Source organism: Mustela putorius, unplaced genomic scaffold (genome assembly GCF_011764305.1).
Source record: "Mustela putorius furo isolate JIRA1106 unplaced genomic scaffold, ASM1176430v1.1 tig00000633_pilon_pilon_pilon, whole genome shotgun sequence".
NCBI lineage: Eukaryota > Metazoa > Chordata > Mammalia > Carnivora > Mustelidae > Mustela > Mustela putorius.
The window spans coordinates 81,198-153,286 of NW_025421430.1; the positions used below are offsets into that span (position 1 = coordinate 81,198).

Here is a 72,089-nt window from a genome sequence, read left to right on the forward strand (position 1 = left end):
AAACAGCATGGAGGTTTCTCAAAATGTTGAAAATAGAACTGCCCTATGACCCAGCAATTGCACTATTGGGTATTTACCCTAAAGATACAAATGTAGTGATCCAAAGGGACACATGCACCCGAATGTTTATAGCAGCAATGTCCACAATAGCCAAACTATGGAAAGAACCTAGATGTCCATCAACAGATGAATGGATCAAGAAGATGTGGTATATATACACAATGGAATACTATGCAGCCATCAAAAGAAATGAAATCTTGCCATTTGCAACAACATGGATGGAACTAGAGCGTATCATGCTTAGCGAAATAAGTCAAGCAGAGAAAGACAACTATCATATGATCTCCCTGATATGAGGAAGTGGTGATGCAACATGGAGGCTTAAGTGGGTAGAAGAAGAATAAATGAAACAAGATGGGATTGGGAGGGAGACAAACCATAAGTGACTCTTAATCTCACAAAACAAACTGAGGGTTGCCGGGGGGAGGGGGTTTTGGAGAAGGGGGTGGGATTATGGACATTGGGGAGGGTATGTGCTTTGGTGAGTGCTGTGAAGTGTTTAAACCTGGTGATTCACAGACCTGTACCCCTGGGGATAAAAATATATGTTTATAAAAAATAAATAAAAAAAAAAGAAAAAGGAAACAATAGATATTGGGAGAAACCTACCACATGTACTTTCTAACTTCTTTCATGCATAAATATGTAAATAAAGATACATAATTTCTTTACAGAAAAAAAAAAAGAATAGCATTAAAACTATAGATTGCTCTAGGCAGTATAGACATTTTAACAATGTTTATTCTTCCGATCAAAGAGCATGAAATGGTCTTCCATCTTTTTGTGTCTTCTTCAATTTCTTTCATGAGTGTTCCATAGTTCCTTGAGTACAGTTCCAAAGAGGTAATTTGGTTAGGTTTATTTCCAGGTATCTTATGGTTCTTGGTGTTATTGTAGATAGAATCAGATCTCTAATTTCCCTTTCTGTATTTTCATTGTTAGTGTATAAGGAATCCACTGATTTCTGTACATTGACTTTGTATCCTGCCACATTACTGAATGGCTATATGAGTTCTAGTAGTTTGGGGGTGGGGTCTTTTGGGTTTTCCATATAAAGAATCATGTCATCTGCAAAGAGAGAGAGTTTGATTTCTTCATTACCAATTTGGATACCTTTTATTTCCCTTTGTTGTCTGATTGCTGTTGCTAGGACTTCTAATACTATGTTGAACAAGAGTGGTGAGAGTGGACATACTTGTCGTGTTCCTGATCTCAACAGGAAGAACACAAGCTTTTTCCCATTGCAGATGATATTTGCTGTGGGTCTTTCATAGATAGATTTGATGAAGTTCAGGAATGTTCCCTCTATCCCTACACTTTGAAGCATTTTAATCAGGAACGGATGCTGGACTTTGTCAAATGCTTTTTCTGCATCAATTGAGAGGACCATGTGGTTCATATCTCTTCTCTTATTAATTGTTCTATCACATTGATTGATTTGCGAATGTTGAACCATCCTTGGAGCCCAGGGATGAATTCCCCCTGGTCATGGTGGATAATCTTTTTAATGTGCTGTTTGATACTGTTTGCTAGGGTCTTGTTGAGAATCTTAGCATCCATATTCATCAGTGATATTGGTCTGAAATTCTCCTTTTTGGTAGGGTCTTTGCCTGGTTTGGAGATCAGGGTAATGCTGGCTTCAAAGAAAGAGTCTGGAAGTTTTCTTTCTGCTTCAGTTTTTTGAAACAGCTTCCAGAGAATAAGTGTTATTTATTCTTTGAAGGTTTGGTAGAATTCTCTGGAGAATCCATCAGGTCCTGGGCTCTTTTTTTTTCTGAGGGTTTTGAACACCACTTCAATCTCGTTACTAGATATTGGTCTATTCAGGTTGTCAATTTCTTCCTGGTTCAATTTTTCTAGTTTATAGTTTTCCAGGAATGCATCCATTTCATCTAGGTTGCTAAGTTTATTGGCTATAACTGTTGATAATAACTTCTGATGATTGTTTCAACTTCTTTGGTGTTTGTTGTGATCTCTCCCTTTTCATTCATAATATTATGTATTTGAGCTTTCTCTGTTTTCTTTTGGATTAGTGTCGCCAATGGTTTATCGATCTTATTGATTCTTTCAAAAAACCAGCTTCTAGTTTCATTGATACGTTCTACTGTATCTATGGTTTCTACCTCATCGATCTCAGCTCTAATCTTGATTATTTCCCTTCTTATGTGTAAAGTTGGTTTGATTTGTTGTTTATTCTCCAGTTCTTTAAGGTGTAGTGAGAGCTGCTGTGTTCTGGATTTTTCAGTTTTTTTGAGGGAGGCTTGGATGGCTATGTATTTCCCCCTTCGGACCGCCTTTGCTCTATCCCATAGGTTTTGGATGGTAGTATCTTCATTGTCATTGGTTTCCATGAATTGTTTTAGTTCTTCCTTGATCTCCTGGTTGATCCAAGCATTCTTAAGCAAGGTGGTCTCTAGCGTCCAGGTGTCTGAGTTCCTTCAGAACTTTTCCTTGTGATTGAGCTCCAGTTTCAAAGCATTGTGATCTGAGAATGTGCAGGGAATCCTCTCAGTCTTTTGGTATAGGTTGAGTCCTGATTTGTGACCTAGTATGTGGTCTATTCTTGAGAAGGTTCCGTGTGCACTTGAGAAGAATGAGTATTCTGTTGTTTTAGGGTGGAATGTTCTGTATACATCTATGAGGTCCATCTGGTCCAATGTGTCATTCAATGCCCTTGTTTCTTTATTGATTTTCTGCTTGGATGATCTGTCTATTTCTGAGAGAGGCAGGTTAAGATCTCCAATGATTAGTGTATTCATATCAATATGACTCTTTATCTTGATTAACAGTTTTCTTATGTAATTGGCTGCTCCCATATTGGGGGCATAGATATTTACAATTCTTAGATCATCTTGGTGGATAGTCCATTTCAGAATGATGTAGTGTCCTTCTGGATCTCTGACTACAGTCTTTAGTGTTTAAAATCTAATTTGTCTGATATGAGAATTGCTACCCCAGCCTTTTTTTGAAGTCCATTGGCATGAAAGATGCTTCTCCATCCCCTCACTTTCAGTCTACGTGTATCTTTAGGTTCAAAATGGGTCTCTTGTAGACAACATATGGATGGGTCCTGTCGTTTTATCCAGTCTGCAACCCCGTTCCATTTTATGGGCGCATTTAGGCCATTCACATTGAGAGTGATTATTGATAGATACGTTTTTATTGACATCATGTTACCTTTGAAGTCTTTCTTTCTGTAGATTGTCTCTATATTTCTGTTCAATGCTATTCTTGGGCTTTTTCCTCCTTTAAAGAAGCCCCCTTAATATTTCCTGTAGTATCGGCTTGGTGGTTGCGTAGTCTTTTAAGCCTTGCCGATCCTGGAAACTCTTTATCTCTCCATCCATTTTGAATGTCAGTCTTGCTGGATAAAGTATTCTTGGATGCATGTTCTTCTCATTTGGTGCCCTGAATATATCTTGCCAGCCCTTTCTGGCTTCCCAGGTCTCTGTGGACAGGTCTCATGTTATTCTGATGGGCTTTCCTCTGTACGTAAGGATCTTCTTTGTCCTAGTGCTTTCAAGAGGTTCTGCCTACAATTATAATTCTTCATTCTTACTTTTAGGTGTCTCGAGGACTTTCAAGAATCTGTAATCTTAGGGGAAACCTTTCGGCCTCTAGTACATAAACTCTGGTTCTATTCATGACATTTGGAAAATTTTCATGAAGAACTTGTTCCACTATATCTTCTAGACTTCTTTCTTTCTCCTCCCCTTCAGGGATTCCAATAATTCTGACGTTGGAACGTTTCATGGCATCATTTATTTCCCGGATTCTGTTTTCGTGGCTTCTAAGCTGTTTGTTTCAGGCTTCCTCCTGATCCTTTCTCTCTGTTTGTCCTCCAGATCACTAATTCTATCTTCTGTCTCAGTTACTCTAGCATTGAGAGAATTTAGATTACATTGGAACTCATTGAGACCATTGTGAAGCTCATCCCTTGTAGCTTTCAGCTCTTCCCTAATATTGAAATCATTGTCTCTGGTCCTTTTCCATTCGGCCCTAATCAATTCCGTTTGGTCACCCATGGCTTTCTCCAACCTAGCTATTGCTTGGATAATTGTTAGCCTGAATTCTCTTTCCAACATATTGTCTATGTTGATAGCCGTTAGCTCTGTTGCAGAAGGTCCATCCTCTGTATTTTTCTTCTGTTAGGCATTCCTCCTCCTAGTCATTTTGGTGAGAGATGGCTGAACGGGTGTAGCTGGGTTTATTGACTGTGGTGCAGTCAAGGTGCACCCTGGAATGCTTCTGAGCAATCAGGGTTCCCCACCCAAATGAGAGGAAAAAGAAAAGGAAAAGAAAAAAAGAGAGAGGGAGAGAGACAGGAACGAAAAGTGAGATAAAAGAGAAAGTTTAGCCCAAATGGGTCGTAGGTAAGATTTATGAAGTATACAAACAGACACAGACAAACAAAAAGACTGATAAAAGTATATGACAAGAGAAAAAAATATATATATATACATTTGCATATATATATGCAAATAAAGGAAGAACCTCATCAAAAAGAACCCTACATATAAGATTTATATACTATCAGGATAAACACAAAATTACAGAAACACTGGTGGAAGAAAAAGATGGGAGAGTGGTTGTAAATTCTCAGTGTGGGTGAGGAAGGTTGTTTTGATTCTTCCTGGATGTATCTTGATATCTTTGTTAAAGGACTCAACTTTCCTAAGATAAGGGGGGATTAGGAATTGGATTACCTATAGGGGTGGCATTGATTGGGGAAAGGGGCTTACCTTGAAGTTTAACTCTATATGAATATTAGAAAATAAAAATTAAAAAAAGAAATAAACTAAACTAAACTAAAATTAAAAAAAAAGAAATTTAAAAAATAGAAATGCAAAAGGAAAACACAGGTGTATGTATCAAAAAGTTCAGGTTAGAAGGTTATTATGGAATTTGATGTACTGCACATCTCACTGTGACAGTAAATAGGTTTAAAAAATTATCTATATAATAATAAAAATTAACTATATAAAAAAATTAGCCAGAATAGTGGGATCGAATTAATAATAAAAATTGTCCTATAAAGTAGTGGTGGTTGTTCTCTTGTCATCTATTTTTTTTCCCCTTTATGGGTTGGTTTTCTGGGGGAGGGGCCTGCCACGTGGGTTTTCAGTCCCTGAAGTTCTCTCAGCTAAGTCCTCCCGCCCCCCTCAAGGGGGTGGGCTCTGAGGAAACTGTTTTTTTCAGGCTTTTGTTCTCTGGAGGTTTTTATATTTGTTCACTTTTGTTTTTCTCTCTTGCCTTGACCGCTTTTGATGGTTTTTGTAGGTTTAGAAGAAAGCAAACTTCACCCTGACCTCCCTCTCAGAAAGAAGCCTCAGTCTGGCTGCAGAGCACATATAAATCCCCCCTCGGCCGCTGGCAGAGCAGGTTCCCAGTCGTGGTCCCTGCGGACTCAGGATTTTTCGCTGTCTGGGCAGCTCGAGACTGCCAGAGAAGTTCCAAGCAGTGATCACAGACAGATTTTCCTGCTGGCCAGGGCTTGGAGTGCCTATTCTTTCTGGTCCTAGAGCACCTGGCTGGCGTTTGTGTGCACCTCTCTCAGGGGAGAGTGCGGGGCATGACTTGGACTCTGATGGCACAGCAGGGCACTTGCGTGGGGACTGAAAAAGACTGTGCTTCTGTTGGCTGGCGATCCTCCCAGCCCTTCACGGGAGCCGGGCGCACTCTCAGGCCCACTGGTGGTTCAGGGACCGAGACCTGGTTTCTCTGCTGCACTCTCTCTGGCTCTGTGCCAGGGGTAACTGTCCTGGGTCTGGGGACTTAAGCCCCGACCCTAACAACCCAATCCCAGCAATTCCCCACCCCCCCACCCCCCGTGATCCTTTGCTCTTTTTGAGTGCTTTCTACCAGACTCCGGAGTTAATGCTGGTCCCCAGGTGCAGGGCACTCTCGTATTGGGATATTACTTTCCAATGGGTCGCTTCTGGTGGCTCCATTTGTTTATCTTCTGATATCTGTCCGACTTTCACACTCCGCTTTACCTGCCCACTGGCGTCTTCTGCTCCAGTAGAGATCTAGACGTGTATAATTCTTATCTCAGGCTGATTTGGTGGGTGATTGGAGATCTTTGGAAGGTAATCAGCTCACTTTAGGGTGCAGGTTGAAAGGGCGCCTCCTCCTACTTCCCCGCCATCCTGTCTCCCCCCTGGAAGTCTATGTTAATACCACATATGCAGTTATCATTTTCATTCATATCATACCAGTTATTCCTATGAGATTCCCTTTTGCAGTTTTATTCAAAAAGCTATTCAATTTCCAAGTATATGGGGAAATCCTAGTTATCCTTTCTTGATTAATCCAGCACATTTGCAATTATGATCAAAGAACAACACTTGTGGTTTTCATTCTTCTGAAATATATTGAGACTTCCTTTATTTCCAATGTATAATTATAGTTGAATTCAATTCCTTCTTTGAAATAGACTAATATCCAGGCAATCCTGGACTCCAGACTGGGGCCCATTCCCCCTTGGAGGGCCAGGATATAAGGAAAGGTAGAGCAAGACCTTCACATACTCACACCCCCTCCTACTAACTAGAGGGGATCAGGAGAGATGGTGGACCCAAGGAACTTCCAACACCTGAAGAGTAGGAGTCTGGAGCCAAGATGGATCTTGGGAAACCTTGGAGAGCAGAAAAGGAGGAAGGGACATGGAAAGTGGGAGCAGGGGATGTAGGGTTGGATGAGAGTGAGCCTAGGACTGGATCCAAAGATAAGGACTGGACATGAGTTGAGGGTGAGTATATTACCAAGAAGTACACTTATGGACAAAATGGAAGTCAAAGAAAAACCTTCAAGAGATAGGATGTTTGAACTCAGTAACAGTACCACTGATAATGATACTACAATGTATGTCTCCTTCCAGCCTGAGCATTCCACTTTGTGTGACAAGTTGAATAATCTCACTATTATCTAGGTCACTCTACTGCCTTGCATGCATGGATTTTCAGTTCTCCTACACAAGGGAAAAATGTAAGTTGGTTCTCATGACTGAGCTTTGAGATCTCCCAAGAATGTGTGTGTTTTAAAAGGTAGATCCTCTCCTGGGGCACAGAGAGACAACACCCACCATTGTTGGCAGCACCAGGAGTTATGAGGGGTTGGGTGCCTCAGAAAGTGACTCTAAGACATTGATGTGAGTATAAGTAGTTTCTCTGGAAGGATCTTTGGTGGGAAGAAATGATGGGAGCTAAGATGTGAAGAAGGAGGGCAGCCAACACAGAAGACAGGGTGTTAGTTTAGAGGTCACTGCTTGGGCAACTCTGTCTCCATCCACTGGGAACGTTTTAAATACATGCAGAACAGCCCTGAGTCATCCCATCCAAGTGCAAAAAGACCTGCACGGGATGAGTGTTGCTCTTATGGACATTGGTTACCTGGCTCCCGAGCTCACTGCCATTGCCAAAGAAGCCAAGGAAGCCAATGGACACCCTCGGGTAAAGAGCTGCAGGCAACTGTGAAGGCAGCCACTGTGTGTACAAGACAGGGCTTGTCAGTGAAGACACCAGAGGGCACCAACCCTCTCCTCTCCTCTCCTCTCCTCCCTATCATGACCCATGGGATCTGAAATATTGAGAAGTTAGTGTAGTGCTGCCCATCATACACCAAATGACTGCCAGGATGCCTTACTTTCCTGATCACTTACAGTCCCAACGCTGATACTTCTTAAATAACAAGTAATTTCTGTCCCATGACTCCTCCAACCCCACTCTTTCACTCCAGAAGTTTCAGTTCAAGCAACTCTTCTTGCAAGCACTCTTCAAATCTTGCCAGGAACAAAGACATGCACCTTTAGCAAGGGATGGAGGACTATCGACAGCGTATACCTTGTGCCAAGAACAATGAACACTTTTGTCCTCCAGGAAAAAATTCCTATTCCTTGCAGTCTCGGAAGTCATAGGATATGAGGCTTAAGAGCGCTCACTATCCTTGAAATCAGTATTAGTAAGTGCAGCTTTATAAGCTGAACAGCAATTGACAGTAGATTGCAGTAGTGACAAAATAAAAAATCTAATTATGGTCCCTTCCTATAAACATTAACAATTAACTGTGTATCTTGAAATCAACCATTTATACATACATACATGCATATACATATACATATTTTTTTTTTTTTGAGAATGAGAGAAAAAAGACTGAATTGGTGCGGTGGGCTAGAAGGCGATGGAGAATCTTTTTTTTAACAAGGTTTTATTTATTTATTTGACAGACAAAGAGATCACAAATAGAGAGGCAGGTAGAGAGAAGAGAGAAGCAGGCTCCCCACCAAGCAGAGAACATGATGTGGGGCTCGATCCCAGGACCCTGAGATCAAGACCTGAACTGAGGGCAGAGGATTAACCCACCGAGCCACCCAGACACCCGAGAGGGAGAATCTAAACAGACTCCATGCTCAATGTGGAGCCTGATTTGGGATTAGTTTCATCACCCTGATATAATGACCTCAGACAAAAATCAAGACTCTGATGCTTAACCAATTGAGCCACCAAGGTGGTCCCCCCATATCAACTCTCTTTTAGCCCCTCCAGTAACCTCTAAATAGCCTTTGTTGGTATTAATCATTCTAGTATTACAGCCATGATTTTTCTCTCCATGAGTAATTAGCCCCTGGAATGGCAGGCACCAACTTCATATAGCGCCATGTAAGGACACACCCATTCTAGATTAGAAAACTACATTATGATAGAATACAAAATGTTATATATGTTTTACCTTAACATAAAACATCTGTAATTGCTCTGTGATTTCTATATTGTGTATTACTCATATTGTTAACATAAATGCTATTATTTAAATAAAACAACAGGGGTGCCTGGGTGGCTCAGTGCGTTAAGTCTTTGCCTTTGGCTCGGGTCATGATCTTGGGGTCCTTGGATGGAGACCCACATCGGACTCCTGCTCAGCGGGGACATTCTCATCCCCGCCACCCTGCCTATCTGCCTACTTGTGATCTCTCTCTCTGTGTCTAATTAATAAATAAAATGTTTAAATAATATAAATGAATAGATAAATAAATAAATAAAACAATAGAAGAGAATAGGTGTCAATTACTAGTAAGTAGTGGTAGGAATAATTATGCTACATTATGCATTTAAAAATTAAAAAAAAAGATTACTAATAAGCTTTTCACTTTGTAATAGGTTTAGACTTACCAACAAAACCAAATAGAAAAGACAGGACTAAACTTTTCCATATACCTAACACAGTTTGCAAACTATTTTCCTTTTTTTTAATTCTTTAATTCCAATATGGTTCACATATATTAGTTTCTGGAATACAACAGAGGGATTCAAGACTTTCATGCATTCTCTAGGGCTCATCAGGACAAGCAGCTCCTTCATCCCTATCACCTACTTCACCCATGCTGCCAACCATCAGTTTGTTGTCTGTCGTGAAAAGTCTGGATAAAAGAGCTCAGACTGAGGCAGGAATCCACCAAAATCCTAGAGGAGAACACAGGCAGCAACATCTTTGACCTCAGCCACAGTAACTCCTTACTAGATGCACCTCCAAAGGCAAGGGAAACAAAAGTGAAAATGAACTTTTGGGATTTCATCAAGATCAAAAGCTTCTGCGCCACAAACGAAAACCATCAACAAAACAAAAAGGCAACCCACAAAATGAGAAAACTTATTTGCAAATGACACTACAAAGGGCTGATATCCAAGAACTATAAAGAACTTCTCAAACTCAACACCCAAAAAACAAATAATCGAGTCAAAAAATGGGCAGAAGATGGGACCAGACACTTCTGCAAAGAAGACATACAAATGGCTAACAGATGCATGAAAAACTGTTCATCATCATTAGCCATCAGGGAGATTCAAATCAAAACCACACAGATACCACCTTCCACCAGGCAGAACCGCAAAAACTGACAAGGCAAGAAACAACCAGTGTTGGAGAAGTTGGGAGAAAGGAGAACCCTCTCATACTGCTGGTGGGAATGGAAGTTGGTACAGCCACTTTGGAAAATGGTGAAGAGGTTCCTCAAAAAATGAAAAATGAAGGATACGATATTTTACACCAGCGCTGAACCTGTTAAGAAAATTACATGTGGCCAAGTGATTCATGTTGGCTGGCTCAATTGTTCTCATGATACCTCATTTTTCTCTTCCTCCCCTTCATCCTCTTCAGCAGTAACTAGACAATCAAATATTTCATTTTATAAAGACATTCCAAGACTGGAAGGATGTAGAGTGAGTTCAATGAGTTTCAGGCGGAAGGAAAATGATGTGACAGCAACATGGAACCCCCATATCCTGGGGGACTGACAGGTTTGCAAGAGGGGTGGCCCATCACAGTATTAATCCTTCCAATACTGGGGATATTGAAGTGAGTACACATGAGCCTAAGTAATGCCTTTCTGCAGCCTGGATGGGGTGCGGGGTCTCTGCCTCAGGGATTTAGAAGGCCAACAGTTGTTCAGGGTCTTTTAGAACTGAAGGATTAATCTGGATTGCTTGATTGACTCACTGACTTTATTTATGATAAGAAAATGTTGGTCACAGTTTCACGACATACAGAATTGAGGCAGGCAGTCAATACCTAAACATCTGCTCTCCAGGGTTATGTTTTTAAAAGACTGGATGTGTAGAAAACAAATCTGACTTAGGTACCAGCCACAGGTCTTTAGCTCATGGGTTGCAGCCTGCCAATACACAGGGGCCATCTCTGGCTCACTGATATCACAGAACAGAAACAGAATCTGTTACAATGAAGATGTAATATTTCACCATGAAGGTTTTTTTTTTTCCAAACAAAGGTCACAAATTACTCAAACTCATAATTTATTCTGTTGTGCTTTGTAGCAAATGAAAAAAAATATTTTTAAATGAAAGATTATTTTGGGAGTGATTTAGATGTTACGTTTTGTGCAATAAACAATTTACATCTTAGGGGATCACAAGAAAATATTGAAAGCCCAAACTCTGGAAGGATTCTGAATTTGAGTATTATAGATTATTATAGTGTTTATATGCCTAATCATATAGTGATAGTAAGATCTAGTCTTATATGTACAACAAAATTCAAAAATAATTTGTAATGCTACTACAACATTATATTAGACCTGAAACACTATTGAGGATATTCAAAGAAAAATGCTATCCCCTGGTTACTGACGGGAAACAGGTAAAGCCCATCAGTGAGGAAAAGCTTCAATTATAAGAGATGTCATATTAAGAATGTCATAAGGGGGGCGCCTGGGTGGCTCAGTTGTTATGCATCTGCCTTTGGCTCAGGTCATGATCCCAGAGTCCTGAGATCAAGCCCCACATTGGGCTCCCTGCTCTATGGGAAGCCTGCTCTCTCTCTCTCCACTCCCTCTGCCTCTGCCTGTGCTCTCTCTCTCTGTAAAACTAAAAAAAAAAAAAAAAAAAAAAAAGAATGTCATAAGGGGAGCACCTGGGTGGCGTTAGAGCCTCTGCCTTAGGCTCAGGTCATGGGTTAGAGCCTCTGCCTTAGGCTCAGGTCATGATCCCAGGGGTCTGGGATTGAGCCCTGCATCGAGCTTTCTGTGGAGCAGGGAGCCTGCTTCCTCCTCTCTCTCTGCCTGCTTCTCTGCCTACTTGTGATCCCTCTCTGTCCAACTAATAAATGGAATCTTAAAAAAAAATGTCATAAGGGTGTGCCTGGGTGTTTCAGAGGATTAAGCACCTGCCTTCTGCTATGGGCATTTCTCAAGGTCCTGGGATCTAGTCATGCAGCAGGCTCCCTGCTCAGCAGAGTCTGCTTCTCCCTCTGCCTAACCCCCTCCATAAATGCTCTCTCTTTCTCTGTCTCTCAGATTAATAAATAAAATCCTAAAAACAAAGAATTGGGTCATAAAGATAGATGATACATTAGTTGATTTTCTTAGCATGGAGAAGAAATAAGGATATGTTAATTTATGAAATCAATAAATGGTTAAAAAAAGGATACCATCAAAAGATTGCTTATATCCATACACTGCATGTTAACTAAATAGAACTTAAATAAAAATTTGAAAAGAAAAAATAATTGCCCATATCCAGACATAAGATAATGGAGCAACTGCAGCATGTTTGGAAAAGAATGGAAGACATTTTTTCTTCCCTCAGAATGATTACGTCCACTTGCACCTTGCTCAGAAACTAACCTTAAGAGGGACATCATCTCCATTTAGGGGATGCAAACATGCATCTTTCATATTCCACATTTCAACATGCAAACTTTCAAATTTCATACTTAGGATATATGATTTTTCCAAATTCAATGGACTTGGGAGATATTCTCAGGCCTTAGTCATAAACAGAAAATCTCCAATAAATACACTATAATTAAATGGAATCATATGGATGCATATAGATTACACTTCTTTTGTAATATGTCAAGGTGGCATGATAGTTTTAAATGGGTGAGAAACGTTAATAGAGATGTAAACAACAAATCTTGAAGGGACACAAAGTTGCACGCTCACCAGAAGGTCTCTTTTCTTTACAAGTCACAAAGGAACCTAAAAGTACGTGTGAGGCATGGAAAACTCAGGAAGAGCTATGAATATGATATCTGAATTAGAAATAAGCAACAAAGGAAAAGAAAAAAGTGGGAAGTGCATGAATTGGTTGATCTAAGCATCTATTTTAATATCTTCCACAAATAGCAGCAGCTTTTTTTCAAATGCTGATTCACAGATTTTGCTTAGTACACTCTTTCGCATATTGAGAAGTGGTCTTGACACTTTAAACAGAAGAAATCTCAGTGGAATCCTGCGAAAGAGCTCTTCCTGAACTCTTTAACCAATTTAAAACTGCTGAAGATTGTTACCGACTCATGACAAAATTAGAAAACATGGCAAATCTCAGTTGAAAAGAGATAAGCAGGGGCACCTGCATGGATCAGGTCTTGATGTCAGGATCCTGGGATCGAGTCCCACGTTGGAGTCCCCACTCAGTGTTGAGTCACCTTCTCCCTCTGCCTCTGCCTCCCCCTCCTCACCACTGTACTTGCATAAAATCATTAAAAAAGAAAACAGAGAAAGGAGATGAGGTAAAAGGCACGTTTTGAAGATATTATTGATGAGTTTCCTTCCAATGATCACGAGAAAGGATCAATAAAACAATTCCTGTTTTCCTTGTAAATTTAACCTTAAAAAAAATGAAAGGTTTATGGAATCAGGGACCTGTCAAGTTTGCACTTGTTTTCCAACTACTGTAACATTGTTTGAAAAAAAATAAACACTGAAAAGTAATAAAAGCATCAGTGCAGGACAGTCTGTGCTTTTACCTGGGGTACTGGGTCTAGCAGAACTCAGAGAGCGGGATCCCAGCTCCTCCTTCTAGAAGGTCCTGAAGGTCAATGGTTTTTGCATTCCTGGCCCAACCCAATGTAGCTCCAGTTTCTCTGAAGCTGAGTCACGATTTCTCCCCAGAAACAAGTCGGCATTGGTAAAAAAAAACCAACCACAGTATTTCTGTTGCAGTGTCCCGTGACCTCTCAATCCAGAGACCCCTGAGTAAAATAGGGTCTTCAAATGTCCTCAGGGACAATGAGGACCAAACCCTGGGAAGAGCCCCAATATGTCATTGCCTGTACTTTCTCACCTACCAGCATGTTCTGGGGAAGCTCCCAGAGCCCCCTACTCAGCACTCAGCCAACAAGGCCGCTTCTCTGTCACACCTCAGGAGGCAGGAATTTACTGCAAAGGCCCCAGGGTCTCCCCAGGGCATCGGGTGAACCGGCTGGAAATACAGCTCTGGCTCTCTATCCTGGGGCAGTGAGAATGGAGCTGGATCCCATGACCTGGGAAGAAGGAGGGCTCTGCTGCAGAAGGGATTGGGAAAAAAGGGCCTAAAAGGGGACAGAAGCATACACACCCAAATCCTCCTGCTGCTGAGGAAGGGATGGGTCTCCTTTCGGGGACCTCTGCCCTGCCCATCCCTCAACAGGGAAACTGTGGGAGGACTGTGGGGCATCATGGGTCTTACCACAAACACTGCCACCATCAGCTCCACTCAAGGCCCCCCTGTGGTTGGGGGGCAGCTGGTTAGGTGAAAACCCTGCACAAAAGCTGGTTTAATGCAGGGCCTCCTCACCCAGGCTCTCAGGGCCTCACCTCACACTTCATTCTCTGCTCACTGTCACAGTAGACCACTGCATAGGGACAGCCACCTGTCCTGCTGATCACTACCCCCCTAAACAAGAGGGTGCCATGTGCTCAAGAGGATCTGTCACCAGAGTTATATACAAACACCATCAGATCTAAATTCAACCTGGGCCCCCTCCCCAGAAAGTCCCTTGCAGTAGAAGTACCACGAAGGGTAATCTTGCTCTATCCTCCATTCCCCACTGCTGCCAGGGTGTTATCTGTCTGAAGGCTTCACCCTGTGCCCTCGAAGGAGAGGGACTGTAGGTCCCCCTGAAGGGAGATGCTGACACAGAGACAGAACCATGAACAGTTTATTGGGGAGATACCAGGAGAGACAAAGCACAGGGTACAGGATGGGCAGGGAAAGCATTCAGACCACCAGGAAGAAACATTCATATCTTGACTAGATATAAACTCATTGGAGCCTGGTTGTTGGAGGTCAAGGAAGTCTTCAGATTACAAAATGATTACCCTGTAAGGCAAGAGGATTTGGGTTAGTACAATGGGAACTTATGTTTTTCCTAAATGCTCTCTGCCTTCCATACTGTATCTGAGGCCTTGGATGAACACTTGGGTGTGTGGCCACATCTGTGAGTCTGTATGTAATAGACAATAACTGTCTTCACATCTCACATAGAAATATCTGATTGTACCTGTTCTCTTAACTATATTTTACTACATTGTGGCTAGGACCTGACATTTAATAGAAAAAAGGGGGCTCTTTGCCTTGTCTTTAAAATGAGAATTGCCACTACCGGGGCTGAGGTATTACACTCTTAGTGTATTTTATGGACTTAAACAAACACTTTTTTTTGATGCTCATTGGCATGGAGCTATTTTTCATTTAAACAGTGAGAATGGTGAATGGTCAGAGCCCAGATTCTTTGCCATTATTATTATTATTATTTTTTCTTTTTGAGACAGAGACAGAGAAAGCACAAACTTGTGAGCGAAGAGGGATGGGGGAGAAGTGAGGGAGAGAGAGAATCCCAGATAGGCTCCACACTCAGCACCGAGCCCGACTTGGGCCTCAATCTCAAAAGCTCGAGATCATGACCTGAGCAGGAATCAAGATTCTGCTGCTTAACCCACTGAGTCGCCCAGGGGCCCCAGCAGGTTCTTTATGTACTTCAACTCCTATTGTTCTAGTGACCTCAGAATCCAATATGTTCTCTCTATGACAGATTAAAATAAAAGCTGAGGCCCTGAGAAGGCCCCACTGAGAGCTGGTATTTGGACTGAGAAATCTGGAATACAGGCAAATCTGGACACTGGGACTGAAGTCCCAGAGAAGTGCACAGCTATAGGCAGGGTGGTGACGCAGATGCGGAGGCCTGGTGACAGGGCTCCAGCTAGGGCTGCTCCTGGCCAACCCTGACTCTCCCACTAACAGTCTGACTCGGGCTGAGGCCAGGGCGGCCACCATTCACTGGTTCTCCGTCTTGTCTTCATGTTTTCTCGCTGCTGGACTTAAAGTCAGCCAGACAAGAATCCCCAAAGGCCAAGTTAAATTTCCAAATCTCCACAACACTCTTTCACATGGTTCAGAATTTTCAGAAATTCAGGGAAACAACGCTCTTCACAGACTATGAGTGAAGGGATTCATGGCAAAAACGACATTCTGAGACAAATAACGGCGTGATCCACACTGTGTGAGTGAACACATGCTGCAGTCGGTGTGGACGGCATGGTGTCTTCACACTCACTCTCAAGCTGCTGGCCTGCCAGGAACGGCCTCACCCTCCCTGAGAGAAGCCCAGCCTCTCCCTGAGCACCTCGGGCCTTCTGGGCATCCACAACCTCCTGTTTCTGTGTGACTCAGGGCTCCCTCCCTTCTTTCTGGATACATCTCTAGTTCTTCCCTTATACAGAACACACGGTCTATGTCCTGTCATCAGTGTGTCCCTCCCTTCTCTCAGACACACACCTTCAATTCCTCACATTAAGGCCTCATCCCTCCCTGGAGCACAGAGCATCATCTCCATACCATATGTGTGTGAAACCTGCTGTGCCCAGCATTCGGAGAAGGGCAGGTCTCTGCCACCACAAGGAACCTACAACCCTCTCAGTATGACTGGAAGACAAGGTCCATCAATTCTAAGTACAGAACAACCAGAAGAAAGTTACCATGTCTTTAGCAGTCTTCACTCCCTCATGCCACGAGAGGCCTGTGGGCAGCACCGCTGGTCCTTGTGGAGGACGCTCCAGCATCTGTATCTGACCCACACCATGGAAAAGACAGAAGCTTCTCCACCTGGAAGTGACTGAGCAACATTCCAGCAAACCCTCTACACCTGCCTCCGGCATCTGCCACTTTTTCTTTCATTCTCACCTCCCAGACCAGACAAGAGCATTATCCACAAGTTTCTAAGCTACAGAGGGACAAGGGCAGACCCCTACGCTAATGAACAATGAAGGGACCACTTCCCTGTGTCAGGCGTTTATACAACTAAGGAAATGACAGCTTAAACCCTACACACTGCAGATGAAGTGAGAGGTGTTTCATCCCTCCCAGAACAACGTATGCGGATGCTGGATGTGTACGACGGTAAGAGACAGATGTCTGCCATTGTGCAAGGGAGACACTTCCTTTCCAACAATGGCAACTGCCCACTGCTTAGTGTGCGCAAATAGCCAGGCACAAGCACGTGTGTCCTGAAGAACTTCAGAATCATACAGCGTCCCCAGCCTGGTTTCCCCTTGAATGTCAAGCCCTGAACACAAACTCTGCCTTTGCTCCACTGACACAACCAGAAGGTGATGATCTGGAAATAGACGCCTGTAAGCTCTGCATGAAGACTTGCCACTTTGAACGGGAAACGACACCACACACAGACCCCAGGATATACCCAACACACAGAGGTCAGGACACTGTGCTGCCCAGAGAGGAACAGGACTCCAGAAATGGGTACAACTGAAAACGCCCCAGCATTTACTTGGTTCTTCTCTGGGACCTTCTTGGGCATGGTGCTGCTATTGTCCCCTTGAGCTCCACAGGCTTCTGATTGGGACCGAAGGCCGAGAAGGGACAGAGGTGGTTTCAGACTGACGATCACACAGGATTCAAGCCAACCCTCTACCCCTGCCCCAGCCTATTCCCCTCTCTCCTTCCGGAGGGTCCACTGTGTTTCTCACAGGACTCCCCGGACCCCTGTGGACGAAGGCGGGAACTGTCCATCACCCTCGCAGATACAACCACTCTTCCTGGGACATATGTTTCCAGAACTAATCTATAATGCTGGACAACTGGGGGTCTCCACATGTGAGACTGATGTGAAGGTTGTGCTTCGTCCAGCCCAGAGCCCAAAACATCGTGTCTGTGTAGTGCACCTGGGCAATGCTTCTATGTCTGTCCTCTGTGGAATGTCACTTTTCTGCTCCATAGTAGATGCCTGCTGCCCAGTTCTGTATGGTGAACCAGACAGTCCATGAGATGGACATCAGACAAAGTGGAGGAATGTTACCATGTCCTCACTTGGGCTTATTGCTGCATTGCAAAGCCTTGTGGTACCACCTCTCCATCCTCTCCACCGACAGAAGTGGTTCAACTATGAATAAGCTCTATGACCCATGTCAATTCAGATCATCTCACCTTGTGGTGGAGGAACGAAGTGTGGCCGAGGCCCCCATGTCCACCACTGTGGAGGTGGATGAGGAGGAGGGAAGTCTGGTACATTCCACCCCATGTGGTAGGGCATACGGAGGAGCCCTGGGCAATGAGGGAACTCTCTCACACCTCTAGCAACCTGCAGAACAGACAAGAAAATATTTTAGCAAAACAGACAAAAGTTGCAACACCAAGAAAAAAAGAAACCAAAAGAAAGAGCTCCCAGCATCCGGCTCCTTCTCCAATACCACCTTCCAGGAGAGCTGCATCATGCTAGAAAACTTACATGTCCCTCCCAGCTGGGGCCAGTACAATGAGGGGGGAGACGGCAATGGCTGTTACAGGAATAGCCTGTCACCACACATCACTGCCCATGTCGGCCCACATTATCCAGCAAGAAGTAGTGTCTTCAAGATGAAAAAGGATCATTGCAAACTAAAGCAGCACATTCCAGACACGGAGGCATCGACATCCTGAACAATACTTCCTCTATCCTCCTCAGACACCAGAGAAGATTTTGCTTTGGGCAGAATAGAGAGAATGTGACGAAACTGAATGCCCTTTCTCCACAAAGTTTCTGAGCCACTTGAGGGGAATCGTTGGCGTATAAGTCCCTGACTCTCCCCACGCTGCCTCGCTCCTGACAAAGGGGTCCTCTACTCTCTACAGTTTCTGTCCATGGCTACAAAGACACTTGAGGAATTAGGGCCTTGTGGTCTGACAGGGGCACTGGAAAAGTGTCGTCCGAGGGACATGATATCAAAAAACCTTTATTTACACTGAGCAGCTGTGCTTGTCTTTTTTTTTTTTTTTTAAGATTTTATTTATTTGACAGACAGAGATCAGAAGCAGGCAGAGAGAGAGAGAGGAAGGGAAGCAGGCTCTCTGCTGAGCAGAGAGTCTGATGTGGGGCTTGATCCCAGCACATAGGATCATGACCTGAGCCTAAGGAGAGGCTTTAATGCATTGAGCCACACAGGCATCCCCTGTGGTTGTCTGAAAACACAGTCATTTGGAAAATTTCAACCTACTGAGTTCCAGAGTAATTTTGTACAATGGGAAATGAAGATGGGAAGGCCATATGAGAGAATTCACAAAAGGGTATATGCTTCCCAGTGGAAAACTCCACACTTGTGATGAGAAAAGAAATCAACTCTCACAGTAACTTAGGACCCAATGACCTGCTCCTGGAAACCCAGCTGAAGGGCTGGGAGGCAGTGATCATGCACGTAATCACTGATGTCCCCCTTCAGAACGTGTGACCCAGTGTGCGATTATGACAGTGCACATAAGAGCTTTGACACTTCAAAATACTTGTAGAAAGGGTCTTAAGTGGGCTGGTTCTGCAAGGCACGTTTTCCAGCAGAAGTAAAATGGAGATGACTTGTGAAACATGCCCTGAGAACATTGCAGACTGCAAAGGAGACAGTATAAAATGCAGAGAGAGTTTTCCCCAGTTTCCGTTTGTGAGGATTACCAGACCCATCTATCCCCAGCATGAGCACAACACCAGTGCACCTGAACGCAACCTAAAGGGAGTCGGGCTGGCCAGAGGACTTCACTGTGGAGGGAGGGGCCCTCCTCCCCCAGTTACTTCCCTGGAGTGCACTGTGGGCAGGCAGGGGTACACATCCACACACACATCTTCCCCACCACCATGTTCCAATCCTATAGCATCTGTGCCAGAACGGCTATCCGCCCCCTGGGTCTCACCTAGCACCTGGGGTGAAGAGATGCCATGGGGAAAACTACTGTCACCACATGTTAATATAGATCTGCACACCTCGACAGAGACAAGAGTGTGACACCAAGGATAATCAACTAAGGGAAAAAACTCCATTCACGACAGGCCAGTATCTACAGCTGGGACCACACCTCCCCCATCACAGCAAACAGAGCAGCTCCTTCTATACATTGAGAACAAACAAAATGATAGGCCCTGGAAAGCCTGTTGTCCACACGTGGAAGTGCATGTGCTTATGGGTCAACCGGAAGCCCACCAGCATCCCCCCTGAACAGCTCTGCTTCCCTCCCTGACAATGGGATCTCCTACACTCCACAAGGGCTGTCCATGGCCACAGACACCGCTGAGGAGATAGGAGTGTCCGGAGTCCTGCAGAGGACCTGGAAGAGTGCTTTCTGAGAGTAACAGGACCCCTTTGAGTGAGCGAGACCAGCTCTGTGGATCTACGTCCCCGACATTCGGACAGTCCTTAGCTCAGGCACAGAGCAAATGCCTAGTCTTTGGTGCTGAGACCCACTGATGGGCTGATTCGATACCCCCAAATGGGAACCAGTGTGTCTGGAGAGCACAGGCAATGCTCCCAAGATGGGTCGGGAGAGACCCTATGAGTTGGCACAGCCATCAGACCCCATCAGAACCCGCTCATGGAAGCACGAGTAAAAACACGTGTGAGGTGTGGGCCTTGCAGAGAGTCACTGGGATTCCCTCTTCAGGGCTGCTGCTCCAGGGGGTGTTTTCTATGACACACCTGGCACCTGCCAGAGTTCATCATCATCTCACCCAGGGGCTAACTGGAGGGATTCCAGCTGTCGTCTTCATCCACTCAGAAGGGACGCACGGGAGGTCACAGCTCACCTTTCTCCACAAACACTCAAGCTGCCCAAAGCATGTGGGGCAAGTGTGACGCGGTCCTGGCTTTTCCCATTTTCCATCTGAGGACCTCTGCAGATACCCTCCCAGGTTAGTCTCCTGACCCGAATACTAAAAATGCTCCAGCTCCCGCAGGAAAGCAAACCGCAAGGAGTCAGCCGGACTAGCTGACTTCACTGTGGGGTGAGATGTCACCCTCCTCGAGTTATGTACACAGACACATACACGCACGTCCACACACACACACACATACACACACAGATGCATGAGGTGAGCATCCTACCATCACGTGTCTCAAAGCATCTACAGCTTTGGGAGGAAGCACAAAATTGAAGATCTCTAATGGAGCAGGCGGAGGCTCCTGGGTGAACAGCGTGCACTCTGAAAGGGATGATCGCAGGACACACACACCAAGGCCACAGGCTAGGACAGGGACCTGTCCACACTGCAATCCATTTCAGAAACGGACACAACTAAAAATGCCCAAGCACTTACCGTATGCATCTCTGGGTCGCTTTGAGGGCTAGTGCTGCTGTTCATCCTGGGAACCACTCTAGATGCTAGATCAGACAAAGGTCAGAGTTTTATATTGGTTTCGTGCCCTCCATGCCTTCCTCTCCCCATCTTGCACTCTTTCCCACACTTGGGTCCCTTATCAGAGGGTTTCACCCGTGACTCAAGTGAGTCCTTTGCAACGAGAGACACCAGTCTCCTCTTGCCTGAGACACTCCAGGGCCCTGGTTCCAGTGTTTCTGTAAGTAACCCATCATGTGTAAAAACAGGTCGGGGTACAACTGGCTATCAACACTAAAATTGGGGTGCTCAACACACATCAGAAAAAAATCACTTTATCTTCATAGATTAAACACCTAAGTGAGAATAGCCTTGCGTGGGGACATCCACAAACCCTCAACATGAACAGCCCATGTTCTCTTCTCAGGCCACAGGTGAATGGTTCATTTGTCCATCCTGCATTTGGGACCTAGAATGCGTGACTGGCCAACAAATAAACATTTCAGGGAAGAAACAGACTTTGACATTTGTATAGTCACGAAAAAAGAAATCATAGACAGATTGAGCAATAAAGCTATGGCATTGCACCGATAACATGAGAGGAGTAAAATATATTTCATTGCTCAATATGGTCCTATAGATGACAAATAAAACAAAAATATAGAAACCTCCATAATGAGTAAATAAATGCCCTTTTTCACAAATAGTCTTTTTTTTTTTTTTTGTCAAGGTCTGACCACTGAGTCAAGGTGGGAAGGGCGCTCGTCTCGCACCTTCTCAGGCTCAGCTCTTCCGAAGGGGGTAGCAGGGGGAAGGTGTGGAGCGGTGTGAGCTCCACCTGTCATGGGGCAAGTGTCCTGCTGCCTGGGGACATATAAGAAAAGCAACCTCCTGTCACCCCTTCAGACAACCTGCAGGCTGGAGGTGGACACACAGCAATCACCCACAGGAACAGGAAGGACACCGTGTGGTTTCACAGCAGAAATCAGGCTGCTGCATTTCACATCGTGCTCCCTACCTTGCCACACAGGCTTCTGCGACTCAGGCCTTCCCGGCATCAGTTCCCGCCTCACGGATCCCACAGGCAGCATCTCCCTTTGCATCATGCGCAGTCTTGAACACAGAAAAAGAATGGACATCTCTAAGAATTACAACACCACGTCCTCTCCTAGGCAGTAAACAGCATAGCCGTCACCTTTCCAAACACCCGTAAAAACGCACGTCAAACTCTCGCACCTGTATTTCAGGCAGGCGTTCTCCCTGCTCTGCTGCATCATCCTTGTTTCCCAATACCGAGCCTTCATCTGCGGCAGAAAAACACACCCACCTTCAGTTGTGCCCGACTGTGCCGCAAACGAAGATGAGGAAAAGGAAAATACTTACCCAGTTAGCCAGAGCGTTCCTCTCTTGAACTGCGATCTGAAAAAGCCAACACACCAGAAACCCATGTTCAGGGCTCTAAGGGCCACGACCATCACCTGCAGGGGGCGCCAAGGGGTCAGTGTGTTGGACACAACTCCCATTACCTTGTGGTTGAAGGTGAGGTTAGACTCCTGCAGCTCTTCCCGCATTTCTTCCACTTCTTGTCTGTGAGGGGGACAATTGTTTTCTTCAGACAAAACCCAACACTGGGTGTGATTTTCAATCATCTGCCAATGTGGCCTCCTCCTCTTATCTGTCCCCTCATACAATTGATCCTGACACAGGAAACACTTTCACCTGACTATAATTGGACTGTGGGATCAAAGCTGTTCTTACAGCCTTTCCTTCATCATTTTTCTTTGCCTGCGGGATCAAAACCGACAAAACTTCCTTACCCGTTTTCAATCTTTCCCTCAGTTATCACATGACAAATGTCTTTTGTCATGAAGCTCTATTCTCCTCTAACTTCTATCCTCACTATGGTTCCCAGGTTTGCAAAGACCAGCACCATCAGATGCCACTACTGGGCTTATGGGAAAGACTCATCCTAGGACAAACTGTTTTCCTCCAAACACCACCTCAAGGACGCTGGTATGGAGCTAGTTTCCACAGTCAGGCCAACACTGGGGATCCGGATATGTTTAGTAACGTAATTGTTTTGTGCCTTATCTTTCTGTGTCAGTTAATTCGCTCTGGATACATCCTCTGAATTTTAGTGTATATTACTTAATTGAGTCCTCAAAATGTACAAAGATTAACAATCCAAAGGGAGGGAGGAGTCAAGATGGTCGAGAAAAAGCAGGCTGAGATGACATCAGGTAGCAGGAGACGAGCTAAATAGCTTATCAAAACATTCCAAACACCTACAAATCCAACAGGAGATCGAAGAGAAAAAGAGCATCAATTTGAGAAACAGAAAATCGACTACTTTCTGAAAGGTAGGACCCACGGAGAAGTGAATCCAAAGCGACGCGAAGAGAGACCCTGGGGGGAGGGTCCGGCTTCTGACAAGCAACAGAGCACAAAACCAGGACTTTTAAAAGCGATGCGCACTGAGGGACGTCGCTCCAGAGGCTAAACCGGGCTGAAGCCCGTGCAGGGACAGCATGCCCCCAGGTCCTGCAGGGTCACAGAAGGCCCGGGGGTGTCTGAGTGTCATAGAACACGCAGGTATTAGAGCGGGGAAGCCGGGAACAGAAAGAGAGCCAAGGAGTGACCTCTCAACTCAGCGTTACCTTGAACCGTAATCCATGGCACAGGATCTGGGGAAATCCCCCCAAAAGAGCTCAGCGATCTAAGGGTTTCGGAGACTCCAGGTGGAGCTGTGTGCCAGAGACAGAGACACTTGGTCCCAGCCTGGGTGAGGTCTGAGCGCAGCCAGAGGCCAGGGAGAGGGAAATGATGAGTGCTTTTCCCTGAGGGCGCACTGAGGAATGGGTCCCTGAGCTCTCAGCTCCTCCAGGCCAGAGATTGGGAGGCCACCACTTTCATTACTGATCTCTGGAACTCTACGGAAAGTGTTCAGGAAACAAAATCTCCTGAAAGCGACCCCAGCGGATTACTTAGCCTGGCCTCTGGAAAGGGTGGTGCAATTCCGCCTGGGGCAAAGAGACCTGTGGATCACTACAACAGGCCCCTCCCTGAGAAGACCAACAAGAAATCCAGTCAAGACCAAGTTCACTTACCAAGGAGAACAGCGGAATACCAGAGGAGGCGAAAGCAAACCATGAATTCACGGCTTTCTCCTCATGATACTTTAGTCTTGCAAAGTTAATTTTTTTAACTTTACTTTATTATCTTCAGCTAATTTTTTTTTAACTTTTACCGTTTCTTCTTTTAACGTTTTTTAAACTAGTTTATCTTAACAATACATTTCATTAAAAAAATCTTTTTCAAACCTTCATTATTATTGTTGTATGTTATCCTTCATTGTATCTAACTTCAGTTTCTGTATACACGTAGGGTTTTTTCTTCTAAAAAATTTGGGGTACAACTTCTTCCAATAGATGAAACTACACCCTAAATCTACCACCGGGCTTGTTCTACTCTCCAGCCTGAGCAATTCTTCTCCATTTTCTTTTTCTTTATTCTCCCAACCAACTTACATATCAACTCTTTCTTTTGAAATTAAAAAAAAAATTCTTTTCATCTTAATAGTCATATTCTGTCCTTTCATTGTGTTTACTCTTATATATGTTTTCCATTCTTTAAAATTTTGGGAGGTAATTTCTTGTAAGAGACAAAAATACACCCAAAATTAAGTGAATGACCCTGTTCTAGTCACCAGTCTAATATGTATATATATTTTTTCTTTTTTATATTATTTCATTATTTGTATTCTTTTAAAATTTTTTTCCCTGAACTTCCTTTTACCCCCTTTCTCTCCCACCATGATTTGGGGTCTCTTCTGATTTGGCTCAAGCACACTTTCCTGGGGTCTTTGCCACCCTTTTAGTATTTTATTTGCTCCTTCAAATATTCTTATCTGGACAAAGTGACAAGGTGGAAAAACTCACCACAAAAAAAAGAACAAGAGGCAGTACCGAAGGCTAGGGACCTAATCAATATGGACATTGGTAATATGTCAGATCTAGAGTTCAAAATGACGATTCCCAAGGTTCTAGCCACGCTCTAAAAAGGCATGGAAGATATTAAAGAAACCCTATCTGGAGATATAAAAGCCCTTTCTGGATAAATAAAAGAACCACAGTTTAACCATGTTGAAATCAAAAAAGCTATTAAAGAGGTGCAATCAAAGATGGAGGCTCTTACTGCTAGGATAAATGAGGCAGAAGAAAGAATTAGTGATATAGAAGACCAAATAACAGAGAATAAAGAAGCTGAGCAAAAGAGAGACAAACAACTACAGGACCACTTGGGGAGTATTCCAGAGATAAGTGATACCATAAGACAAAACAACATTAGAATAACTGGGATTCCAGAAGGAGAAGAGAGAGAGCAGAGCAGAAGGTCTATTGGAGAGAATTATTGGAGAGAATTTCCCTAATATGGCAAAGGGAGCAAGCATCAAAATCCAGGAGGTGTAGAGAACCCCCCTCGAAATCAATAAGAATAGGTCCACAACCCGTCATCTAATAGTAAAATTTACAAGTCTTAGCAACAAAGAGAAAATCCTGACAGCACCCCGGGACAAGAAGTCTGTAACATACAATGGTAAAAATATTAGATTGGAAGCAAACGTATCCAAAGTGACCTGGCAGACCAGCAAGGAATGGCAAGATATATTCAGAGCAATAAACGAGAACAATATGCAGCCAAGAATACTATATCCAGCTAGACTATCATTGAAAATAGAAGGAGAGGTAAAAACATTCCAGGACAAACAAAAACTGAAAGAATTTGCAAAAACACCAAACCAGCTCTACAAAAAATATTGAAAGTAGTCCTCTAAGCAAAGAGAGAGCCTAAAAGTTGTAGATCAGAAAGGAACAGAGACAACATACAGTAACAGTCATCTTACAGGCAATACAAGGGCACTAAATTTATATCTCTCAATAGTTCCCCTGAATGTAAATGGGTTAAATGCCCCAATCAAAAGACACAGGGTATCAGAATGGATAAAAAAAAAAAATACCCAACCATATGCTGCCTACAAGAATCTCATTTTAGACCCTAAGACACATTCAGATTTAAAGCGAGGGTGTGGAAAACAATTTACCATGCTAATGAAAATCAGAAGAAAACTGGAGTGGCAATCCTTCTATCAGATCAATTAGATTTTATGCCAAAGACTATAATAAAAGAGATGAGGAAGGACACTATATTATACTCAAAGGGTCTCTCCAACAAGAAGATCTAACTAAATTTTAAATATCTATGCCCCTGACATGGGAGCAGCCAACTATATAAACCAATTAATAACAAAATCAAAGAAACACATCAACAATAATACAAGAAGAGTAGGGGACTTTAACACTCTCCTCACTGAAATGGACAGATCATGCAAGCGAAAGATGAACAAGGAAATAAATGCCTTAAATGACACACTGGACCATCACAGATGTATTCAGAACATTCCATCCCAAAGCAACAATACGTATTCTTCTCTAATGCACATGGAACATTCTCCAAAATAGATCACATTCTGGGTCATAAATCAGGCCTCAACCGGTATCAAAAGATTGCGATCATCCCCTGCATATTTTCAGACCACAAAGCTCTGAAGCTAGAACTCAATCACAAGAGGAAAGTTGGAAGGAACTCAAATGACAGAGAAAGGAAGCTAAAGAGCATCCTATTAAAGAATGGATGGGTCAACCAGGAAAATAAAGAAGAATTGAAAAAAAAAAATTCATGGAAACAAATGACAATGAAAACACAATGGTTCAAAATCTGTGGGACACAGCAAAGGCAGTGCTGAGAGGAAAATATATAGCGATACAAGCCTTTCTCAAGAAATAAGAAAGGTCTCAAATATACAACCTAACCCTACACCTAAAGGAGCTGGAGAAAGAACACCAAAGAAAACCTAAACTCAGCAGGAGAAGAGAAATCATAAAGATCAGAGCAGAAATCAATGAAATAGAAACAAACAGGGGCGCCTGGGTGGCTCAGTGGGTTGGGCCTCTGCCTTCAGCTCAGGTCATGATCCCAGGGTCCCGGGATCGAGCCCCGCATCGGGCTCTCTGCTCAGCGGGAAGCCTGCTTCCTCCTCCCTCTCTCTGCCTGCCTCTCTGCCTACTGCCTACTTGTGATCTCTCTCTCTGTCAAATAAATACTTAAAATCTTTCAAAACAAACAAACAAACAAATAAAAAAAACAATAGAACAAATCAATGAAACTAGGAGCTGGTTCTCTGAAAGAATTAATAAGATTGATAAACCCCTGGCCACACCTATCAAAGGAAAAGAAAAAAGGACCCAAATTAATAAAATCACAAATGAAAGAGGAGAAATCAAACCAACACCAAAGAAATACAAACAATTATAAGAACATATTATGAGCAACTCTTTGCCAACAAATTTGACAATCTGGAAGAAGTGGGTGTACTAGTAGAGACAATATTATCTACCACAAGTGAGCCAGGAAGAAATAGAAAACCTTAACAGACCCATAACCAGTAGGGAGACTGACTGAAATAGTCATCAAAAATATCCAAACAAATAAAAGCCCAGGGCCAGATTGCTTCCCAGGGGAATTCTATCAAACATTTAAAGAAGAATTAATTCCTATTGTCCCGAAACTGTTCCAAAAAACTGAAATGGTAGGAAACCTTCCAAACTCGTTTTATGAGGCCTGCATCACCTTGATCCCCAAACCAGACAAGGATCCCATCCAAAAAGAGAATTACAGATCAAGATCCTTGATGAACACAGATGCAAGAATTCTCACCAAAATACTAGCCAATAGGATCCAAGAGTACATTAAAACGATTATTCTCCACCACCAAGTGGGATTTATTCCAGGGCTGCAAGGTTGGTTCAACATCCGCAAATCAATTAATGTGATACAATACATTAAGAAAAGAACAAGAACCACATGATACTCTCAATAGATGCTGAAAAAGCATTGGACAAAGTATAGCATTCCTTCCTCATCAGAACACTTCAAAGTGTAGGGATAGAGAGCACATATCTCAATATTATCAAAGCCATCTATGGAAAACCCACTGCAAATATCATTCTCAATGGAGAAAAACTGAGAGCTTTTCCGCTAAGGTCAGGAACACGGCAGGGATGTCCATTATCACCACTGCTATTCAACATAGTACTAGAAGTCCACGCCTCAGCAATCAGACAACAAAAAGATATCAAAAACATCCAAATCGGCCAAAAAAAAAAAAAAGTCAAACTCTCACTCTTTGCAGATGATATGATACTATATGTGGAAACCCCAAAAGACTTCACTCCAAATCTGCTAGAACTTGTACAGGAATTCAGTAAAGTGTCAGGATATAAAACCGATGCACAGAAATCAGTTGCATTGCTTTACACAACAACAAGACAAAAGGACGAAAATTAAGGAGTCAACCCCATTTACAACTGCACCAAAACCCACAAGATAATTAGGAATACAACTAAGCAAAGAGGCAAAGAATCTATACTAAGAAAACTCTAAAGTACTCATGAAAGAAATTGAGGAAGACACAAAGAAATGGAAAAAGGTTCCATGCACCTGGATTGGAAAAACAAATATTATGAAAATGTCTTTGCTACCTAAAGAAATTCACACACATTTAATGCAATCCCTATCAAAATCCCATCCATTTTTTTTTTCAAAGAAATGGAACAAATAATCCTAAAATTTATATGGAACCAGAAAAAACCTCGAATAGCCAAAGCAATATTGAAAAAGAAAGCCAAAGTTGGTGGCATCACAATTCTGGAATTCAAGCTCTGCTACAAAGCTGTCATCATCAAGACAGAATGGTACTGGAACAAAAACTGACACATAGATCAATGGATCAGAAGAGAGAACCCAAAAATACACCCTCAACTCTATGGTCAACTAATCTTCAACAAAGCAGGAAAGAACGTCCAATGTCCAAATGACAGTCTCTTCAACAAATGGTGTTGGGAAAATTGGACAGCCACATGCATTAAAATGAAACTGGACCATTTCCTTACACTACACAGGAAAATAGACTCAAAATGGACGAAGGACGTCAATGTGAGAAAGGAATCCATCAAAATCCTTGAGGAGAATACAGGCAACAACATCTTCACAACCTCAACCACAGCAACTTCTTCCTAGAATCATCATCAAAAGGGAGGAAATCAAAGGCAAAGGCAAAAAAAAACTACTTGGAACTTCATCAAGACCAAAAGCTTCTGCACAGCAAAGGAAACAGTTAACAAAACCAAAAGACAACTGACAGAATGGGAGAAGATATTGGCAAACAACATATCAGATAAAGGGGTAGGATCCAAAATCTATAAAGAGCTTCGGAAACTCAACACCCAAAGAACAAATAATCCAATCAAGAAATGGCAGAGGACATGAACAGACATTTCTGCAAAGACATCCAGATGGCCAACAGACACATGAAAAATTGCTCCACATCACTCGGCATCAGGGAAATTCAAATCAAAACCACAATGAGATACCACCTCACACTAGTCAGAATGGCTAAGATTAACAAGTCAGGAAATGACAGATGCTGGCGAGGATGCATAGAAAAAGGAACACTCTTACACTTTTGGTGGAAATGTAAGCTGGTGCAACCAACTCTGGAAAACAGCATGGTGGTTTGTCAAAAAGCTGAAAATAGAGCTACCCTATGACCCAGAAATTGCACTACTGGCTATTTACCCTAATGATACAAACGTAGTGATCTGAAGGGCCACGTGTACCTGAATGTTTATAGCAGCAATGTCCACAATAGCCAAACTACGGAAAGGACCTAGATGTCCATCAACAAATGAGTGGATAAAGAAGATGTGGTATATATATATACAGTGGAATACTATGAAGCCATCAAAAGAAATATCTTGCCATTTGCGACGACGTGCATGGAACTAGAGGGAATTATCCTTATCGAAAGAAGTCGACCGGATAAAGACAACTATCATAGGGTCTCCCTGACATGAGGAAGTGGAGATGCAACGTGGGGGGTTGTGGGGTAGGAAAAGAATAAATGAAACAAGATGTCACAAAATAAACTGAGGGATGCTGGGGGGAAGGTTGTAGGGAGAGGATGGTGGGGTTATGGACACTGGGGAGGGTATGAGCTATGGTGAGTGCTGTGAAGTGTGTAAGCCTGGTGAATAACAGACCTGTACCCCTGGGGCTAAGAATACATCATAGGTTTATAAGAAAATTAAAAAATTTAAAAAAAAATCCAAAGGGAACTTTTCAGGAGCCAATAGTATGTAGTGTCTGAACTTACCTGTACTTCTCCATTTCTTCTTCAGTTACTTTCAGATATTTATCGGCAGCTAACAGCTCATTCTTAGTTGCATTCAATTCATACAGTTTCTCTTCTAGCTTCCTAAGATGGGAGAGATATATACATTGTCCAGTAGCCACGGTCCTGAATTTTTGCCATTTATTCTTCTAGCACACTTGATGGCCTATGTTGGAATGTCCCTGCTAAAAGCACAGACTGACAACACAACAGGGAAATGAATGAAGGCCCCATTTAGGGTTGAAGAAACATCAAACTTTTGCTGCTGGCCAAGCTCCCTGCAATCGGGGCTGTCTTTTTACTTGTCTACTTTAATTCATTCACCATGTCACCAAATAATATTGCACTCTGTGCCCTCTTGGAATGCGTCTTTGGTTTGAGATGGTGAAGGCTCATTTCAATTCAAAGTGAAAAGCCAAGCCTGACGAGCTACACTCATTAGGATGAATAGGGGCCCATCATTAGGCTCTGTGGGGAGCCCTGATCCTCAGACCAAGGCTGTGCCCCCACATTCAGCCCAAAGGAACTTCCAGAATATGGCTTCACTGGTATGGAAACTCACTCCCACACATCTCTAGGCTTTAGAAGTACAACCCCTGGCCCCTTGTGAAAGATCCTGGTATAGGAAAAGGCCAATCTTAGTGCCGAAAATATGTCCTCATATAATCCATGTGAACTGTCACATACTCAGGGTGTTATCTCAGTGGAACATAGTTCAGATGTAAATCTGTCAACTCCAGTGACTCTACCTTTATTTAAAAAAAAAAAAGATTTTATTTATTTATTTGAGAGAGAGAGATCTCAAGTATGCAGAGAGGTAGGCAGAGGGTGGGGGGGAAGCAGGCTGTCCACTGAGCAGAGAACCCAATGCTGGGCTCCCTCCCAGGGGGACCATGAACTCAGCCGAAAGCAGAGGCTCTAACCTACTGAACCACCCAGGCCCCCCAAGTCAACCTTCTTGACCAAAACCAGCTTCATGGATGGTGAAGGCAGCAAACGGTGATGCTTAGAAAGTTTGGTCTGCTGGGCTGCCCTCAACTCTTTTGTTCATGGTGTTCATTCACAAGGTTTCAACAGGACACTTGTCAAGAATCTCATGCAGAAAGACTTAGGGACAGACAAAAGCTCTAGAAAGAGAAGGACAGGAGCATCTGCTTCTGGTCTCTCAACCATCCTTCAGCAAATGTCTTCTGGAGCGGCAGTCAGTGTGTGGCTCAGGGATATGGTGTTGAAGAGAGAAAGGTGGTCAGGACATTGGGCCTGCCCCAAGAAGGTCCTGAAGTACGTAAATTAAAAGTAAGACTCCTTTCTTTGCCTGAATTGTGTTCTAACAGCAGAAATAAAAGTAATGAAATATTCTTATTATTAAAATTAATATTATTTCAAAGATTGATTTGAGAGAAGGAAAGAGTGAGGGGAGTGGGTCTTTACCAATGAACAGAACCCAAGTGCCTGTGAGAGAGAGTGGCCCCCACCCCCGATGTGGGAAGGAATAACACAAAGCTGAGTCTCCAGGGTAGACAGGGAACAGTTTTGCTTTTCCACATGAATGAGGGACTCCAACGTCCTTATCTCTCCTGAGAAATAAAAGGACACACTGGACAAGAGAGCAAACTTGTGAGTGAATGCACCCAATTTCTAAAGAGCACATGAAGAAACATGATAATCAGATGGAGAAGAAGGAAGCCTAGGAGAAAGCCAGCCTGGCAGTGGGAGCCAGTTTCCGGAGGACACATCAGTGAATTCTAGAACAGGCGAGTGAATACAAAGTAAATGAACAAGCAACCTTTTGGGGACAGGTTGGAATGCAACAAGTGAAGCTCTCATCCAGCCAGCAAAGATGAGACTTAGTGAAACTGTAGGCTTTGGTTGGGATCCAAGAGACATACACCTAGAAAATCGTGTGGAGGGGCACCAGGATGGCTCAGTAATTATCTGCTTAAAAGTATTTGGTACAGGTCATGATCCCAGGGTCCTGCAATAGAGCCCCACACTGGACTCCCTGTTCGGCGGGAAGCCTGCTTCTCCCTCTCACACTCCCCCTGCTTGTGTTCTCTCTCTCGCGGTGTCTCTTTCTGTCAAATAGATAAAGAAAAAAATCTCTTGAAAGAAAGAAAAGAAAGAAAGAAAAAAAAAAGAAAGAAAATCAGGTGGTCAGGAAATACCCTGGCCTTCTAAGGTATTGGGCTGCAGCGAATGATCTCAGTTGTACACCAGATAAAGGGACCCAGTATTGCTGGAGCCCCAGCACACTTTCCACAAAGAAACTTTCCCTGTTTCTGCAGGAAGAGAATTCCATTTTTCTCTCCATGTTCTGGACCCAAGTCTCATACTGAACAAGAAATGGACCTAATGCAGGAGTGGTCAGAGCATGTGATGAGAGTTAAAATGAAAGGGAAATGTAGACTGATCCAGAGGGGATCCATGTATCAAAGTGATTAATGCTGGTACCTTCCCCCTTCTTCCCCAATGAATCACACAATAACATGTGGCAAGTCATTAGAACAGAAAGGAAAATTCAGGTTACACAAATCAAGACAGGAAGGGCAGGCACAATTCTACAGAATGCATTTGGCAAAAGTACACAATGATCCAATTCCAGAAGATCCAAATACTTGCCGCCACGAAAATTCATACAACAATATCTATGACAACACAGCAATGGCTTACTCTTCTGCAGTCAGTTTTCGGTTTTCAGAGAACTCCACCACCATATCCAATTTTTTCTTTAGCAGGTTCAATTCTGCTTCTTTAGAACTCAGGGCATTACACTGGTCTTCCAGGAATGATTTCCTTTCTGTAAAGGATGAGTTTAATTTTCTATTTTTGTGCCATGACCTGAGAACTTGGTTTCAATGGGGAAAGGAGAAGGGCAACGCTGTGAAGGCAGAAAGGCATTCTCTCCCTGCCCGATGCAAACTCATTGCCACCATATGGAGATTTCTTCCCCCAAAACAAGGTACCTTTCAGTTCTTGGTTTTTTGATGCCAAGGCTCTCAACTCTTGATCCGCCAGTGCATCTTGGGCCTTTAAGACAGATTTGAGAAAAGACATATGAGGGAACCTAACAGGGCAGGATCATGGAGGGCAACAAAGAAAGCCCTTGAGGCATAAATGGCATAAGGGGCAAGTAAAGAAACTAGTTCATGTCAAAAAACCGCACAAATGGCTTTCTTAGAGGAACTGATATAAAATAATATTCTACTATACATATTGGGCTTGCTATCATCCTTCACTGCTCACGTATTTTGTGGGATGTTCTATGTAACTTGGAGGGCAGCGCTGAATGATGTGATGATTACCCAGCTGTGAAATAAACCATACTTCCTAGGCCTTGAAATTGCAAATCTCATCGGGGTGGTCCTAAGTGAAATCACAGTTCACGGTTCAGTAGAGGTTGCTGTTCCCAGATGCCCACGCTCTACTGCGCAAACAGCACAGGAGTACACTGCACTCACCTCACCCAAATAAACCAAAAGCCTCCCAAGCCACATTATAGTACAACTAACACCTAACTTTTACCACATCCACATTTTTAATATTCTTTTCTCTCTGAGCTTGTAAGAGAGCCTGTTTACAATGAAGGGAGTCCTTCAAATTTTCATTAATCTCTTCCACCTTTTTGATGTTCTCCTTCAAGAAAACATATTGAATGAGTAACAGTGATTCATTCCTTGGGGCACCTGGGTTGCACCTGGGTGGCCCAGTCTGTGGAGTGTCTGACTCCTGCTTTCGTTTGCCTCAAGTCCTGATCTCAGGGTCATGGGATTGATCCCCGCATCAGGCGAAACACTCGGCACGGTGTCAGCTTGGCATTCTCTCTCTGTCTCCTTCAGACCCCCTCCCCTCACTCTTTCCTTCTCTCAAATCAATCTTTGAAATAATAATAATTTTAATAATAATAATAATATTTTATTACTTTTATTTCTGCTGTTAGAACACAATTCAGGCAAAGAAAGGAGTCTTACTTTTAATTTACGTACTCCAGCAAGGGAACGCTTATGTTCTCTCTTCGTTCGTTGCTTGCTTCTTTGCTTCCCTGGCCTACAAAAAATATGAAAAAGAATCAGAAGTCCAAAATAGCATGTTAAAGAAAACGTATATTTGTGCCTCTCCTTTTGTGACAAAGAAAGAGGCAGTACTCTACATTTGTGAAGCTTCTCTTACTCAAGGACCATTTCTGGGTTGCATGATATAGATCGATAGAATGAACTACCAGAGGGTAAGTAACCAATATGAAATCACAAAAAAATATTTGAAAGGGCACACATACCTTCCTCCTCCCAACTCGCTATGTTTTTTTCAAGATCCCTGTTTTCGTTTTTAAGGTTATTAATCTTCATCTTGATTTGGTCTAAAGTAACTGAAAGGAGAAAAAAGAATTTTAAGATAATTAGCAAAAACAGCGACATTGAATAATCCCAATATATTAGCACCAGAGTACATTCTCTGACACTTGGGTGTCACTAACTTGCTAGCATTCCCATTGTGCCTGAAGGAAGCATGTTGTAGCAGCATTTGAAACCTAAGACATTCTATATCAGTGAGATTCCTACTTAAAATGTTTTTCAAACACAAAAAAAAAGAAACAATCGAAAGCTTTCTCATTTTTCTCCCACCTGTAAGCACCATTCTTGGAAAATTCAAACCTTGCATATGCTAATGTCATCGCGAGAGATGTGACCGAAAAATCAAGCATCCTAGCAACTAACATCTCTCTCCTCCAGTGATTCAGATAGATACAAAAGCAGGTCCCTGCAAACAACACATAATGAGCAAAACTATACATTGTTCCTGCTCAGTGGATCGTCCACTTCCAGGTCCTGCTTGGAATTCCACACAAGGAAAGCTCAAGATGTCAGGTGAGTGACAACTCACAGGCCTTCAGAAACTTTCTGCTGCTCCCAGATCGCCTTTCATGGACCCCAGGCTGGGGGCTCTGGAGGACCAGTTCTCTGCTATACACACATTTGGGTACAATCTCCACGTTACAGAGAGTCTTCGGAGGCCCTGGATAATGCACAAGCCTGAGAAGACAAGCTTTTTTCATCACAACAGGAGAATGTTACCCTCCACCCTTAAAGGAAAACAACACTCATGAGGAGACTGATGGCAGCTGCATAACACTTGTAAGGTCTAGAACACAGACTCCTCTAAGAGCCACTTAATTTTCTCATCGTGGGGCACCTGGGTGGCTCAGTTGGTTAAGGGTCTGCCTTCTGCTGGGATCAGGATCCTGGGTCCTGGGATCACATCCCACATCCAACTCTCTGCTCAGCAAGGACCTGCTTCTCCCTCTCTGTCTGCCTCCCACTCTGCCAGCTTGTGCTCTCTCTCTATATATATCTAGTGAATAAACAGAATCTCTTAAAAAATAATTCTCTCATCTTGCCTCAAAGTGCAAACTTCTCTTCTCCTGACCCACTGTGAGTGCTCTCCTGCTCTGAGACCTCTCTTCTCACCAGAACCACTTCCACACTCACAACAATGAACAATGACATTCAATGGTTTCCTAAGTGCCAGGTGGCCACCCAGGCCGTCAACAGCCAGCACCATGGAATCACCACAATCCATGATCCCCACATTATCCCCGCTGGCACAGGCTTTATTCCATTCATTCTCCCCTGGCAGGCAACGACCCCTCCACTTCAGACTTAAAACCACAGTTTACTTCTCTCCTGTAACACACGCTCTGTATGGCGATATCTGCCTTCTTCCCTATGTGTAGCCATTTTGCTAGACTCAGAGAGTTTTCTCCTCTTGACATTTCACCAAGAGCCAGCTCATGGTGAAGTACTCACTCCAGACCTCACGCTGTCATCATCACTTGCCTCCTAAACATGTCTCTGCAAAATTATACCTTGTATTCTCCCTAGTCCCACGAAGAGTTCCTTCTCCTGGTCTCTTAGAGATGGCAACTCCCTCCACACTGTCACTTAGACTCCACATGGGGAAGAGAAGCATTTTCAAGACTTAAGTCAGTGAGACATCAGAAGTCACCATATTCATCCCTCATCAAATTAAACACACATCAAATACGGGTACTGAGAAATTTTTGGCAAAGAAAACTGAAGCTCCAAATCTTACCTTCGTATTGTCGAGGCTTTATCTAAGAGAGGAAGAAACAAAGATAAGCTGGATGACAAAACATATTATGAGTAATAATCTGTAGTACAGATAGTACCACAATTATAATCCAAAGATATTACAACAATCACTTTGCTTAGCAGCATGAATTCACAGGATTAAAAAGGAGGGAGCCTGGCTTCTCCTCATCTCTCTCTCTGTTGTGATCTCTCTCTGCTCTATTTGTGAGATAAAATTAGAAATTTCTGAGTGGGTTTGAAAGTCATCATGGTTTACAATCAATTTATGATAAAAGAGCACAAGTTGTGTTTAATGGTTTTCAATTTATGATTTTTGCCCCCAAATTCTATTCACATAGTAGTCAATAAATGTTCAACCTCTTCAATATTGACAAGGGATCATGCAGACATTGAAAAGATATCCTTTAATTCATTATTTATTTCCCTAGCTATTTTTTATGTTAGTCACCACACAGTCTGTCATTAGTTTTTGTTTTCTTGTTTTTTTTTAATTTATTTTTTATTTATCTTCAGCCTAACAGTATTCTTTGTTTTTGTACCACACCCAGTGCTCCATGCAATCCATGCCCTCTCTAATACCCACCACCTGGTTTCTCCAACCTCCCAACCCCAAGACTTAAAACCCCTCAGATTGTTTTTCAGAGTCCATAATCTCTCATAGTTCACCTCCCCTTCCAATTTCCCCGAACTCCCTTCTCCTAACTCCCATGTCCACCATGCTCCACCAATAAGTGAAACCATAGGATAACTGACTCAGCATTATTTCACAAAGCATAATCTCCTCCAGTCCCATCCATGTTGCTAAAAAAGCTGGGTATTCGTCCGTTCTGATGGAGGCATAATACTCCATAGTGTATATGGACCACATCTTCCTTATCCATTCGTCCGTTGAAGGGCATCTTGGTTCTTTCCACAGTTTGGCAACTGTGGCCATTGCTGCTATAAACACTGGGGTACAGATGGCCCTTCTTATCACTACATCTGTATCTTTGGGGTAAATATCCAGTAGTGCAATGGCAGGTCATAGAGAGGCTCTATTTTTAATTTCTTAAGGAATGTCCACACTGTTCTCTAATGAGGCTGCACCAACTTGCATTCCCACCAACAATGGAAGAGGGTTCCCCTTTCTCCACATCCCCTCCAACACATATTGTTTCCCGTTTGGTTAATTTTGGCCATATCTCAATGTAGTTTTAATTTGAATCTCCCTGAGGGCTAGTGATGATGAACATTTTTTCATGTGTCTGATAGCCATTTGCATGACTTCATTGGAGAAGTGTATGTTCATACCTTCTGCCCATTTTTTGATATGATTATCTATTTTCTGTGTGTTGAGTTTTGAGGTGTTCTTTGTAGATCCTGGATATAAACCTTTTGTCTGTACTGTCATTTGCAAATATCTTCTCCCATTCCGTGTGTTGTCTCTGTGTTTTATTGACTGCTTCCTTTGCTCTGCAGAAGCTTTTGATTTTGCTGAAGTCCCAAGTTTATTTTGGCTTTTGTTTCCTTTGCCTTTGGGGACATATCTTGAAAGGAGTTGCTGTGGCTGATATCGAAGAGATTACTGCCTATGTTCTCTTCTAGGATTCGGATGGATTCCTGTCTCACGTTGAGGTCATTTATCCATTTTGAGTTTATATTTGTGTATGGTATAAGAGAATGGTCGAGTTTCATTCTTCTACATATAGCTGCCCAGTTTTTTCCCAGCACCATTTATTGAAGAGACTGTCTTTTTTCCACCGTATATTTTTTCCTGCTTTGTCAAAGATTATTTGTCCATAGAGTTGAGGGTCAATATCGGGGCTCTCTACTCTGTTCCACTGGTCTATGTGTCTGTTTGTATGCCAGTACCATGCTGCCTTGGTGATCACAGCTTTGTAGTAAAGCTTGAAATCAGGTAACGTGATGCCCCACATTTTATTTTTGTTTTTCAAAATTTCCTTAGCGATTCAGGGTCTCTTCTGATTCGATTTAAATAAATTTTTGGATAATTTGCTCCAGGTATTTGAAGAATACTGGTGAAATTTTGATTGGAATGGCATTAAAAGTATAGATTGCTCTAGGCAGTATAGACACTTTAACAATGTTTATTCTTCTGATCCAAGAGCATGGAATGGTCTTCCATCTTTGTGTGTCTTCTTCAATTTCTTTCTTGAGTGTTCTGTAGTTCTCGAGTACAGATCCTTTACCTCTTTGATTAGGTTTATTCCCAGGTATCTTATGGTTCTTGGTGATATTGTAGATAGAATCAGTTCTCTAATTTCCCTTTCTGTATTTTCATTGTTAGTGTATAAGAAATCCACTGATTTCTGTACATTGACTTTGTATCCTGCCATATTACTGAATGGCTGTATGAATTCTAGTACTTTGGGGGTGGGGTCTTTGGGTTTTCCATATAAAGAATCATGTCATCCACAAAGAGAGAGAGTTTTACTTCTTCATTGCCAAATTGGATACCTTTTATTTCTCTTTGTTGTCTGATTACTGTTGCTAGGACTTCTAATACTATGTTGAACAAGAGTGGTGAGAGTTGTCAACCTTGTCGTGTTCCTGATCTCAACGGGAAGGCTGCAAGCTTTTTCCCATTGAGGATGATATTTGCTGTGGGTCTTTCATAGATAGATTTGATGAAGCTCAGGAATGTTCCCTCTATCCCTATACTTTGAAGCGTTTTAATGCATCGGATGCTAGATTTTGTCAAATGCTTTTCCTGCATCGATTGAGAGGACCATGTGGTTCTTCTCTCTTCTCATACTAATTTGTTCTATCACATTGATTGATTTGCAAATGTTGAATCATCCTTGTAGCTAAGGGATGAATCCCACCTCGTCCTAGTGGATAATCTTTTTAAAAAGCTGTTGGATCCTGTTTGCTAAGATCTTGCTGAGAATCTTGGCATCCATATTCATCAGTGATATTGATCTGAAATTCTCCTTTTTGGTAGCGTCTTTGCCTGGTTTGGGAATCAGGGTAATGCTGGCTTCATGGAAAGAATCTGGAAGTTTTCCTTCGGCTTCAATTGTTTGAAACAGTTTCAGGAGAATAGGTGTTATTTCTTCCTTGAAAGTTTGGTAGAATTCCCCTGGGAATCCGTCAGGACCTGGACTCTTGTTTTTGGGAGATTTTTGATCACTGCTCCAATCTCATTTCTAGACATCGGTCTATTCCGGTTGTTGAATTCTTCCTTGTTCAATTTTGGGAGTTTATAGTTTTCCAGGAATGCATCCATTTCATCTAGGTTGCTAAGCTTATTGGCATATAAACTGTTGATAATAACTTCTGATGATTGTTTCTACTGCCTTGGTGTTTATTGTGATCTCTCCCTTTTCATTCATAATTTTATGAATTTCGGCTTTCTCTCTTTTCTTTTGGGTTAGTGTGACCAATGGTTTATCAATCTTATTGTTTCTTCCAAAAACCAGCTTCTAGTTTCATTGATATGTTCTACTGTATATCTGGTTTCTACCTCATTGATCTCAGCACTAATCTTGATGATTTCCGTTTTATGTGTGGAGTTGTTTTGATTTGTTGTTGATTCTTCAGTTCTTTAAGGTGTAGAGACAGCTGCTGTGTTCTGGAATTTTCAATTTTTTTGATGGAGATTTGGGTGGCTATGTATTTCCCCCTTAGGACCACCTTTGCTGTATCCCATAGGTTTTGGACCAAAGTGTCTTCATGCTCATTCGTTCCCATGAATTGTTTCAGTTCTTCTTTGATCTCCTGGTTGATCCAAGCATTCTTAAGCAGGGTGGTCTTTAGCTTCCAGTTATTTGAGTTCCTTCTGAACTTTTCCTTGTGATTGAGTTCCAGTTTCAAAGCATTGTGATCTGAGAATATGCAGGGAATCATCTAAGTCTTTTGGTATCAGTTGAGTCCTGATTTGTGACCCAGTATGTGGTTTATTCTTGAGAAGGTTCCACGTGCACTTGAGGAGAATGAGTATTCTGTTGTTTTAGGGTGGAATGTTCTGTATATATCTATGAGGTCCATCTGGTCCAATGTGTCATTCAATGCTCTTGTTTCTTTATTGATCTTCTGTTTCGATGATCTGTCTATTTCTGAGAGAGGCAGGTTAAGATCTCCTACTATTAATGTATTCATATCAATATGACTCTTTATCTTGATTAACAGTTTTCTTGTGTAATTGGCTGCTCCCATATTGGGGGCATAGATATTTACAATTGTTAGATCATCTTGGTGGTTAGTTCTTTTAAGGATTATGTAGTGTCCTTATGTATCTCTGACTACAGTCTTTAGTTTAAAATCTCATTATCTGATATGAGAATTGCTACCCATCCTTCTTTTGAGGCCCATTGGCATGAAAGATGCTTCTCCATCCCTTCACTTTCAGACTGGGTGCATCTTTAGGTTCAAAATGGGTCTCTTGTAGACAACATATAGATGGGTCCTATTGCTTTATCTAATCTGCAACCCTTTGCCATTTTATGGGAGCATTTAGGCCATTTTCATTGAGAGTGATATTGATAGATATGTTTTTATTGACATCGTGCTACCTTTTAAGTCTTTCTTCCTGTAGATTGTCTCTATATTTCTGTTCAATACTATTCTTAGGAATTTTCCTCTTTTATAGAACTCCCCCCTTAAGATTTCCTGCAGCGTTGGCTTGGTGGTTGCATAATATTTTAAGCCTTGCCGGTTTTGAAATCTCTTTATCTCTCCATCCATTTTGAATGTCAGTCTTGCTGGATAAAGTATTCTTGGCTGCATATTATTCTCATTTAGTGCCCTGAATATATTGCCAGCCCTTTATGGCTTGCCAGGTCTCTGTGGACAGGTCTAATACTATTCTCATGAGCTTTCCTCTGTAAGTAAGGAGCCTCTAAGTTCTAGCGGCATTCAAGAGATTATACCTACAATTATGATTCCTCAACTTGACTATCAGGTGTCTTGATGTTTTTCTGGAATCTATAATCTTGGGTGGAGAACATTTGGCCTCTCGTACATGAATGCTGGTTCTATTCACTAGATTGGGAAATTTTCATGAAGGACTTGTTCCACTATATCCTCTAGACTTCTTTCTTTCTCCTCCCCTTCAGGAATTCCAATAATTCTGACGTTGGAATGTTTCATGGCATCATTTATTTCCCTGATTCTGTTTTTGTGGTTTCTAATCTGTTTGTTCCAGGCTTCCTCTTGATCTTTCTCTCTGTTTGTTTTCCAGATCACTAATTCTATCTTCTGTCTCAGTTACCCTAGGTTTTAGAAAATTTAGATTAGATTGGAACTCACTGAGAGCATTGTGAACATCAGCCCTGGTAACTTTTAACTCTGCCCTAACATTGTGACCATCCTGTCTGGTCCCTTTCAGCACGGCCCTAATCAATTCCATTTGGTCATCCAACCTATCTATTGCTTTCTCCAACCTATCTATTGCCTGGATAAATGTTAACCTGAATTCTCTTTTCGACATATTGTCTATGTTGATAGCCCTTAGCTCTGTTGTGGAAGGTCCATCCTCTGTATTTTTCTCTGTTGGGATTCCTCCTCCTAGTAATTATGGTGAGAGATGACTGAACAGATGTAGCTGGATATATCGACCGTGGTGCAGACAGGGTGCACTCTGTAACACTATTGAGCAATCAGGATTCCCCACCAAAATGAGAGAAAAGACAAGAAAAAGAAAAAATAGGAGATAGAGAGAGACAGGAAAGAAAGGGAAGATGAAAGAGAAGGTTCAGCCCAAATGTGCCCCAAGGAAAGATTTATGAGGTATACAAACAAAAGATAAACAGAAAGACTGATAAAAGTATATAACAAGAGAAAAATATGTAAATATATGCAAATACATGAATAACCTTGTTGAAAAGAACCCCAAGTGTAAGATTTATATACTATCAGGACAAACACAAAAACACAGAAACACTGGTGGAAGAAAAAGATGGGAGAGTGGTTATAAATTCTCTGTGTGGGCAAGGAAGGTTGTTTTGATCCTTGCTGGATGTAATTGATATCTTTGTTAAAGGACTCAACCTTCCTAGGATAAAGGGATTAAAAATGGTTTACCTCTAGGGGTAGTATTGATTGGGGAATGGGGATTTCTTTGAAGTTTAACTCTATATGAATATTAGAAAATAAAAATAAAAAAGGAATAAACTCAGCTAAACTAAAAATTTTAAAAATTCATAAAATAGAAGTGCAAAAGAGAAACACAGGTGTATGCAACAAAAAGTTTAGGTTGGAAATTTATTATGGAATTTCATGTGCTGGACAGCTCTCTGTGATGGTAAATGGGTTAAACAATTATCTATGTACAAAAAATGAGCCAGAAAAATGGGAACAAATTAAAAATAAAAGTTTTCCTATGAAGTAGTGGTGGTGGTTCTCTTGTAGTCTTTTTTTTTCTTTTTTCTTTCCTGGTTTGTTTTCTTGGGGAGGTGCCTGCCACGTTGGTTTTCAGTCAGTAATATTCCCTGAGTTAAGTCCTCCAGTCCCTGTCTAGGGGGTGGGCTCTGAGGAAACCGGTTTTTTCAGGCTTTTGTTCTCTGGAGCTTTTTATGTTTCTTCACCTTTTACCCCCCTCTCGCCTTAACCTCTTTTGATGGTTTTTGTAAGTTTAGAGGAAAGCAAACTGTACCCTGACCTCCCTCTCAGAGAGAAGCCTCAGTCTGTTCTGTGGGTGTTGCAGAGCCCATATAAACTTCCCCTTGGCTGCTGGCAGAGTAGGTTCTGAGTCACGGTTCCTGGGGACGCAGGATCTTCTGCTTGTACCCAAAAGCATGGCAGCGGCGACTGTCTGTGATCTCCAGACCGCCAGAGAGGTCCTAAGCATGGATCGCACCCTGAGATTTTCCCGCTGGTCCAGGCTGGGAGTGCCTAGTCTTTCTAGGTCTAAGAGCACCTGGCTTGCATGCACCTCTTTTGGGGGAGGCTGTGCATCGCTTGCACATCTCAGGCTCTGAGAACGGGTGCAGGTCCAAAAGCACCAGGCTGGGCCTTCGTGCACCTCTCTCCTGGGAGAGTTTGGGGTGCCTTTGTTAGGCTCTGAAACAATGGCGCATATCAAAGAGCGCTGGCTGGGCCTTTGCACCTCTCTCAGGGGAGGATGAGGGACATGCACATTAGAGGCTCTGTAGCAGGGCTCACACATTCTGCCATCCTGTGTGGCTCCCATCCCCTTACAGGAGCCAGAACCCACGCAATCTCGGGTTTGCTGGCGGCTCTGGGACCAAGATCTGGTTTCTTTGTCACACTCTCTCTGGCTCAGATGCAGGGGAGGCTGTCCTGGGACCGAGGACTTAAGCCCCTGTCCCTAGCTGCCCCGATTCCAACAATTTACCACCCACGTTCCTTTGCTCTTTTGGAGTGCTTTCAACCAGTCTCCAAGTTAATGCTGGTCCCCAGACACTGGGCACGCTCGCTCGTATTAGGGTATTACTTTCCAACTGGTCAGCTCTGGTGGCTCCCTCCCCCTTTTGTTTATCTTGCAACATCAGTCCGCCTTTCCCACTCCGCTTTACCTGCCCATTGGCGTCTTCTGCCCCTGTTGAGATCCAGATGTGTAAAATTCTGATCTCAGGCTGATTTCATAGGTGATCAGAGTTCTTTGGTAGGTAATCAGCTCGCTTTAGAGTACAGGTTGAAAAGGTGCCTCTTCCTACTTTCCCGCACCATCTTGTCCCTCTGTCATTAGTTTTTGATGTAGTGTTCCAGGATACACTGTTTGCGTATAACACCCAGTGCTCCATGAAATTGGTACCCTCCTTATTACCCATCACCAGGCTCCTCATACCCCTCTCCTCTAAAACCCTCAGTTTGCTTCCCAGAGTCCATAGTCTCTCATGGTTCATCTCCCCCTCTGACTCTCCCCCCCCCGATTCATTTTTCCCTTCCTTCTCCCAATATTCCCTATTCTATTCCTTATGTTCCACAAATAAGTGAAACCAAAGGACAATTGACTTTATCCACTGGACTTATTTCACTTAGTATATTTCCCTCACATTTTTGCAACCCAGTATCTGCACTGAATTACAGAATTTGGGATTATTTTAAAACACTGAAAGAAAGAAAATGGAAGGAAGGAGGAAAGCAGGCAGGCAGGCACGGGAGCAAAGGCTGTGTCAAGGATATGCCACCTCTTTCCTTCTCTACAAAGCTATCTTGAAACCTTACAAAGAGATGGCTGTTTGCTGAATTTACACAGTTATGACATATCAGGTGCTATGCAGTTTCCCAGACTGTTTAAATGCAGTGTCATCAAAAAGAACTAAAAGCCATCAGATGAGATAAAGAGTGGCCCATTATGAGAAGAAGCATAAGCCATGACAGAAATGACAGCTGATGGTTCCAAAAAGGGAAGTGAGGCAATTCAGATTTGAGTCACCCTCATGTTATTATAGCTCAACAACATCTAAGCAAGACCTCACTTTGACACCATTAACATATTTCCTGTTTTAAAAGGTTTACAGGATGATGAGAGGCTGGGGCCAACCTGCAAATCTTGCCAGGATATTGGAATATCACCATGCCATCAATAAACCAGTCATAGTATGCTGTTGGGGAGAGTGCATCAGGGGAGGGAAATCAGAAAGCCATGGTTATTCCTTTGATTTCACATGTTGATTAGGAACCTCTGAGCTTCTGTGGCCTATGTCACCAGCCCCATGGGCAGGGGAAGTGGAAAGGTCGATGGCTACACCAAATATATAATATTTTTCTTTTCTCTTTGAAGGGAAGTTTTCTCCATTGTGAGGGAGAGGGGGAATAGTCCCACGGAGAAAGAAACTCAAAAGAGTTCTTTCTTCTTACAAAGGTCTGCCCTCAAATGAAACTATGTCTCCAGAGTCTAAATGGGGGTTTCCCAAAGACTCAGCCACAGAGGTGAGGGAAATCCTCAACTCCAGTGCCATCTCCTCCCTGTCTCACCGGCGAGGACCTCAGTCTAACTCCGAGAGAAGCAGAAAACCTCACCCTAACTCCCACTTACCTCCCTTCCTTCAGCAGGACACAGTATCTAGCTTTCAACACAACCCTACAAGGCATGCTGCAGGTAAAAACCATGACAGCAAGCACGAGAATCACACTTCCTATGGCAGAAGTGATGGGGAGAGCAGGCTGGACTTTCAAGTCTCTTTGATGTAAGATACTGGGTCTAAGGGAAAAGTGCACAAGAGGAAGAAGAGATGGTAAATGTGGGCAGAGATAGGAAGCCCTAAGATTGTAACATGTTCTCTGGAAAGGCAACAACACTATTATAAAAATCAAGAGTGCTTGCGCTGGCTTCATGAAGAGACTCAAAATAAACCAGAGGAAAGAATCATTGACAGGAAAGAAACTTCCAAAAGAGAAACACAAAGACAAAAATTACACAGACAACACAGAAAACCCAAGACTGATAGGTCATTACAAAATGTGTAACACACACATAACAGGAATACCGATTCCTAAAGGAGAGTGGACGGAGAGCTATTTGAAGGAATAATGACAGAGGATTGTCTGAAATTAATGGGGTTACCTAATCAAGATCCAGGAAAATCAAAACATTGAAAGAAGGATAAATACCAAAACACACACACACACAAACAATGAACCAAAACCACCAATGTTTCCTATTCTAGAATATTCACCTACAGATCATTAAAGACAAATAAATTGTTCTGGAAATATGGAGCAGGGATTGGGAGTGGGTGTGGGAAGGAGAGAGGTGAGCAGTAACACCTTACTCCAGAGAAAAGGATAAGAACGACATCACACTTCTTTTCAGAAACCATGCCATCAAGAAGGATGAAGTGTTTATACTGTTTAAAGGAACATCGAGCTAGAAATCTGTGGCCAGTGAAATGGTCCTTCAACACACACCACACAGTAAGGAAACCCGTCAGGAATAATGGCGGGCATTATTTCAATCATGAAGGGGTCAATTCTCCAAAAAGACACAACAATTTCTAATGCGCATGCATCAACAACAGAGTGTCAGAGCACATGAAACAGAAACTGAAAATACTGCTGGTGGGAACAGATGAATCCATTCCTACAGCTGGAGAATTCAAAATCCTCTTATCCCTCATTGACAGACCCAGAGATGCAGAAGATCCATGAGAACACAGGTGAACTGACCAGCATCACCCATCCACCCCATCCACTATCATCGGCAGAATACTTCATTCAACAATGAGGTATAGACATTCTGCTCGGGCTGACATGAAACAGTCACTAAGAGAGCCAAAATTCGGGGCCATACAACACATGTGAACCACCAAAGGAATCGAAATCACCAGAAATATGCTCTCAGACCCCAGTTGACTCAAACTAGAGATCGAGAACAGAAAGATAGCTGGAGAAATGACCCAGAGAGAGAGAGATTCAACAGCCCACTTCTAAAGAAGACATGGGTGGAAGGGCAGGTGGGTGGAGGGATGGGTGAAGGAGGTGAAGGGAAAGAAGAGCGCACTTCTTCTGCTGAGCACTGAGAAATGTACAGAATTGCGGAGTCATGTTGTACACCTGAAAGTCACATTACACTGTTTGCCAATTATGCTTGAACATAAAAAAAAGAACATATGGATCAAGAAGTCACTTCAATAGAAATTTAAAACTACATCAATCTAGGTGATAATCAAAATTGACATATTAGAGGGAAATTTGTAGTACTGAATGGACATAAAAATGTCCAGGGACTCTAACATTTTTTGCTTATTTATGAGTGAAAGTACAGAAGGTACATTAATATACTTACAGCGAGGATGGTTCTCCAGAGGTATATGAGAAAGGCACAAGTTCCCAAGAAGGCAGTTAAAATGAGAAGCTTCCACAGAACTTCAATCCCATGAGGGCCAAGACAGAAAGGATCAGGCAAGGAAAGGACCAGCTGAAATACCATTTGAGACAATGAGGAATCTCAAAGACTTTTACTGTGTATCTGTCACAAAAAATCAACTTTACAAACCCTCAGTCAGCCTCCAGGAGGTGAGCATACCTCTTAACTAGCTCCTCCTGGAGGAGAAGGAGCACAGAGGCATTTCCAAGGAGCTGGGGCAAACTTTTGGCAGTGATGAGTGTGTTTACCAACTTACCATGATGATGGCTTCCTTGTTGCTTCCCTATGTCTAATATCAACAAAAAGTATTCTTTGAAAAGATGTTGTGATCATATATACATTATGACACACTAAAGCTGCAGGCAAAATCTAATAGACAAATCTTAAGAGATTTTATTTTATCTACAAGCACATTGCAACTGTTTTTTTTTCTATAGCTAACAGAACTTGAGAATTTATAAGCCAACATAAAATAAACAAGGTAAGTCAATGTAAACTTAGAATAGGTAAGGAGTCAGTGACTTCTATTGTATATCCATGGAGGACCTGGAAAAACTCCTTTGGACCATTTCCAAAAACTACACCCAAAATTTAAGGACGAATGAGGGAAAGCATGAATAGAATTTGTACTAGAGGTACAAATGAGCACATTATATGGACACATGTTTATAGATCAGGACATAAGTGAGAGAGACAGGAGGCTGCTCGTTAATACGACATGTGTGATTATTGCCCAATAAAAATAAATCAGAGTTACTGATTAGTTTCTGAAAACATTGATGGTTTTTCTTTCAATGCTCACTCTGATTCTGAATCGCAAACCCAGATGTCAGATTTCTGAAGTACATAATCAGGTGATCATGTATGTTCTAAGCATATCTGTGAGGGTTAGTATCTCCAAAAAGCCAATGGAAGCAATTCATGTTCCTATTTCTTGGTACTGTAAGTAAATCATGCAAGAGCAGCTTAAAATTTAACTTTCTAAACAGGGAAAATATTAACGAATGTATTTATTTATTTGAAAGAGAGATGGGAAAAAGGCAGAGGGAGACTGAGTAGCTGAGTGGCAGCTGAGCAGGGAGCCCAACCAATCCCAGCACCCTGGGATCATGACCCAAGCCTAAGGCAGACACTTAACTGCCTGAACCGCCCCAGGTGCCTGTGAATTCTAATACAAAATTCCTGGATACAAACACCGAAGCTAGGAAACACATCATTTTACAAAAACTACACTTAGAAGTATTTCAGGAGAAAAAGACACTAACAATGCAATTCATACTAATTCACACCAAGCTTGAAGTATTTTTTGTGAAAAGAACACACCTCTCTAGAAAGGAGCTACTGAAATCTCTAGAAAAACATTTTCCTCTTCAGCCCTCACAGCTGAGGTCAGGAAAATGTGTGCTGGTGGGAAACGTACACTGCCTTTAATAGCCAAGGTCTGGAAGAGAGCAGTAGCTGTCAGCACAATGGTTGGTCATGGGGATCAAATGCACAAAAGACAGAGGCTGTCTTGTCAGGAATGTAAAACACGCCCAGCTGTGGGCACACAGTACATCTGGCAGCTGTCTGGATGCTGATATCAGTAGCTGAGTCTTAACTAGAGGACAGCCAGTGGGGCCAAAAACTCTAGGTTCTCCAACAGTGGCCATGAGCAGGTGGAGGTTGGAAATGCAACACCAGTTCATTTAGGCAAGAGTTCAGAGATGAGGAAGGGTGAGAAAGGTGAACTGATCCATGAGATGCAGCCCAGGTAGAGGGGAATGATTCCAATCCAGACGACCAAGAAATTCCCTCTTCTGAAGACTCAAATGAAACAGAATGGGGTCTACTTTGACTAGAGGTCTTCATGTGGGATGGGTCTGCCTCAATACAAGCATCCTTCTTGACTACTGACACTTCCAGATCCCTCTTTCATAATCTGGTGCAAGCGGATCTAAAGTAGTCTACTTATTTCCAGGGGTGTTCCCTAACTGTTGGCTGACTCTCTCTCTTTCTCCTGGGGGTACAGGGTTTACTTTTTCATGACAGAGTGAAATATTCATGCTGGGAACCACGTATTTCTTTATATTTGGACAATCCTAAGGACATCCAGAACTTTCTTATTTTGGGAAAATCAACACACTGCACATACTTGGTCAAAGAAAGGACAACAACTCATTCACTTCCTAATCACATCACTCCTAGTGATTTTCCTGTGACATATATCCCAGCAGGTTGTGGTCTATTAGTGTCTTCTGGGATTCTCAGGTCTCTATGGACCTGGTGGGACACACAGTCCCTGGGGACAGCCTCCAACCAAGAAGCAGAGCAAAAAGGATATTTCACTTCTTAATACTCTAGTCCCCCAACACCAATGCTTAAGATACCCAGGGATGTCAAACTTTACAAATATAAACAATGCGCTGACACAAAAACAAACTAAACAGAAGCTGGACCCTGAATTTACCAGGCTTGCAGTAGGATCTTCACCAGGATCCCAGGGGACAATCTAGGACCCCTAGCTCCTACTAAATTAGAGTTCCTGACATTTTTGAAGACAATTTTAAAGAGATATAATGTACATATCACACAAGCCCCCTATTTAGGACAAAGAGCTCAATGGCTTTTCCTATCTTCACAAATCCTTCCTCCTGACACTATAAACCTGGTGCCTTCAGGTTTCCATCCTACCAAAGCTGTGCTTCTTGGACCCAGCAGCACAGACAGGACAGGACCCAAAACATGAGGGAAATGGCTGTGGCCTCAACACCTTCAGGTTGACCCTGAAACCTGCCCTGTGGTTCCCAGTCATCAGGAAGAACTCTCGTTTCTGAAGTTACCTTCAAGAACCCCATGAAAAAGCTTTGATTAAATAACCCAGTCGGAAGGAAGAAAGCACTAGCAGCTTATGGGCACCCAAGTAGCTCAGTCAGATACGTGACCAAGTCTTGGTTTGGATCAAGTCATGATCTCATGGTCCTGAGGTTGAGGCCCACTTTGGGCTCTGTCCTCACTGCACAGCTGGTTTGGGATTTTCTCTTTCCCACCCCTCTCTCTGCCCCCTACACATGAGCCCTTTTTTCTCTATTCCTCAAATAAAAAATATCATAGAAGAAGAAGAAGAAGAAGAAGAAGAAGAAGAAGAAGAAGAAGAAGAAGAAGAGGAGGAGAGAAGGAGAGGAGGAGGAGGAGGAGGAGAGAAGAAGGAGAAGAAGAGAAGAAGAAGAAGAGAAAGAAGAAGAAGAAGAAGAAGAAAGAAGAAGAAGAAGAAGAGAAGAAGAAGAAGAAGAAGAGAATGAGTGAAGTGTCACATTTACTCACATTTGGGTTTGGGGAACTGGGACCCTGGAGCAAGACAAGCCAGAAGAGTAGCCTTTGCACCATCATGTCCTGGTCCTTTTTAGGGGCACTGTGGGCCCAGGGAGGAAGTGGAGATGGTTGCAGGGCAGGGGAGGGTGGGGTGGGGGTGTTCGGAAGGGGTGGGGAGGGGCAGGGTGGTAATTAGGGAGGGGATAGGGGAAGAAATAGAGGGTAGGATGGGGAAGGTGTTGGTCAGGAGGAGGGGTCAGGGACAGTGTCAGGCGGTGTCAGGGTCAGATTAAGTACTCAAGGGGAAGTAGCACGGTTCAGAAAAGTTAGGAGGTCAGCAGGTTAGTAAAGGACAAGGTCAGCAGGACACATTAGCAGGTCAAGTGAACTCTCAGGAGCAGTTGGTGTGGAGAATCCATCCTCCCACCAGCCTTCCCAGGTTTGAACGTTTCCTTAGCAACCTAGAAACATTCTAATCTCTCCACCAATCCCCTGCCGTTGCCCCTAGTAGCTCAACATGGATGCCACAGGTGACCTCATTGGTACAAAGCCCCTTCCCACCTGATACCCCAACACATGCCATCGCAACGACAGATCCTCTCTGGATCTTTAGCCATCCTTCTTGTTTACTTCCTCCAACCCAGGTCCCTGTTCCCTCTTCTGGGCGCTCTCTCCTTCCCTTCCAAACTCCCGTCTGAGAGCCACTGGCTGAACAATGTAGAAAGGAAAGGAGAACCAAACTGCAATAACAAGCAAGTACACAACCAGAGTAGGAGGTTTGAGCCTCTCTCAGCAACTCAACCCAGACAGAACATCCACAAGATGTAAATCTTAATGGCAAACCATCTGAATCCCATAGCTGTCTCCATACATCTGTCCACATCCACATCCACTGATTTTAGGCACATAGGAGACCATTACAAAAATACGCCCAATTTACTTTAGCCATAAGGGAAATTTCAATTTTGTTTCAGATGCATCAATTCAGGCAACTACAGAGCATCTTGTGGTAATATAATGTGCTAGAAATCACTGATAAAAAGTGAACTAGAAATTCTCATATGTTTAGAAATTAAGAAGTACCTCTATCATGGGAACAGGAGTAAAGAAATAGAAAAAAGAGGGGCTCCTGGTGGCTCAGGTCATGATCAGGTCCTATGATCAAGCCCCACATCGGGCTCTGTGCTCAGGAGGGAGCCTGCTTTCCCCCCTCACTCTCTGCCTGCCTCTCTGCCAACTTGTGATCTCTCTGTGTGTGTGTCAAATAAGTAAATAAAATCTTAAATAAAAAAGAAATAGAAAAGGAAAAGAGCAACACTGGAACTGAATGATACGAGGATGATACAATTGAAATCAAATATGTCTTCTGGGCTGGAATATCCTCCAGTATTAGTCTGAGAAGACTTCATGGTCTCAAAATCATCCCCAATTGGCTGAGACATTGGAACACCTCCGACAGAGTAGATCTGTCACTTCTCTTTGTGACCCTCCTATGCACTAGCTTCGGCTTTACATGAGGAAACTTTACAGGGAAACAGTCCAATCAGACTCTCATGTCATCTTCTGGGACCTCCAGGAATGAGAGCATTTTAAGAGAAGACTTTCACCAGCTTCTCCCCTGGCGGATCTAGGATAACACCCAGAGAGCTGGCAGCTCCATCTGTGCTGGGTAGGGACAGCCAAGCATGTGGGCAGGGCCAGGGACCCAGGAGACTAGACAAACCCCTTGTTATCCTCTCTCCTGGGGCCTGTCCTGAGCTGAACTTCCTAAACTGTGTCTCCCTAGGACTCTCAAATGTTTCCTCAACTCCTTCTGGCCCAAGACAGCTGATTTCCAGTGCTCTACAAACCACCACTTTATTATTGTGTAAATTTCTTGTAAACAGGAACCACTCTAGTACTGCTTAAATAGAACATAAGCTTGTTTTTTCTAATTAACGTATAATGTAGTTTTTGTTTCAGGGGTAGTCTGTGATTCATCAGTCGCACACAGTTCAAGCACTCACCAAAGCACATACCCTCTCCAATGCCCATTCCCCAGCCACCCCATCCTTCCCACCCACTTCCACTCCTGCCACCCTCAGTTACAACAATATCCTAAACATACACATACAGAAACCATAAAAAATAAGCCAACAACAAAACAAGGATAACAAAACAAAGTATTCAATTCTGCTTAGATGCCGCTGTCCACCTCAAGAACCCCAGAGTTGGGCTGCTCTGGTTGTAGAAGGAGACCAGCTATGGAAGGGGTGGAGTCAGACTATCCCAAAAGGGAACAGGAGAGAGGCCCAACCTGTAAGGGGGTCAGGGACTTCCATGGAGATGGCCAGAGTCACCTTGATTAGAACTGGAATCGGGAGCAGGGAAAGAAGCAGGGAATAGAGTTTGGGGGCCTCAAATAGGTGAGATCAGTCATGGAGTTGATGAGGGGTCCCCAAAGCCAGTGTCAGTCTCCCATCTATGAAACCCTTTGTGGCCCCTGGAGACAAGCCAGGAGCCTAGAGTTTGAGATCCAGCTGTCCTGCTTACCTGCTGTTTGGCCTGGTGCTCATTTCCTTCACTGAACCGGGAGTGTCCATGCCCATGTCCATAACTGTGTGGAGGACAAGAAGAAGTCACATGTTGAGAACACGCAGACATTGACGTCATCACCGCCAGGGGCTCAGTGTCTCTGGAGATCCAGTGCCTCATGTCTCACCCCTGTTAATAATGGCAGCCCAGGTGACAACCACAGGTCCCTCCTGTTTCAGGCCTGTGCTATGCCCTGCCCTTTGCCGACATCAGCATTCCGGCACCAGATGGCAGGAAGACCCCATGAACTGTGGGGTGAGCTCTGGGCCCCTGGCAAGACTGAGAGATTCCTGGACTGTGGGAAAGGTGATCAAGTGAGGGATTATACAGGACTGGACAACTGAGCTCCGGGGCACCCTGAAAGGAATGGGGGGATTGGGCACCTGTGGAAAGGGCTGGAGGCATCTTACAAGATTCCTGGGTCCCCACAGGGCAGATCCCTCCTACACTCCTGCTGGTGCTGGCAGGGATCTGGAAACACCAGCAGCACCAGCAGCAGCAGAAGTCGCAGCAGATCAATGGGATGCTGGATGGACCTGGGAAGAATGGTCTGGCAGGTAAGTGGAATCACCAGGCTGGGATGCCCTTGGCCTCCTCCTCCTTCCCCAGCCACCTCTCAACCTCTGACTCTGACTTCACCTTCCAGAAGGGCATGGGAAAGCCAAGCAGAGGTGGACACCCACGGCCAAGGAAGGGTCCCTCCCCAGAGCTCTGTGTCCTTGTTTCTGAACAGACAGAAAGAGTCACCCGGGGCCCCTGGAACAGGGAGGGAGAATCTGGCCCCAGAGCCCTCTCTGATGGGGCCTGGGGAGAATCCTGGAGGGACAGAATGTAGCACTGGTTCGTAGTCTAAAAAGTCTATGTTTATTAAGGAAATGGAAAAAACAAGTTGCCAGTTGAGCCTCTGGAAGAGAACAGGACCAGTTTCCATTCTTCCAATTTCTACTCTTTGCCTGGATAATTACTTCACCTCTCCAAACCTCTGTGTCCTTCTCTGTGATGTGGGGACAGCATGGATTCATTCCTCAGGGCATGGATGCAAAGATTCATCGAGATCCGTCATACAAAGCTAGTTTAAACTGATACTTATACCTATCACTATCATCATTTTTTCTTAAAGATTGAACTTGTTTTTCTCAACATTATGCTAAATAAACTTTTATATTTACTTTCTTCAAAAGATTTTATTATTTGAGAGACAGTGAGCACAAGTCGTGGGCAGACGCAGAGGGAGAGGGAGAGGCAGCCTCCTCTCTGAGCAGGGCTCAGTCTCAGGACAATGAGATCAGGATGCCAGGTAAAGGCAGATGCTTAACTGACTGAGCCACCCAGTCACGGAGGGGTCCTGAGAAAGAGCCCCCAGGGCTGCAGCAGTGGGAACAGCCCCAATCCCGATCCCTAGCGGGAGAGATACATCCCCAGCGCCAGGATATCCTCCAGCCCCGGGAACTACATCTTAGCAATGCCTGCCTCCCCCCACCACGGGTGACCCCAGAGTCCAGCCAGTGCCAGTCCCTGCCTGCCCCCAGCCCTTCCTCCCATTCCACTCCCTCTGCTCCATGCAGGTACCTAGTCAGGCTCTTCTTGTGGCCCATGGTCAAGGATGGGCTGTACCCCCGCCCACCCCCCAAAAAAGCCGAAACCAGCACTGCTTGGAGGAGTAACGCCATAGGTGGAGTCCTCGTGGTCCGCCCCTCTCCCTTCACAGCCCAGGACCTCAGCCCACCTAGGCCACTGGGCCTTGAGCACCCTTCAGTGCCGCCACTGCCGCCGCCGCCGCCCCTTGAGCCTCCACAGCTGCCAGTCTCCTGAGACCAGCTCCCACCTGCGCTGCCTCTACTGAGTGCATGTCATGGAGTGTGTGCTCCTTGGGGGCGTGCGGGCCTCTTGGTGACCTAGTGGCCCAGCGAGGTGGAGCGTGTGATTCCGGCAAGTGGCGATGGGCTCCAGGCCCTGCAAGTTTGCCTTAAGGGGCTGTAGTGGGGACCCAGTCCCGAAGCTGTTGCCAGGGATGCAGTTCCCCACACTGAGGCTTGCAACTGCCAGTGCTGCTTGCTATGCCTCCAGGCTTGGAGTGCCCTGGGAGCCAGCGGGCCTCTTTCTTTTGGCCCCAGTTCCCTTGCTCCCTTCTGCTCTTCTGCCACCAGGAGCTTTGGAGCAGCCTCTCCTAAAGTCCTGGCCTCTTGCCCATACCCCAGGCCAAAGCCCCTTCCCAGGCTCCTGAGGCAGGGAGAAGTGTGCTGACAAAATAAAGACAGCAATGCATACCCTGGAAAGCTAAATCCACACGTGACAACACAGAGACCAAAGGCTTAATTACACGTGCTCCATCAGACCCTGTCCAGACACCAGTGCCCTGTGTGGGGGGCAGTCATTCACAATCTCTCTCCTGCCTGGGACTACTGATTTTAATGATGGCATGGCATGTTATTTTGAGGAATTGTGTAATTTTCTGAATGAGTCAAGTGACAAACAGTACAGTCAGCAGTGTTCTACTACATATTCTCAGCCCATTTTCAGGGCTCAGAGGGTTAAGCATCCCCCTCCCAACTCTGGATCACTTCATGATCTCAGGGGCCTGGGATGGAGCCTTCAGTCTGGCTCCTGGCTCAGTGCAGAGTGTACCTGACATTCTTACTCTCTCCCTCTACCCTCCCCATGCCCCGGATGGAGACTCTCAAATAAATAAATATCCTTAAAAGGATAAATAAACCTTTAAAAGAAACAAAAAAAAAAAAACAAAAACAAGAACAAAACCCTCCTTACCTAAAAAGGAAGGAGGGAACCATGGGGGCGAAGACGCCACCCACAAAAAGGCCCTCCTGAAAGAGCCAAAGAGAAAGTGAGAGCCAAAGGACTGCAGCACACGTCATTTAGGTGTCGGAGGCAGGCCCCCGACCAGGGCGGCCTCCGCCATTAAAAGATGGCGCCTGGCTAGTTGCCAGGTTAGGACTGCCTCATGAGACTAAGCAGAATGCCCAAAGAGGAAGTAAACAGCATTGGTTGCTAGCAAAGTTGTTCGTTTAGGTGTGCAGCCTGATTCGCTCCCTCCTGTACCCTGCTCGCTGACTGGTCAGGTAAGCGTATATAAGTGTGTAGACTTGCGGAAATAAAGAGAGAGAAGATACATCTGAACTGGGGCTTCTTGTCGTCCTTGCGGGTCGAGGGCGATAAATGGCGCCGGCACCCGGGAACTAAATAAAGGAATCTTGCAAGGTAATTCGCAGGAAAGTGGGGAGTAAAGTTCCGCAGGTCAGCGGGGACATTAGCCACGTTCAAAAGTGGGAATTCCGCGGTAAAGCAGGGAGTAAAGGCCACGTTCAAAAGTGGGAATTCCACGGTAAAGCGGGAAGTAAATGTCGACTGAAGCATATGCGTGTAAACAGTTGATGTGTTAGTTACTGTCTTTAACGTCCGCGTCTGTTGTCTGTGTATTCATAATGGGATCTGAAGTATCTAAAGTGCGGTTGGAAGAGTCTTTAAAAGACCTGCTGAAAGCCAATGGAACTTCACTAAAAGCAAAAACTGCTCGGGCCTTTTTGAATACAGTGGAAAAGGCGGCTCCATGGTTCCTAGATGAAGGCTTGCTAAACATACCTCAATGGGACCACTTAGGGGAGGATTTGAAGAAACAGGACAATAAAACGCCTTTGCCACCTGGGTCCCTGGCAATATGGACCTTAGTCTGGGGGGATGACTGGTGGGGCCTACCCAAATATTAATCAGCTCTACAAGAGGGAGCATTGGCATTGGAGGAAGTGAAAGAGGAGCGGTCTTCTCGTGCCTCAGAGGGGGGTAGTTCTAGTGAAGAGGAAGAAGAAATGTCAGGGGAGGAGTTAGGCCGTAAAATGCATTGCAACTTTGAACAGTTGAAACTATCGACTCCAGCGACGCCTAGTGCCCCTCCGCCATATAATCCTATGGCGTGCCAAGGAGCTTGTAGCTGCTGTACCACATGTGGTAGTGGCAGGGTTTCGAGCTGGAGAGATCATGACCTGGCCTCTGCCTTTCCAGTTTTAGAGGACCAAAACAACCAGCGGTATCATCAGCCTCTTGATTTTAAACTAGTTAAGCAATTAAAGGAAGCAGTCATGCAGTATGGCCCTCAGGCAGCCTTTACGGTATCTTTGTTGGAGACCATAGCAGGAATGAACTTAGTCCCTGGAGACTGGGGTAACTTAGCCTGCGCAACCTTGTCGGGAGGGCAATATCTAGTATGGAAAACAGCCTGGCAAGAATACTCAGAGGACACTGCCCCCGCCGTAATGCAGCGGCTGGAAATCCTCAGTGGGACCTAGAAATGTTAATGGGAATAGGACCGTACATGGGGAAAGCAGGCCCAAATACAATACAAACCCTGCGGTGTATCTGTAAATAGCCTCGGTGGCCACTAAAGCATGGAAGACAATTCAAGGCAGTGGGGATTTACAGGGTCAGCTGTCTAAGGTAATACAAGGACCAAATGAAGCATATGCTGATTTGGTAGCGAGGCTGATGCAAACAGCTGGTCGAATATTTGGGGAGGTAGAGGCAGCCATGCCATTGATAAAACAGCTGGCTTATGAGCAAGCTAATAAATGGTGTAAAGAAGCCATCAGACCTTGGAAAAGCAAAGACTTGAGTACATATATTAAAAGTTTGCAGGGATATCAACGACAGTGTTATTCAAGGGCAGGTTATGGCTGCAGCTATCACTCAAGGTTTACAAGGATTTCAGGGAGCTCAACAATATAAACATAGGGGTACTCCTGGAGTTTGCTATTACTGCAAGGAGCCAGGACACCTTAAGCGTGAGTGCCCCGAGAGAAAGGTGTCCTATCAAGAGCCTAAAAAACCAGGTATCTGCCCAAGATGTGGGAAGGGTGCCCACTGGGCATATGAATGTCACTCAATAAGGGATATACAAGGAAACTCTCTGCCTCCTCCAAGAGGGTCAAAAAATGGGAAGGGGGCCCCCACACCCCAGGGCCCTCAAATGTATGCGGTGCTCCAACAGGTGGCTCGCTCGCATTATCCGCCGACGAGCCAAGGCGAGCCACAACAGGGAGTGCAGGATTGGACATCCGTGCCACCACCAGACTCATACTGACTCCAGAGATGGGGACCCAGGTAGTCGAATCAGATTTTAAGGGTCCATTACCTGAGGACACCGTGGGCCTCTTGCTAGGACGGAGCTCCATGGCGTTATCAGGACTCCTTGTTCACCCCGGAGTTAGAGATGCTGATTATAAAGGAACGGTGAAAATCCTGGTATCCTCCCCACGTGGAATTACAGCTATTAGTCCAGGTGATAAGATAGCTCAAATCCTGGTATTGCCTAGTTGTCACAAGCTTTTTGGAAGCCATGAGGTTACGCGGGGACAGAAGGGGTTCTGTTCATCTGGAGTTCCTCTAGCATGCGTCACGCTAGGCATGGAAAATAGACCCTTTTACTCTTTTTGGATAAGAGACAAGAAATTCATGGGCTTATTGAACACTGGAGCAGATCGCAGTATCATCAATGAAGCTGATTGGTCTAAGGATTGGCCTGTGCAAAAGGCTGATCAAACACTTCGAGGATTAGGGATTGCTCATAGACCCATGTGCAGTGCAGCTACACTGCCATGGAAGGATGATGAAGGCCACCATGGACTTGTGCAGCCATGTGTCCTTAAGATTCCCATTTCATTGTGGGGACGGGATGTCTTGGCCCAAATGAACCGGAAGTTGACTCCAGAATTATTCTATATTGAGGAAGCTCAAGCCTTAATGACTAAGTCTGGTTATCCTGGAACGGGAGGCCTAGGAAAACAGCTGCAGGGCACCCCTGAACCTATTCCCTTGACTAATTACTTCTCTCAAAGAATAGGTGGGGGCCGGGGCTGGGTTTTTCTTAGGGGCCACTGAACCTCTAAAAATTCAATGGAAAAACAGTAAACCCGTGTGGGTTCCTCAGTGGCCCCTGCCTAAAGAAAAATGTGAAGCTGCCCACACGTTAGTAAAAGAGCAACTTGCCGCAGGGCATATTCGGCCCTCCACATCACCATGGAATATGCCTATTTTTGTGATTAAGAACAAGTCGGGGAAATAGCGATTGTTACATGACTTACGAGCGGTTAATGAAAAGATGGTGGCCATGGGAGCAGTACAGCTGGGGGCTGCCTTTAGTCTCAGCCCTGCCCTCTGGTTGGCCCTCTGTGGTAATCGATATTAAAGACTGTTTCTTTTCCATCCCATTGCACCCCGAGGACACCCAATTTTTTCGCTTTCACAGTACCTACCATTGATCATTCTTGTCTGGATCAACACTATGAGTGGGTGGTATTGCCTCAGGGCATGGCCAACAGCCCTACAATGTGCCAATTATATGTGGACCAAGCCCTGAAGGAGGTTAGAACACAATTTCCCCCGCTCATTGTGTATCATTATATGGATGATATTTTTTGCTGTGCCATAAAAAAGAACAATATATTGAGAAGGCCCTTTCCTTTCTTTTCAAACATTTTGAGAAATTCGGATTACACATAGCACCAGAAGAGGTCCAAATGACGCCCATTAAAGAGTATTTGGGAACTAGGTTAGAGAATACTAAAGTCAGAGCTTTAAAGATAACCCTGCGGACGGATCACCTAAACACGTTAAATGATTTTCAAAAATTGTTAAGAGATATCAATTGGATGAGGCCCTATCTAAAACTCACTGATCAGGAATTGTCACCCTTATTTGAGACACTTAAAGGAGACCCTAACCTCACCTCTCCTCGTCAGTTGACTGAGGGGGCAAAAGAAGCCATCAGTCTGATCCAGAAAAGGCTAGAAGCTGCTCAGATAGACAGAAATGACTACTCCAAACCTTTGCTATTTTGTGTCCTTGCCGAAAAACGAGCTCCCACTGCAGTTTTTTTTTGGCAATCTGGCCCCATATCATGGGTTAGTTTGACCCACTCTCCAGGGAAGGTCTTGCCCTGGTACCCAAGTGCCATTGCACAAATTATACTTAAAGGGATTAAACTTAGTATAGCAGCATTTGGTAAACAAACAGATACTATAATATCACCATATACGCAGGAACAAATAAAGTGCCTAGCAGCCTGTGATGATGACTGAGCCATTTTGATTGATAACTATAACGTGCACTCAATTTGATAGCCACTACCCATCACATCCATGGCTACAGTTCAGTTTATCCAATCCAATCATATACCCTAGGATCACTCACCATAAACCCCTCAGTAATGTAAGGCTTATATTCACTGATGGATCTAAGCAAGGAGTAGGAGCTATAGTTACCAAAGAAGAGAGTTGGACCTTCCTATTTCAAAGCTCCTCTCCCCAAGAAACTGAGCTGCTCACAGTGATAAAAGCATTTCAAATGTTTCATCAAGAACCCTTCAACCTTTTATCAGATAGTAGATATGTGGTGCAAGCTGTCTCTATCATTGAAAATGTGGGTTCTATTAATGCCAGGTCTACTATCTCTGAGGCATTACAAGAAATCCCAAACATTAGTTTGGGACAGGAAGGCTCCATTTTATATTGGCCACATATGAGCTCATACAACCTTACCAGGCCCCCTGACAAAAAGTAATCGGTTAGCAGACTCCTTAACCAGAGGAGAATTTGTCTTTGCCATTGAGGACCCAGTGCAACAGGCGAGACATTATCATAAGCTGTTCCATGTGAATGCTTTAACTCTTTGCCTCAAATTTAACATAACAAAAGCACAGGCATGGGACATAGTAGTCTCCTGCAGAAATTGCGTGACCTTACTACCTGCACCCGTCCTTGGGGGTTAATCCTAAGGGTTTGTTACCTAATCATATATGGCAAATGGATGTCACACATGTTTCAGAATTTGGAAAGTTAAGATATGTTCATGTCTCTGTAGATACCTGCTCTGGAATAATTTTCACCTCAGTGCATATGGGGGGAAAAATCCAGAGATGTTATCGCCCATTGCCTACAGGGTTTCGTGGCATGGGGAAAGCCACGCCAGTTAAAAACAGATAATGGCCCAGCCTACACCTCACAACCCTTAAAGTCTTCCTACAACAACTTGACATTCACTTGATACATGGAATACCCTATAACCCACAAGGACAGAGTGTTGTGGAGTGTGCACATCTTACAATAAAAAATGCGCTTTATAAACAAAAAGGGGGAATGGGGACACCACCTTCAGGTCCCCTAAAGATAAGCTCAACGCCATTCTCTTTATTTTGAATTTTTCAATGTTGGACCAAATGGGTAAATCAGCTGCAGACAGACATGGAAGTGATGCTGCTGCTCCCCCTAAGCCTTTAGTACTTTGGAAGGACATCCTCACAGGAAAGTGCAATGGAGCAGATCCAGTGTTAGTATGGAGTAGGGGGTCTGTAAGTGTTTTTCCACAGGAAAAGGAGGCTCCAATTTGGATCCCAGAGCAGCTGGTGCGTGCAGCCTTGCCTCCGAACACCAGTCATGATGCTGAAGATGCTGATGATAACTCTGGGGATGCTACACCTCCTGTGGCTGACTCAAGCCAGAAAGCTGTGGGCAGTGGTTAAAGCATGGCCATATCCTTTTACCAGTGACTAACTCTTCTCTCATATTCCCTCCTCTCCCTTTGATGCATGGCAGGTCTGTAACTTGCTAGGAGCATGTACTGATATCTCAGCAGTGTCCATGTTAAGTGGCAAATTCCTCAACTGTTTTATAAACAAAATGACTCTAGTACCTTTGAGGCAACAGTTAATGTGTCTTGTCCCAATAATATTACTTATCAGCCCACTCCCATATGCGTCTCGCCACCATTCCTTTTCCTCGTAACAAATGCTAGCGAGCTGAATGATACGTTAATTGCACTAAGAATTGCCATCGTTCCCAGGGCTGGAATGTAACGGCCTTCAAGCTGGCTGTGATTATACGTATCCCTACCCATGTTCCTATCCCAGTTTCCATTCCAGAGGACAAGTTACTGGTGGTGCTATCCAGAAAGAAGAGAGATTTTGGTATCACAGCCGCCGTTGTGACAGCACTGGCTATATCTACAGCAGCTGCCATGGCAGCAGCAGTCTCACTTGCTACAACTATACCCACTGCAGAAGTTGTGAACACCCCTGCAGAAGGAACGGCGGCTGTCCTTCAAACAGTCTCAGATCAATGCACATCTGCAAGCAGGAATCCTGATAGTCAACCAGAGAGTGGATTTGGTTCAAGAACAAGTGGACATATTGGGGGCCCTATTGGGACTGGGATGTATAGCACCCTTCCCGGCAATTTGTGTAACTCCCATAGCCTATACTAATATGAGTGACTTACAGAATGTCTCCTGACAGCTCTCCCAATACTTGCGGGGGAATTAGTCTGCAGAATTCCAAAACTACACTCAGCACCTGCTACTAGGCATAACAAGGATAAAGAACACCAGAGATGAGCTGGCAACCCTCCCAGAGATAATCAAAACATTGCAAGATGTGTTACCCTTTATGAAACAAGCAGCTAGCGTAATTTGTCTGATGATAATCCTCGTAGTGGGCTTGATTCTGCTAGTAAGGAAACTGCAAATTTGGAGGCGACAGCAACATAGGCAATGGCAAGCCATGGTGCAGGACTTGTTAGCCATCGAGGCTGGAACATCCCACCAAGTGTGGCTAAGTATGCTGGATCGGTAGTCAACGACGGGTAAGATTGGTGGGGGAAATATACCAACCTAAGACAGGACGCAGATCATTGATATCTGCCGTCTGATGATGGGTAAGGATATTCCGCGCCACTGACAACCTAAGACAGGCACAATCCCTGCCATAATAGAAAAAAGGGGGAGATGTCGGAGGCAGGCCCCTGGCCAGGGCGGCCTCCGCCATTAAAAGATGGCGCCTGGCTAGTTGCCAGGTTAGGATTGCCTCATGAGACTAAGCAGAATGCCCAAAGAGGAAGTAAACAGCATTGGTTGCTAGCAAAGTTGTTCGTTTAGGTGTGCAGCCTGATTCGCTCCCTCCTGTACCCTGCTCGCTGACTGGTCAGGTAAGCGTATATAAGTGTGTAGACTTGCAGAAATAAAGAGAGAGAAGATACATCTGAACTGGGGCTTCTTGTCGTCCTTGCGGGTTGAGGGCGATATTTAGGGATCCACTATTACCTGAAGTTCTACTCAACTGAGTTAGTGCTGACAACTTCCTCAAGTAGCTGCCGTTTACCAAAAGAGCTTGTAATAATCTTGGAATTTCTTCAGCATTGACAGAAGCACAGGAGAAACCTATGCCACATGAGGAATGCACTCCAACCTCCCATCCCAGTAACTGACAGGATACACTGACAAGTTGGCTGGCCTGGTCTCAGGATGTGGCAGGCAACTAAGGAAAAGTTGACTAGCCTGTCCACGAAGGTTCCACCTTTAATTCTCCCCAACCCCAGGAGCTAAATGGCAGAGTCTTCAGAAATAAACTACAGAAGTAAATACCCCTTGCCCCCAAAAGAAAGGAGCATGCACGCTGCCCAAAAAGGCAAAGGTGTACCTTAACACTGTCTAGAGCGAGTTTCTCATCACTGTGTAGTTTCACATTCTGCTCTGATTTCTCAAAACACTTGCCAGTGGCCACAATTATTTCACTTTTCTGTTTACTTGCTGAATTTCTCTTCTTCTCCACAGTATTCCAAACACAATGAGAACAAGGACATTGTCTGTTTTTCCACCACTAAGACACCAGAGCCCATTTCGTGGTATGCTCCAGAAAAACCTGTCAAATAAGAACAACTACCCAGGTAATTTACTGGAAGGTTACCAAGTAGAAAGAAGATCAAGTCGGTATCAATAAATCACTATGTCCAATGTAATAGCAAATACAAACAAAATTATCACCGTTTTGGGATAAGGGCGATCTTAGAAGCCAAAAGGTTGGGTAAATTAGATGGCTCAGAAGACATGTAGTTTTTCCATGTATTTCATGGAGAAGGTTTATTAAAGACAAACACTACAGTAAAACCCATGTGCCCTAAGGAGCAAAACCACTGTGGTGGATGACCCCAAACCACAGGGAAGAAGCCTTGCTCTACTCCAGGTTAGCTACACCCCAGCCTTGTTTTCTGGGAGTTGTTCTTTTTTTTTTCTTTTCAATCTGAAACTCATTACCTCAGGGAGATGCACTTTTGAGGCAAGATTCGAACTTTCATGTCTCCTAAGGATGAATGTTTACCTTGAAAACTTCTAAAGTACTTCATGACTATCCAAGGGCTATTGAGTTGTTAGGCTACCTGAATTTGAGGAGAGAAATGTCCAAACTTACAACTTCAAAAAGTGAGGGAGCTCCAGAAGAAAGGAAATGTTTTACAAACAAAACAGTGTACCAACTTTTCATTCAATATCCTGAGTACCAACTTTTTTTCCTTTTAAGACATAATTTTATGACACATCTAAAGTAAATTCCTCACTTCTCCCTGCAAAAGCTCTACAAACTTCTCAAAGAGATGGTGTCCAAATAAACTCGAGTTGACCCTAGTATCCCAATAAAATTGGGAACTGAAAAATATAAAAGTTCTAAATCCATGGGAATTACCCAACACCAAATTTTACCAACTTTCTAGTGAGTGTCACATAAGCGGTAGCTGAGGGTTCAAATGCGGCACTATGATCAAAGAGGCACTAATCATCTCCTGCTGCAGCAGTAGCTTGGCCATCTCTACTTCCAAAAAAGACATGATTGGATTCAGAGAAGCAGCAAGACTGAAGCAAAGTACATCGAATCTAAAACCGAGTCTAAGAAGTTACTCTGCTCAACAGTCAAGAATGTCCACTTCACAAAAGGGTTAGTAAAGTTGTTCATTTGCAGGGGTAGCTCATCCTAAAAGCCGATGGCATCATCCTTCATGACACTGGCAAACCCTACTTTATCCGTCTCCTCTTATCACAGAGGAAAGGGACAGATTTTCCTCCCCACCCACAGCCACCTTCAATATACACCACTTTATTTCCTATGTTGAAAGGCTTAGGGTAGAGTTCTCTCATCATGGTGAGGAAGCAACCTTCCTTGCAGGGAGCTGCGTGACCCCTCCAGGCTCTTAAGTTGTATCACAGAACAAACAGGAGCCAACCACAGGATAGGATGGAAATCTTCCCAAACTGGTTTGTGGTGATGCTTGCACAAGTCTTTAAAACAACTGAAATTCAATGAATCGTGCACTTATGCATGAGTGACTTCGACAAGATGGAAATCAACCTCATGAAACTACACAATAATCACCAGCCAGGGGCAGACTGCGATGACACAGTTAGAAAAAGGAGTGTATCCAAGACCCAAAGAGACCCTCCACATGACTGACACACCCAATATACATCCTGTTGCTCCCTGAACCTCCGAGGATCCTGTTCAGTATTTCCTCCTGCTTCCCTTCACATGTTCCTCTGGCGCATCTGACCTCCTTCCCATTCTGCTCCAGAGCAATTGATGAATCCCTTCCATTTTTGGAGTATGCAACACATAAAGTAACCTGGCAATAACAATGAAAAGTTGGCAGGGGATCTTGTAGAAATTGATTCCTTTTTTCGAAGAATGGGAAGGAAAAGGAGGCATTCGAATTGACTCCCCTAGCCAGACTGCTCTAATCCCCCACACAGCACCTTATTTATACCTGTCTCCGAGGCTGTAAAACTTGATTCTGCTCATCCTAGTGCCTTTCTAATCAACTCCTTCCCCACCCCTCACCAATATCTTGACCAGTACCTTTCCCCTCCTAGGAATTTCATAAATGCTCTTTGGGGAAGTTATTATTCTCCTCACCCAATTAAGTGACACCTGTTCTATCCTCAAAGGGTAAATACAGTTCTGTGTCCTACTGGACCTACCACTCATCAAACTCTGACTTCCTTCCTAGACTTGGTTGATTATGGCAATAAAGACCAAAATGATGAACAAACTCCAAAATGACCACGGGTTAGACCACCAGAGAGGCTGATGTCATAATACGAATATGAAATAAGCTCAGTGCTATAAAACCTAACTTCTACACGAGCCAACAGGTTAACGAATCCCTTTTAAGATTTTTTTAAAGATTATTTATTTATTAATTTGACACAGAGAGAGCTCACAAATAGGCAGACAGGCAGGCAGAGAGAGAGGAAGGGAAGCAGGCCCCCTGCTGAGCAGAGAGCCCCATGTGGGACTCGATCCCAAGACCCTGAGATTGAGACCTGAGCCGAAGGCAGTGGCTTAACCCACTGAGCCACCCAGGTGCACCCCTTTTAAGATATTTAAAGGTTGTTCTAAAATCCCAAATTCTTACCTCCTCCTCAGCATCCAAACCCAACAAGTTTTCTTCTGTCATCAATACCAATATGCAAGACAGAAAGTATGAAATATTTGCAGTACCAAAAAAGAATTACAAGAAAAAGACCCAGGAAGATCACAGAGCAGTAACGATGGCAGGGAAATTAACCAACTGTTTCTATACCTCATGACACCTGGATGAAGACCTGTTGAAAGTCCCCTTCCCACAGGAATCCCATTTCTAGCCTAAGAAAGCCCAAATGGGGTCTGCTTTCCAATTAAAGATGGCTTCAAGAATGTTTCTCCAACACCTAAACACTGACAATAACCACGGGGTGAAAAAATAATGAATACTGTTATGCTGAAAATAAAGAAATTAATTTAAAAAAAGATGAAACAAAAAGGCCACAGAAAGTTGGTGCCACTTTTCAGAGTGTTAAGTCCTCTGATCTTGGAAATCTGAGTTCAAATCCCACTCAAGCAGAGACCTCAAACAATTACACAAAAACCCTTGGGCTCCTGGGTGGCTCAGTGGGTTGAGCCGCTGCCTTCGGCTCTGGCGTGATCTCAGGGTCCTGGGATCGAGTCCCACGTCGGGCTCTCTGCTCAGCAGGGAGCCTGCTTCCCTCTCTCTCTCTGCCTGCCTCTCCATCTACTTGTGATTTCTCTCTGTCAAATAAATAAATAAAATCTTTAAAAAAAAATTACACAAAAACCCTTAAAGAGAAGAGAGAAGTACCCTTTCCTAAAACAGTCTGACTTCAGTAATCTCCTAGATTCATTAAAAATCGGAATGTCACTCTCAACATCTGTAACTCTGGAACAAACTTTGAACATTTCTATGGCTTTTAAAATCAAAACCTCTCATGTGCTTTCAAAATTTGGTAAATCAGATTTTTTTGTAAGAAACATGTAGAAACTGAAATGCATTTCATTAGAAGATAATTATTCCCTGCAATACATCAGTATAAACTTGAATTTGGTTTTGGTCTTCACTGGTAAATTTCTCAAGTTCTTAGGCGTTTCCTAGCCATTTACTTGAACATCATCTAAGGGAACACTCAAAGCAGTACCACAATAAAGAGGTTTGGCCTCAGCAGGATTCTACACGAAAAAAAAAAAAAAAAAAACAGGTCACATAAATTAATCACAATCACACTGCTTTAAATAACATTTCTAAACTTTCATGCCATTTGATGGAACTCCCTGTTTCGGAGAGCGAAACAAAATCTATTCAACTCCCATTAAGTGCTTTTTCTTTTCTTTTCTTTTTAAAAAAGATTTTATTTATCTGACAGACAGAGATCACAAGTAGGCAGAGAGGCAGGCAGAGAGAGAGGAGGAAGCTGGCTCCCTGCTAAGCAGAGAGCCCAATGCAGGGATGGATCCCAGGACCCCAGGACCATGACCCCAGCTGTGCAAGGTAGCATGGTCCAGGCCCAGCTGTTGCGGGGTGCCAGTGGGGGCATCCTGTCCACTCCCCAATCCCTGTTTCGGTCCCTAGAAAGAGTGGGTGGGTGGTGGGCCAAGCCATGGTTCCAGCCCAGGAATCCTAGGATATTGCTATGGCTCACCAGCACCTGTGTTTTGCTGTTTCTCCCCACTTTTCTCCTGCTCCAGGTCCCCACTCCTAACTCCTCCTAAAGCCAAAAGGATCAGCAAAACTGCCACAGACAAAGGCTTTTGGGATTGGAGCATCTCCACTTTCAGAAGCTGCGCTGAAGCCTTAAAAGGCAGTATCTGCAATGTGAGGTAAGCCACCTCCACCAGATACTTGAAGATCTGGGTTAGCTTTGGCAGAAGGGCTTTTGTTGCTTAAGGTGTGGGAGAGGGTGGAGCGCTATCCTTGAGGCCCTCTTTCCAACTTGTTGATGATGGCTTTTTTGCATTTGGGGGTGGTTGATGTGTGGTTTTGGTTGTGTCTATTTTGTGTGTATTTCCCCACCACAGCCTCTCCCTGTCCCTGGCCCACAGCAAGCCCCCAGCCCTCCCTCCCTTCCACCCCCTGAGCTCTGAGCAGGTACCTGGTCAGTGATATGCTGTACCCGCACCCACCCACCCCCACCCCAAGCGGGAAGTGGAACTGCTGGGAGGAAAAACGCAGTCCCCCTCCCTTCCCCGAGCCCTTCAATGGCCCAACCTCAGCTGGACCTCAGCCCCTGGGACTCAAGCTCCCAGGCCACCTCCGCTTGCACCACTGCAGCTGCCAGTCTCCCTGCCAGTCTCCCTCCAACCTGCACCGCCTTCTCCAAGTGACTGATGAGGGGCAGGGCCAGGCGCTGCACTGAGGCATGCAGTGGCGTGGCATGGCACGGCCTGGTGTGCTGTGACATGTGCCAAGCTGTCGGTGCCCCTGCCTGGGTGGGTGTGCTAGCTTGGGGAGCGGGGGACTTCTGGTGATCCTGGGGTCTGGCGAGGTGGAGCCTGGGAGCCCCACAAGCAGTGATGGGCACTGGACCCCTCGTGTGTCCCTTACGGGGCTGCATTTTCAGTGCCTGAGTTTTGTGATCATGGGTCTTTTAAGTATGAGTTTGCCTGAGTATGTATGACTTTTGTGATTATGTCAAATTTATTCCTAAATCATTTAAGGTTTGATGTTTTTTGTAACTGGGATTGTTCTTAATCTCTTAATCTCATTTTTGCCCTGCTCAATTTTGGTGAATAAGATTACAACTTGTCTTGAGTACTGATCCTGCATCGTGGAACTATGCTGGACATACTGAGGTCTAATGGCAATTTTGCGGATTAATTTTGTTCTACAGAAGAATTCTACAGAAGAATTTTTTTCTATAGTATCTTATGAAAAAAAAAAGACATTTTCACTTCTTCCACTCTTATTCATACTCCTATTATTCCGTTTTCTTGCTAAATACCCAAGACAGAATTTCCAATAAAATGTTGAATAAAAGTGGCAATTGCAGGCTTTTTTCCTTGTTCCTGACCTTAGGAAGGAACCATCTAGCCTTTTACTATTAAATATGTAAGTGTGGGTTTTCATATACAGCTTTTTATTACGTTAAGAAAATTCTCTTTTATTCAGTTGACAGATTATTATCACCAAATGGTGTTGACATTTAACCACTTTTTTCTTCTGTATTTATGGAGGTAATCATGTGGTTTACCCTTTAATAATTTAATATGGTATATTAATTACAGTGATGAAATATACTTTTATTTATTTATTTATTTAAAAGAGAGAGAGAGAGAGAGAGAGAGAGAGACAATGAGTGAGGGAACACAAGCAGGGGAAGTTGGAGAGGGAGAAATAGGCCCTCTGCCGAGCTGGGAGCTTTATGAAGGGCTTGATCCCAAGACCCTGGGATCATGACCTGAGCTGAAGGCAGATGCCCAATGACTGGGCAACCCAGGTGCCCCTAAATATCACATTTTGAGCAAACTTTGCATATCTGAGATAAATCCTCTTTGGCCATAGCATTTTATGAGTTGCTGAATTCAGTTTACAACCATTAGTATTGAAGACTTTTGTGTCTACAGTTCTAAGAGATATTGGTCTATAATTTCATTTTCTTGTGGTATCTTTACCTGGTTTTGGGATCTGGCTAATACGGACTCTCACAGAATGAATGCGAAGTGTTCTCTCCACTTCTACTTTTTGAATAATTTTTGAATCTTCCTTAAATGTTTTCACAGAATTCACCAATGTGCCATATGGTCCCAGATTTTTCTTTATGGAAAGTTTTTGGATTACCTGTTCGATTATTTTACTTGTTTAAGTTCCATTCAGATTGTCTACTTTGGGGTTAAGATTAAGGAATTTGAGTCTTTCTAGGAACCTGCCAAATTTCTTTAGTTTTCTAATTTATTAGCATGCAATTGTTCCTCATATTGCAACTTAATTCTTTTTATTTCTATAAGGCTAATAGGAATGCCTCTCTTTCATTCCAGATTTTTTCAAAATTTGGTATTTTTATCTTATTTTTGGTAAGAATAGCCAAAAAATTGTCAATTGCTCATCTCTTTAAAGAATCAGCTTTTGGGGCACCTGGGTAGCTCAGTGGGTTATAGCCTCTGCCTTTGGCTCAGGTCATGATCTCAGGGTCCTGGGATCAAGCCCCTGATTAGACTCTCTGCTCAGCAGGGAGCCTGCTTCCCTTCCTCTCTGCCTGCCTCCTGCCTACTTGTGATCTATCTCTGTCAAACAAATAATAAAATAAAATCTTTTTTTTTTTTTTTAAAGAATTAGCTTGGGCGCCTGGGTGGCTCAGTGGGTTAAAGCCTCTGCCTTCAGCTCAGGTCATGATCCCAGGGTCCTGGGATCGAGCCCCGCATCGGGCTCTCCACTTCTTGGGAGAGCCTGCTTCCTCCTCTCTCTCTGCCTTCCTCTCTCTCTGCCTACTTGTGATCTCTGTCTGTGAAATAAAAAAGAAAAAATAAAAAAGAATTAGCTTTTGTATATATTGATTTTCTCTGTTGTGTCTTATTTCATTTATATCTGATCTCATCTTTCAAAATTTCTTTCCTTTTGCTTGCCTTCTAACTCATTCTTCCTTTATCTTGTTTTTATTTTTATTTCTTTATTTGAGAGACTGAAAGAGTAAGTGAGAAGGGAAGAGCAGAGGGACAAAAGTCCTCAGTGAGTACAGAGCCCAACACGGGGCTCGACCCCACAACCCCGAGATCATGACCTGAGCCAAAACCAAGAATTGGTCACCTAACCAACTGAGCCACCTCTAAGCCCCTAATTTGTTTTTCATTTTGTCATTTCTTAAGATGATAGGTTATGAAAGTAACACTTTCTTCCTTTTTAAATATATGTTTACAATCCTAAGTTTCCCTCAAAAAAAAAAAAAAACTTAACTGTATCCCATAAGACTTTGTATTTTATATTTTCACTTTCAAGAGATGAGCAAGTGACCGATTTTTGGCTTTCATTCATCTCAAGGTATTTTCTAACTTCTACCATGATTTCTTTTTTGACTCATGTCTTATTTAGGAGTGTGTTATTTATTTTCCACATACTTGTGAATTTTCTGTTTCCTTTTGTAAACCACTTTTATTTTATTGCATGGAGTTAGAGACCATACATTGAGTGACTTTAGTTCTTCAACATGTATACTATATTTATAGGTCTTTTGGTTTTTCAGACTGGATAATCTCAATTGATCTCTATTTATATTCCCTGATTATTTCATCTATTACTACCACTGAGCTCATCTGGAGAATATTTTGTTTCAGTTATAATGCAACTTTCATTTCATTCTAATTTTATTTTTATTATATTCTTGATTTGGTGTGGCACCATTCTTGTACTTCCTGTGTATTCTTTTTTTTTAAGAGTTTATTTATTTATTTGACAGACAGAGATTACAAGTAGGCAGAGAGGCAGGCAGAAAGAGAGAGAGGAGGAAGCAGGTTCCCTGCTGAGCAGAGAGCCCAGTGCTGGGCTAGATCCCAGGACCCTGGGATCATGACCTGAGCCAAAGGCAGAGGCTTTAACCCACTAAGCCACCCAGGCACCCCAGTGTATTCTTTAAACATGGTTTTTTCTTCAGTTCTTTAACATATGGATACAGAAGAATGACAGTTTTTGTCCACATCTTTATCCATTCAACCTATATCCATTCAACTCCGCCGCTCCCATCTGCGTTGCTGCCATCTGCGCCACAGCCGCCACTTGAGTCTTCAACACCGCTTGTGCAGCCGACGCAGTCTGCGCCGTCGCCGCTATGTGCTCCACCGCTGCTACCGCCGCCGCCGCCGCTGCCGCTTGAGCCTTGGACGCCTAAGCGGTCGCCGCTGGTGCAGCCCAGCTGTCTGCGCCAGTGCTGCTTGCACCGCTAACACCGTCGTCTGTGTAGCCGCCCCTTCCGCCGTCAAAACTGCCTGCGCCGCCGCCGATGCCGCTTGTTCCGTCGAAGCCACCACCGTCTGCACCGCCGCTTGCGCCGCCGAAGCCGC

General features: G+C 43.7%; 1 protein-coding gene and 1 long non-coding RNA gene across 2 annotated transcripts; both read right to left on the reverse strand.

Annotated features, from left to right (window-relative positions):
- Nucleotides 1-14,470: 14,470 nt before the first annotated feature.
- Nucleotides 14,471-33,195, reverse strand: LOC123392848 (transport and Golgi organization protein 1 homolog). The gene is made up of 10 exons (XM_045082928.1): nt 33,169-33,195; nt 32,876-33,002; nt 30,188-30,289; nt 22,443-22,503; nt 22,300-22,335; nt 22,153-22,220; nt 21,935-22,029; nt 20,899-20,963; nt 17,775-17,928; nt 14,471-14,654 (listed from the first exon to the last, which is right to left on the reverse strand). The coding sequence occupies exons 2-10, from the start codon at nt 32,917-32,919 to the stop codon at nt 14,650-14,652; spliced, it is 630 nt and encodes a 209-aa protein (XP_044938863.1). The 5' UTR covers nt 32,920-33,002; nt 33,169-33,195; the 3' UTR covers nt 14,471-14,649.
- A 1,287-nt stretch (nt 33,196-34,482) lies between these two features.
- LOC123392852 lies at nt 34,483-50,542 on the reverse strand. Its single transcript, XR_006607526.1, has 4 exons — nt 50,390-50,542; nt 47,006-47,137; nt 36,293-36,314; nt 34,483-34,568 (listed from the first exon to the last, which is right to left on the reverse strand). It is a non-coding gene; the product is annotated as an uncharacterized LOC123392852 (long non-coding RNA).
- Between the last annotated feature and the right edge of the window lie 21,547 nt (nt 50,543-72,089).

Bases quoted from the DNA above. Each gene is read 5' to 3' on its own strand.
- LOC123392848 (XM_045082928.1), bottom strand. From the start codon at position 32,919: ATGGTGGTGGAGTTCTCTGAAAACCGAAAACTGACTGCAGAAGA. The intron at 22,504-30,187 runs GTAAGTTCAGAC...TCCCCCTCACAG, and splicing joins GAAGAAATGGAGAAGTACAG to ACAAGAAGTGGAAGAAATGC. The intron at 22,336-22,442 runs GTAATGGGAGTT...TGGCTTTTTCAG, and splicing joins ACCTCACCTTCAACCACAAG to ATCGCAGTTCAAGAGAGGAA.